The sequence below is a fragment of the Hyalella azteca genome, unplaced genomic scaffold (assembly GCF_000764305.2).
Source record: "Hyalella azteca isolate HAZT.00-mixed unplaced genomic scaffold, Hazt_2.0.2 contig10128, whole genome shotgun sequence".
Taxonomy (NCBI): Eukaryota; Metazoa; Arthropoda; class Malacostraca; order Amphipoda; family Hyalellidae; genus Hyalella; species Hyalella azteca.
The window spans coordinates 192,326-253,273 of NW_025940175.1; the positions used below are offsets into that span (position 1 = coordinate 192,326).

Genomic DNA, 60,948 nt, shown 5'->3' on the forward strand with positions numbered 1-60,948 from the left:
TTGAACAGCATTTTGCAGTAATTTTGAAGTAAAGGCACTGATAGAATTCAAATGGCCATCTGCATTTGAATGCCTTTCTAGACTCCCTTCCACATTTATCTTCTACATTAGTACGACTTTTCGTCTATTGGATGAATATACAATTTCAATAACTTTCATATTTCCAGTCATGCTTTAATTATTACTGAAAATTAAAAGAAAGACCTAAAGGATTTGCTCTACAGAACATGCTCTAACGATCAGATTCAAATATAAAAATTGTCAGAATGTCAGACTAGTCATGAAAAACGCACTCAGACCATCAGTAAATGAGTTGAAGAAACAGCACCTCTGGAGTCGCACCGCGATCTGAACTTGTAAAGCCGTCAGTGCTAAGATTGAGGCTCTACCAGCAGATCCACGGATCCCTCATAGATAGCCTATCTTTCACATATGCTCAGTGATTGACATCAAAGAAAAATGCATCCTTTTTTTTTGTGTACTCATTCTGGGTGCACAAAAGAGAAGTGCACAAAAGAGAGGTGCACCCAAAATGGGTGCACGTCTGTCTCTAGGATGGGTCAGCTAACCATCCTACATCCAGGGTTGGTCGTCTCTGTGAGTGCGCTTTTCACTATAAGCTAAGAAGCATAAATGTATCCGTGCATAAAAGAATGCAAAACCAGGACAAAAATCCTGAGCTCTTCAAGTAGCTGTTGAAGGTACGGGGTACGCAGACCAAGAGTGGTCAGCTCTGCATCGTAAAATGTCTGGTGATGAGCTGCCTGAAGACTACAATAGTCTCACAGCAAATTCTGGAATACAGTCGAGTACAAATGTGAATGCATGAGCGAAACTTGGAAGATTAATTTGTATTGTGTTCTAAATTTTAAAAAATAATTGGAAAATTGCAGTGATTTTTTGTGCTCTAGATAGCCTCGATGAAAAAATTTTAAGAACGGCTTTATGTGAATTTTAAATTTAAAAATTTAGTTTTTAAAAAATTTAGTTTAGTTAAAAAAATTTTTAAAAATTTAGTTTTAACTTAATATCGTAATATCATTATTATTTCCTGATTTAACAAATATAGAATTTCTTAAACTTTGAAAGTAAGTTCCAGAGCCTTGACATAGCTTCACATCCATAATTCTTACTATTTTAACATGCAATTCTTAGTGAAAGAACATGTAATTTTGGCGCACTTAGGCTAGTCACCCCTGCGTAATAGTAGGCTAGTCACCCATGCGTATTGGTAGGCTAATCACCCATGCGTATTGGTAGGCTAGTCCCCCATGCGGATTAGTAGGCTAGTTACCCCTGCGCATTAGTAGGCTAGTCACCCCTGCTTATTTTTAGGCTAGTTACCGATGTGTATTGGTAGGCTAGTCACCGATGTGTATTGGTAGGCTAGTCACCCCTGCGTATTAGTAGGCTAGTCACCCCTGCGTATTAGTAGGCTAGTCACCCATGCGTATATGTAGGCTAGTCACCCCTGCTTATTTTTAGGCTAGATACCGATGTGAATTGGTAGGACGTCAGTAGGCGAGTCACCCCTGCAAGTTTACCATGCGCGTCAGTAGGCGAGTCAACCCGGCAAGTGTGCTATGCGCGTCAGTAGGCGAGTCACCCTTGCAAGTTTGCCATGCGCGTCAGTAGACGAGTCACTCTTGCAAGTTTACCATGCGCGTCAGTAGGCGAGTCACCCCTGCAGTTTACCATGCGCGGCAGTACGCGAGTCACTCCTGCAAGTTTACCATGCTCGTCAAGAGGAGAGTCACCCCTGCAAGTTTACCCTGCGTGTCAGTAGGCGAGTCACTACTGCAAGTTTACCATGCTCGTCAAGAGGAAAGTCACCCCTGCAAGTTTACCATGCTCGTCAAGAGGAGAGTCACCCCTGCAAGTTTACCATGCGCGTCAGTAGGCGAGTCACCTCTGCAAGTTTACCATGCGCGTCAGTAGACGAGTCACCCCCATGAAGTGTGTCTGTCATATGCGTCAGTAGGCGATTCACCCCTGCATGTGTATCATTGTAGGCTAGTCACCCCTGCATGCGTATCATAGTAGGCTAGCCACCCATGCCTATTAGAAGGCTAGTCACCCATGCGTATTACGTCACCCCTACCCCTTACGTAGTCACCCCTATCCCTGCGTAGTAGTAGGCTAGTAGCCCCTGTGTTTTAGTAGGCTAGTTACCCCTGCGTATTAGTAGGCTAGTCACCCCTGCGTATTAGTAGACTAGCCACCCCTGTGTATTGGTAGGCTAGTCACCGATGTGTATTGGTAGGCTAGTCACCCCTGCGTATTAGTAGGCTAGTTGTCCCTGCTTATTTTTAGGCTGGTCACCGATGTGTATTAGTAGGCTAGTCACCCCTGTGTATTGGTAGGCTAGTTCGGCCGGCGTGCACCAGAGGTCGTTGGTGGCGTGTGCGCGGGAGATTAATAACTTGGCCGAGACGTGATTCCCTATCAGACTCCGGAGATTGACTCGCACCTCCGGCTAATTACTTGGCCAACCTTCTGAACTTTAAAATGAATAGTCACAACTTCTCGAAGAGCTTCCAGTGTCTTTGGGAAGAATTTAAGCTTAAAAATTAGTCAGCTCAAGTTTAAGGAGCTTATTCTAAGTGGAAGTTATATGGCGGAATTCTACTCAATATCTCATAATATGCATAATTTGGGCAAGTCTCCGCTGAAAATGGTAGAGAAGGAATTTTAAATAACTGAATGGTCTTCCATGCTAAATTTCATTGACTATGACCATCCTACTCCTCAAATAATGTTCCGCAAGTGTGGTAAGCGTGTTTTTGAAAGTATCAATAAAGTATCAATTATTAGATTAAAATCTGATCCTAATTCATGATTCTCTGAAAATGAATACGATTACTAATTAAAGTTCTATTTACTCCAACATTATGAAGGTGAAAACGTTTGTTATTATGTTACATAATCATAAAGATTGTTGTCTTCCATTTATTCTAATCCTAGGACAGTATTTTAAGATTTACGATTCATCCCCAAACATTAATCGAAAAATTCCATTGAATGAAGCACCCGGATATAGTAGGTTACCAAGGACGGACTCCTTGCGTGGTGTGATCTGACGTATGAACTCCCTCCATGGTGCGTTCCGTCAGACACACTCCCTCCATGGTGCGTTCCGGCAGACACACTCCCTCCATGGTGTGTTCCGGCAGACACACTCCCTCCATGGTGTGTTCCGGCAGACATACTCCCTCCATGTCGTGTTCCGGCAGACATACTCCTTCCATGGCGTGTTCCGGCAGACATACTCCCTCCATGGTGTGTTCCGGCAGACACACTCCCTCCATGACCTCCATGGTGTGTTCCGGCAGTCACACACTCCCTCCATGGTGTGTTCCGGCAGACACACCTCCTCCATGGTGTGTTCCGGCAGACACACCTCCTCCATGGTGTGTTCCGGCAGTCACACACTCCCTCCATGGTGTGTTGTGTGTTCCGGCAGACACACTCCCTCCATGGTGTGTTCCGGCAGACACTCCTCCTCCATGGTGTGTTCCGGCAGACACACCTCCTCCAGGGTGAGTTCCGGCAGTCACACACTCCCTCCATGGTGTGTTGTGTGTTCCGGCAGACACACTCCCTCCATGCTGTGTTCCAGCAGACACACTCCCTCCATGGTGTGTTCCGCCAGACACACTCCCTCCATGGTGTGTTCCGCCAGACACACTCTCTCCATGGTGTGTTCCGGCCGGCGAGCAGCCGCAGTCCGGCACATTGGAAACGCGGATGCAGTCCAGGTCGGATCAGCCGCGTATTTCGGGAGCCGCTGGAGGGGAAAATTAGATGCAGCTTTGTTGGGGAAGCCGCGCTAATCCCCTAGGTGTGCTCCCCGCCAACTCTGTGACACTTGATGCCTTTTTGAATGATAGCTAAGGTTACTGTTCTGTTGTGTTCCCTATGCAGGTATAAAAGCTTTACCTAAAGCAATGTTGTTCTTCCAATCGTATATAAGCTGTACCTATAGTAATATTCTTCTGATCATGTCTAGGTCCTCTTACTGTGGGACGTCTGAAGCTTCAAAAATTTATTAATAAATTGTTTGTATTTGAAATTTTCTTTTCCAAATACAACTCATCATATTCTATGACTCTTCAAGCATTAATACATGCGAACCAAATATTTTCACTGCATTGTAAAGACTTTAATAGCACTCTTAAGTCTTCAGTCTATCCCAATAGGATAGACTGAATAGGCACTCTTAAGTCTTAAGTCTATCCCAATAAGATTTTAAGTTTTATCTCATACTTAGCGAGACCCAAATTCAATCCACGATAATCAAGTACGGGTAACGAGCTAATATTAAACTTCAAATATCCAGCGAGTGACCGCTTAATTGGTAAAACTTATTCTGTTAGACAAATCTTTATTGTTTATGAGCTAGTTATGCACATATTGCATTCAATATTTTTACCTTAATCATCATAAACTTCAGAGAATAACCAGCACTCCAATGAACATGATCGTCTTGCGCTGTATTAATTTTATCATATTGATCTTCATAAATTCAGGTTTCAATACTTGCATTAAGTAGAGTCACGAGGCCCACTTAGGAAGACCTCCTCGGGGCCCTCAAGACCATCGCCGTAATGGGCCCGATAGTTATCATCTGATGAGGCGATCATTCGGAGCCGCCGAGTAATTTACGGAGGGCCTCGCATGTGGTGGCCCATTCGTGCTGACTGAGCTGAGTGTGAGGTGCTGACTGGGCTGAGTGTGGGGTGCTGACTGGGCTGAGTGTGGGGTGCTGACTGGGCTGAGTGTGGGGTGCTGACTGGGCTGAGTTAGGGGTGCTGACTGGGCTGAGTGAGGGGTGCTGACTGAGCTGAAGGGAGTGCTGGCTGAGCTAAGTTGGCTAAGTGTGATGTGATGAATATGCTTAGTAATTTTCACTTAATGTGCTGAATGTTACGAGCTGAATGTGCTGGCGGTTCGTACAGTTACATCGCGTGACGCCAGCAGGGCCACAAACCGTATTTTTGTTTTGCTCGAATCTGTCGTTTACTGATGTAGTTTTTGTCAGCTTAACGAGCACTTTAGTACAACTCTTCTGACCAGCGTTCCTAAACTTCCAACAAACTTGTCCTAAACTTGGCAGTCCTCCACACCAGAACTTGGGCTAACTTGTCTGGAACGAAGCTTCCATTGCAGACTAGAATTCAAGAAATGCCTTACCGGAGATCCTGCGTTCGATAAGCCAACTGTATTCGAGCGATCATATTAACAAATACAGGATACTTATTTGGCAATATTGTTTACTGGATGATTAACCTATATTCTTGTCTATATAGTAGGTAATGGATGAATTTTTTTTATTTAGTGCCAGGGTTTTTCTCGTATCAGAGAGACGTAACTTTGTAACTTTATCACTGCACTAAACTTTAAACTGCACATTTGGGCGGAATTCATTAAAAGTGAGTAGAACTTATGGCGCTTCAAGAGAGGGATTTAGAAATAACCCTGGGTTGGAATTAGGTAACTACATCACTAAAAATAATTTTTGACGGTGGGGAATTTCCCATCTTATGAATGACAAGCTTTAATAGGGCAACCTGGGGCAGCGCGCCCTCCCCCTTTTTTAAACTAAATTTTTGCTGAAGTTTTAATTGATACAAGGTGGTTCTTTGTTTGTTTAAAGGTACAACTAATGAGGAATGTATGATATGAATTAACGCCTATAGAGTTATTCAATTTTTAATGAAACACTATTTTGTAAAAAGTGTCAAAATGGGCCCATAGCCCCACCCCTGGGGCAATGGGCCCTTGGGCTTGGGGCAATGCGCCCACCCTTGGTCCCTTTACTACAAAAATGATAAAACAACACTTTACAGTTAAAAAGGAGAAAAATGTAATAAAAATATGACATTCATTCATACATTTCATATAATTCACAGTAATTCAAAAGCTTCATCTACAGTATTCGAAAACAGTTTTAGTTAGCAGCAAAAAAATTTCTATCTGGGCTAAAACAGTTATTCACAAATAACTTAATAACGCAAACACTTAGCAAAACGTATATCCGTACGCTTCAACCCAGTGAAACTGTCGACCGGCGGTAGAGAACACGGACCAATATCTGCCATACCTGGCGAGAAACCCGCTATGGGCCCATGACCCGCAGTGGGCTCGCTGCCCCATGTTACCCTACTTGTGTAATAAGAGTTGAATAGGTCTATAAATTTTTCTTCGGCCTGCTAAAATTGATTGTAAAGTCTGTCCAATTTTTTTATGCGTCTTAAAACGACCTTAGGATAAACGATAGTGTCCACCTTCTGCACACGAGTTGGCGATTTCATTAAAAATTGCCAACTCGAACATTTTTGTTGACAATATATCAAAGAAATTTGCTAAAATCAAATTCTTTGAACGTCATCCTTGAGATCGCCTAACTCGCAATTACACCAAACAATGTTTATATAGCATAAGAGGGAAAGCTTCTTCTCTCCCTGTCTAGCCAATTCCATTAATTCCAATTATTATTTCTCCTTACTTGACGTATTAGGAGCATTTTTATCCGAATTATCTGATGTCTATCATTGTCTCTCGTAAGCCTCGCGATACCTGCTCTGTATTTTCTATGACGGGAGTGAGCGTGAATATCTTTATTGGGTTTCCAGGGCGTTATTTTTTGCCCGTTTCACTGGAAGTTTGGGGACGCGTTACTCTACCAGTTAGGAAAGAATCGCACCCTTAAAAAGCTGCACGTCCTAAGTTAAGCCTCGGGGTCTGTGACAAGATGGATGGCGCCCGCCATGCCTGCAAACTCCCATGAATATTCCCGAATAACTTCACAACAAAACACCGAATAAAGTTAGCATGAAGATACAACTATTCCGTTACGTCCATTCAAATGCCGTTCATTTTCATATAAGAACCAAGCGTCAGGCATGGCAAAAGCAAATAAATTAGTTACTGATGATGGTATCATATGTAGCATTTTACATTTATGTTGCTTATGTCTAATTTTAAACGACGCAAATAATATTAAGAGGAAAGTACCATAGCAAAAAATGTTCACTATTATTTTTAATGCAGTTTGTGTCGCTAATGAATCGATATTAATGTTGAAATATTCATCTCAAATTGATGATTTATCTAGTATTTAGAAGCTAAAAATCATATATTTCCAATGAGCGAAATTAAAGTACGATGCACTGAGCTTTTATTTCTTAATGATGAGCTACTGCGAAATTTGATCGAAGGATAAGCACATGAGCTCAAAATTCTGCCAAGAGCCGGAGAAAATGAAGTCATTCGCTACGGCGATAATTAAAGCGATCCTTTCAAGGCACACTGGCTCCAAGTTTGAGAGTCGATAGCTGATGCCATAATTGGCCAGACTTTCAGTATCAGCGAAATGAGGTCTTTTTCTCACATGTTCGACGACGTGCGATGTTGTTTTCTATCAATTTTGATGTCGAGCAAAGTTTTTCTTTTTTTCAATTCTAGTGTCGGGATGAGGCTTTCTCTTACTGACGAGCGAGTCTCACTCATGCATGCTTGTTGACACGATAAGCGGATGTCAGGTAGCATTTCTCAAGTGCCAGATGACGTCAACTAAAATATAATGCCAGGATTTAAACCAAGATGGAAAAAATGTTAATGATTGTTCTACCATAATGCATACTCGAGTCAGAAATTCAATTCGCACACAGTTTTATTAAGTTGAAAGGTTAAACAAAGCTTGTTAGGCCTGCGAGCTGAAAAAGTGTCTTATGTTTTCTAAATAGGTTCATCAAGATCCATCTTGATTTCGATTAGAAATCATGAGATCAATTCGTCACTTGTCGTACGACAACTCATTACCACATTTAAATCTAAAAGTGAAGTCAAATAGGTTGAACTGTTCTCTCAAAAGCTTAAAACTCGAACCCGTGGACTATAAATACTAGATTCAAAGAATCCACGATTCAAACTCAACATTATACGCTCACCACTGTTCTAATCTAATCTAATTGAATTGAATCTGATGCGTGATTCAATTCTCTAATCTAATGCGTGAATTGAATTCAAGACGCAACTACAGGTCTTCTCTTCAGAGCTTACAAAGAATCAAATTTAGAGAATTTACGCGAGGCAGGAATTTATTTAAGGATTTGATTTGAGGAATTCATGCTCAAACCGAAAAATCAACCTAATTTCTTGCTCACGATGACTCGTATTGAGAGATAAAAATGATTTCTTGGTCATGACGACACATCGAGAGTTCAAATTAATCCTTTTCTCACGAAGAATCGCATCGGTAGTTGAACATGATCTCTTATTAGTGAAAAGTCATGGCGAGCGATCAAAATTATCTCGTGCCCTGAAGGCTTGGAAAAAATCAACATGACCTATCGATCATCCATAGACACAAATAGAGAGATCAACATGATCTCTTTCTTCTTAAGGCACGAATCGAGAGATCAACATTATCTCTTACTAATCAAGGCACGAATCGAGAGATCAACATTATCTCTTATTAATCAACACACGTATCAAGAGATTGGCTTTTCACCCGCTCGATCAAGATTCGAGGTGCTAGAGATACCAACTTTCCTCCACTCGCACAAGCACAAAGCTGCTGATGGATCGGGAAGGCTAAGTAGCCTGAGCTTCGGAACTGAGCATGAGCAGCGTCACAGCTGCCAAGAGGTGGTCACAATCTAGCCTAATCTTCTTATGTGAACCTTCATCTTGTTAGCCCTGATTGGCTGTCGACAAAACCTGCAAGAATCTTGCGTTGAGTCAAGCAACTGTTTCATTTTCTAACAAGAAATCCACTGTTCATAATCAACATTTTCGTCCCAATATCTGACAAGAATTTTTCCTCTTCTTCTTCTTGAGTTCTAATCTGATCTAAGACGCTGATGAGTAACAAATTACATGAAGTGAACAACGTAATGAAGATCAGAGCTGGGATGAGAGAACCGTTTTGTGGTTACTGGAACTGAATGAAATTTATGCACTCAATGAAAGTGGCTTCCGATCTATCATTGATCGTTGATATCATTGCATTATAGATTGTTCTGTACCAATTTTTCGATCAGATTTGACACTAAAGAATGTTTGTGAACAGTATCTGCATCAATACATTTTAAAATATACATTAACGTAGATATGTACATCGTGTAAACTAGATAAAGTTTTCTTCATTTTAGTAAAACTTTTAAAATTGCATTGCTTAATACAGCGACGATATCCTTCGTGAGGCCACTGATACAAAGATTAAACTCTCTCAAATTATCGCCAAACTTTCATGTAAAAGCCTAAACATTGGCTATGACAAAATTTTTTAAGGCAGATGAAATTGAATGAGAAATGATCATTTGACTTCGCCATTCATTTTTCTTGTCTACTGAATAATAATGTCTTAAAATATTATGTCCTAAAACATTAATATTATTCGATCAGTTTACAAATCTGATCGAAATTCTGTTAACTCGCACAGAATTTAGCCCGCCTGTCAATACCTAATGACCAACAACCTAATCTTATAATGCATTTTGATCAACAACCTAATTTTGCGCGATAAAGACATTATAAGGCAAATTTGAAAATTTCATGGCACATTATTTTCATTATTCCAAGCGTTAAAATACATTATTTAATCTGTAAGTTAGTATCATCACATTTGGGCAACAACTTATCCCTTTTTCTACAAATACATTAAACGTCGCAAATGTGATTCTTATCTAAAATGAATTTAACGAGAATTACATTCAGGAAACTTTCATTTAAAACTAAATGATTTAATCAGCATAGTTATATGTTAAAATGATCATGAAGATATTTGGTCTCTGACCAAATTAATGGCATTCTACGAAGTTCGACGACGAATCAAGTCGCTCATTTATACCTCAGAATATGCATTAGAACCTCGCAGAAAAATCCTGATGAGAAATGCACAAAGAAGTTCAAAAATCATCCCAAACTCACCTGCCATCCCTTTCAATTTTCTCTTTTGTCGGAGTCTAATTTCGAAAGTTAAGGGAATTATGATAAGCAGTCAAAGTGGGTGCTCCAATTTTACGGAAGCCGCCAATGGCCAATCACAAGGCTCGTCTCGCAATCCTATTATAATCGTCTTTGATGTCCAATCACAGATATTCTCGTTCAAAGTTCATTTTCTAAGACCCTTGGCAGCGGATAACCAACTTGCAGCAGACCACAAAAAAATGACTTATAACTTGGGTGTCCATCAGGATATGAGACAGAATACTAGCTGTGAAATCTGGATAATGATTGTAAGCTTTACGGCGATCGTAAGTTCATGTTACCGTTTTGAGATTGCTGGGCATGGCTTAGAAAGGTAATAGTGATTGGTTTGTGGATTCACGAGGTCGTAACTTTTTTAATGTGTATCCCTGGGCACGACGGTGTTTTGGAAACACCTAAGGAAACGACGAAATTATTTTCAATAGTGAATCTAAATTCGTAAATTTGGGTTTTAACTTGAAAAATATTTTCATAGAATCAGCGAGTGATGCAAGGAAAGTTATTTTTAATCGAATCAGAAAGTGATGCAAGAGTTCAAGATTGAGAAGTTTAAACACTTCCGACAAAAAAAATTAGGAAAATCTAGATGAAAAACAGAAAATATTTTTTTATCGTATATTCTTTAAGAGAACATAGTGCATATGAAATATGGCTGAACTTGGCGTTCTGATAGGTCAACAGGCAGCCAACCACAGCCTACCGTTCAAAATTAGCTTCGTCAGTAGGACTGCCAGCGCTCAAAAGCACGGGCATTGGACTCCCAATTGAGCTCCATGATTTTTCTTATGCTTTTAATTATGAGAGAATTTGGGGAAAATATGACCAGGAAATTCGGTCATTTCGTACCTAGAAGAAAAATCTTCATTTTTTGGTTTGTGATGGCTCATGAATTAAAAGTATTCATTAGCAAAAAAAATGTGAATTTCCTGCCGAACTTACAGAACTAGATTGCGATCACAAGTTATTGCACAGTTTCACTTGGGCTTGCAAAACATTTTTTATTGAGAAGACAATCGAGATATTATCCAGAGTATATTTATGCTCAAACCTAATAAAAAATCTGTACATAGAATCAGTGTTTTGTCCAATAATTATCGATAGCTGTACTGTGAATTAAATCACCTAATTATATCGTCGCCCCTTAAGCATAAAAAAATAAAAACTTACTTTACAGTGCAATTAAACTATGGCATTTACAATTTCCAACTCGAAACATCGAAATCGAATTAATGCACTGATATGCCAATTTCCGATCAAGCTTTCGACAAAACTTGCATTTTACATGCAAGTAAATCCAGCATTTTATCATTGTTAAACTTGTGACTGAGAAACTTCGAATATCATTTACGGAGACCTAAGTTCGATTCCACCGTTACGGCGTACAATAATTTGGTTTATTTTTATATTATATGGAGCATTAATTCCGAAACTTTCTTTTTCAATTCAGATTTGGCTTCGAGATGTCAATAATTATCAATAAAATTTTCAATTATAAAGTCCTATTCGAACTTATTTTTCCCTTTCGTCCATTAATGAGGCCCTAGCGTTTAGAAGTTGAATTACTCCGTATCTGAATTTGAGCTACATTCGATGTTAGCTTAATACTTAGCGATGCCGTTAACGTTGAATCCACCGAAATTTTTTCTTGTAAAGGGACTTCATTTTGATATTTTTTAAACGAAAAAAAACCTTTTTTACAATACCTCAAGGAATGAATAGAATTGAAGACAAAACCGTACCTAAAATCCCTGGACAAAGCGGTACCTTATTTCACCCGCTCTTCGGGTAGCTGATATAAAATTTCATCCGATATAATAGGGTAACATAAATAAAGTTTTTCCCGCTCATTGAGTAACTTAAGTAAAGCTTCGTCCGCTCTTTTGGTAACTTTAAAAAAGTTTTGCCCGCTCTTTGGGTAACTTAAATAAAGTTTCGCCCCCTCTTTGAGTAACCTAAATCAAGTTTCATCCGCTCTTTGAGTAACTTAAATCAAGTTTCATCCGCTCTTTGGGTAACTTAAATCAAGTTTCCTCGATCACATTGTTAATACTAGATGAAATGAAATACTTGCGGTAAATTATTTCGTGTCCAATGACCTTGACTTATGGCTAATTGTTTTCTGGATTGACTTCGTGATTTGAAATCCAGTGAAACTCTGCCGCCTCGTCAAACCATTACTACAATCAAGTTATTAGAATTTCATAGGTTATTTGCTGCATATAACTAAATTTGCGTATAATTAGTAAACTAAATAATTGCCTTCTTTGATAGCCTCATAGTCAGGAATTTTAAAAATCACTATTTTTCTCAATTCAGGCGAATTTGGCAATTTCCCTTGTGCGCGGATTTTCATGGAACTGGTACAGCGACCACTTACTTTTAATTCATCAAAAGCTTTAGGTCGAGGAAATTTCTTATGAAATATATTTCAGTCTCCTATCGGGTAGAGGAAATGATTCTTAGCTCTTTTCACAGCGAGAGCCAGGTCCTTCAAACTAATGTCTCCGGAAAACTTCAATGCGTTGTTCACAGACAAGGACGACTTATCTTTAGCTTTCAAAAGAAAGTCGTCTTAATGTGCAGTAATTTCCCACAGAACTTTCCATCTTTCTTTAATTCCTCAGAAAGCCTTATTACCGAAGTGGGTACTTTTTAAAAGCATATTTTCTTTTCAGACCGACAGACTTTAGTAATTTAATAGGCAGAGCCGGAGGAGACTTGAAGTCTTCGAGTCTCGCGCACGACAGTCATCTTAATGGATCGAATTAGAGACGAAGCTGCGCACCACAATCCCACATACACCGTCACAATTGCCATAAAATGGTCACGTGTCTCATTTTTAGTTTCCTATCGTATAGTTGTATTTCTTAACTCCAGTAGTACCACAATCCCATACACACCGACACAATTGCCATAAAATGGACACGTGTCTCATTTTTAACTTTCATATCGCAGTTGTACTTTCTAATTCCAGTACCACAATCCCATATACACCGTCACAATTGCCATAAAATGTACACGTGTCTCATTTTTGAGCTTCATATCGTAGTTGTCTTTCTTAATTCCTGTACCACAATCTCTTATGCACAGTCACAATTGCCATAAAATGGACACGTGCGTGTCTCGTTATTAACTTTCATATCGTAGTTGTCTTTCTTAATTCCAGTGCCATAATTCATTATACTCCGCCACATTTGCGAGCAATTGATCTCCCTTCTGTTTTTCCATTACATATGGTAGTTGTATTTCTTTACAGTATATGCAGCACCGGCAGTCCCTCAAAAGCCTCTTTCCGTTTCATATCTTATATGTTTATCATAGTTTCAGTACTGTCTTACGACTTTATCATTAACAGTCAATAAATGACGCTCGTGTAACAAATCTCTTGACTATAATCACGCTTGCCTGGGAAATAAACAAGTATCTCCTTTTTCGATTCGACATCATAATTGAAGCTCTGTCTCCTAACAATTTTGTGACGTCTAGAACTACAGATTGCTATCGTGATGACAGTGAATTTTTTATTTTTAATTATTGAATTTGAACAATAACTTTACAGGGACATTGCATTTTATAATGAAGAGAACCAACAATAAAAAATTAGTGCTAAGGAACTTGAAGTCAATTTCATAAATTCTTGACACTCCATAACTTAATCATTAATAACAAAAAATTATATGTACCAGGTTCACTTATTAAAACTGCACACTTACCATTTGTACATTTGCTATCATATTACCCAGTTTGGCGAATGTATATAGGATCGCGCTTGCATTAGAGAACGCTAGGCCTTCTCCATCCAGCGCATAACTGTTTTTCCTTTGCATGCAAATTGGACGGTGGGATTAGATTTACTGGATATTATTGCTGGGCCGCACAGACAAATATAGCTGGAGACACAACAAACTCCCGTGACCAAAACAAGTGAAGAATTGCCGCGAGACTCGCCAAGGAATCGAAAATAGCAATGTGTGGTAGAATTTACTGAATTGTATGCTAGTTTCAGCATTGCTGCATAGCTGATATGCTTTATAACTTTCAGTATTAAGTTGAAAATTAGATCGGGTTTCCTGGAAATTTTCTTTTTCAACATTTGAAAACCCTGGGGATGAACAGGTTGGTCAAGAAAATTTTCAAATGTAAGATAAAAAATATTTTTTAATATTCTAATTAGAAAAGAAAATATTTCTCATTAGAAAGAAAATCGAAACAATCTGGAAGAACGTTTCGCAAGCTTGACTCAATTTAAAGTAATATATATCTAAAAAATATTTTAAAATCCGCATAATGAATGTTTATCGTATTCAGCTTATACTGATTGCAGCGTAAAAGGTATATACCTAAAATGATCGAAAAACCTGCTACTTATCCTTCCTTATAGCAGTGACGCAGCCAAGCGTGGATGGCAGGAGCTAACGAGGCATGAAAATATACTGCCAATTAGCAGGTGATCAGCACGAGGTCATTCAGTGCTCATCTCAGAACTTGAACACACGAAACTTTCAGAGCCACGAGTTTGGTCGGACATTATTGTCCTCTTGAGAACATTATACATCGCGCGAACCTTACGTTGGGCCCACAATCATGCTTCTACGACCGGTAATGACTGGAAATAAGTCCCGAACATGGGCCCGAATGACACTTTCTCAGTCAGAATGTGATCAGCAATCATACGTGTCGAGGGGACCCATGGCTTGCCGATCCACTGAGACTGATAGTCGTAATTTTCTTTATGGAACTCATAACGTCGATGCCTGTGCTGCGCTCAGACCAGCGGGGTCTTTAGCTCTGCCTCCTGGAGCATCGATCCTGTGATAGCTACACATGAAACTGAGATGCACGCGGGGGAAAATGTTGAAAGCAGAAAAAATATTCAACCCAATATCTTCAGAAAACTGAGTAAGTACTCGTTAAGCGCATATGTGAATTTATCCTCAGAAAACGACGTAAATTTTTTCGAATTTATGATTTTTTAATCGAAAAAGTACGAAATTGATTTATATATTGACTGGTTTATTTTATTTTACTTTCATTTTCCGGAGAATTGATCGAGTTTTACCTTTATAATAAAAAATTAAATAATTATTTACCGGAACTCTTCGTATTTTTTGTGTACCAAGCGCAAGCAGCTTGCGAATTAGACTTTAGACATGAATAATCATAGTATAACAAAATATATTTATTCATCGGGTGAGTTTACGGGCGGGTTGGGCGACTTGAACGTAAACAACCGATAAAAAATCACCCCTTAACGAGCTGGAGCGACGGCCCCTGCGATCGTAAATATTTCCAAGACGACCGCTATACTTCAAGCAGCAGTGAACAATTGACTCTACCATGTCAATAAAAAACACATCATCGTTAACTGGAAAATAACTGGGCATGTGAGCCTAAATAACAAAAGTTGTTTTTTGAAAATTTCAAGTTAATATATTTTAAATTAATATATTATCATGGCTATCCATAAATACTTATACGCATAGAAAAAAATTGGAATTATTAGTTATCTGTAAAAATTAAGCTCAACAAAGAAATATTTACATCTTTTTAGAGAAATAATTATGTACATAAAAGTTCTATGTTCTCTCTAATTTCCAGCAAGAATAAACTGCTCGGCTGTGTGTGTTGCCTAGACTGAGGTAGCCTTTATGACTCTAAGGCCAAATTAATCTGCAACTTTAAATTCTCATTATTAACCTAACGAAGTCCAGGCTAGAGCGGTAAAAGCCATCTAAGTTGTCCCCAATAGCAAGCTTTTGGGTTGAAGTTGTGTGCAGGTTGGAGTTGGAGTTGTGCTCCAATGCAACGCTTCCAACTCCAGCATGAACTCTGAACGTCCAAAACTTACCGCCTTTATTACGGCAAGTCTAGCCTAGAATCAAGGACTGAGTTCAATTCCGTAATTTGCTTGTGAATAGAAGCGAAATGTTGTCGTGCAAAGAGGAAGTTCCTTTGCCTAATTTAACTTTAGAGAGAGGCGTTTAAACAGTTCCACGGCAAGTCAGACTCTTGTTAGAAAAGCAATTAAATCATTGATTGTTCTTTAACGATGCAACAATGCATTACGTCTGCGAAAATTTTCCGAGGTCGAAGTTACTCTCGCGATGCAGGTTTTCGTTTTAGTCTCAGTCAACTAGGAAATTTTTAAGCTGAATGTACGACGATGTTATTTTCGGTGTTTTCGGCAGGTAGGCTTAGCGATATTTGAATTAGGGAAATAATATGTTAATTATTTTCACCCAATTCAAATTACTCACTCGTTGTGAAAGGATCGAGAACGCGTTGAATTCGATTAAATTTGGTCTAGTAAATAATGTTCTTTGAGATCTTTTTATTAAGAGCTATGGCCGTTGCCTAAAAATGCATGATTTTTCTTGTATGCCCTAATATAAAGTAAATTCAGCGCAAAAATTTTTATTAAGAATTAGATAGGAAATTTTTAACCCTGAATCATAAGATAGTACTGCAGCGATCCAAAAGTAAATATAATATATTTTCCAATCCCATCTGATTCGTATAAATTTCATTGCACTTCCGCACTTGATACATTACGTACTTTTGTAACGAAACAGGTAATTGAATTTCCTAAGTTAAATTCTTATTTGTTATTACAACACTTCTCTTTAACTTCACTTCTTGTTTGTCTGTTTGTCTGTTTGTACGTCTGCTACAAATCTTGCAATCGAAATTTAATACACTTCTACTTATCCTATCGATCTGAAATTTTGCACACTTGCGTAAAGTTAGAGACAATGCATGAATCAAATGACAAAATAAATAATTTTATGAATAAGAAATTTTTTATATTAAAAAACTGAAAAAAATAATTTCGTCAGCTACAAATCTTATAATTGATATTTGACACACTTTTACCTGTCCAATTGATATGAAATTTTGCACACTTGCGTAGAGTTAGAGACAATGCATGAATCAAATGACAAAATAAATCGTTTTGAACAAAAATATTCAATATTTAAAAAACATTGAAAAAATAATTTTGTCACCTACAAATCTTATAATTGATATTTGACACACTTTTACCCGTCCAATTGATATGAAATTTTGCACACTTGTGTGAAGTTGGAAGCAATGCATGAATCAATTGACAGAATAAAAAATATTTTGAAACAAATTTTATATATTAAAAAAATTTAAAAATTATTTTTTTATCGCATTTTCTCATTTATGGAAAAAATGCACTATTGTGCTCGCCATGTCCGTCTGTTTGTCCGTCCGTCTGTCCGTGACCTCAAGTTTTCGTCGACGAGAAAATGCGCTCTCTGTCACTCACTGCCGTGAGTACTGAGTTATATTTTTTTAATATTCGAAAATAAAATTAGAAATTCATTGTACATCTGTAATATTGGAAACACTGGATTCTCTAAAAGTGTTGTATTTAAAAAGTAATTTTAAGTAATAGTTATTTTAAGTAAAAGTAATAAAGTAATTTTTAAACGAATATTATTTTCAAATGAGAAGATATAATCATGATCTTACCACAAGCAAATTTGAATGAAAATATTTATGTGAATTCGGAATTAATTAATGTCGTGACTCAATAAATTCCATATTCTCGTCAACATTTGTGATCATTCTTACAGGAAAATACCCGAAGACTTTGAACGCTGCAATTAGATTATGCTGAAAAACTTTTATTTCCCGCAGCCTCCCACCAAAAACATTACTAAAACACGCGCGGGAAGAGGAATTCTTTCTTGAGCCTCGAGAAAAAAAAAACGACTTCCCGCCTCACGCAAATCTCGAAGAAAACAGAATTAACGGAGCAAAAGCCGCGGACGGGAAAACGTCTAAATCAAGTCCAGGTGTGGTGGATTCTTCAAAGGAAATATTTATTCGGGCCCATGGCTTCTTGTTGAATTGGACCAAAGCGAGAAATTCTCACGCGATCTTATTTCAAGAGATCCTTCTCGCGCTGCCGTGAATTGAAATTTATTCTTGAAGTCTTGAATACTTCACCAATTGTTATTGATTCACAAACACAACACAAACTTTTGACGGAAATCAACCACTAGAAAGTTTCTTCTAGCGATTTTATGTCCATTCTTTTTACCGATGGTGGAAAATTGAAGAACTGGGTGGATGCTGGAAAATTTTTGCCTAAATCTCACTGAACAAATTCACAAATATACTTTCACTTTTAACTTTGTAACATAACATCGAAAGTAAGTGTTAAACCAGAAAAAATGATATAGCATTTCATAGGAATAAGAGATTAAATTATTGAAATTTACCGCAACCCTCTGTGAAGAAAAAATTAAAAAGTGAATATTTTCGTAACTTTGGCAGCCAATCCCGAACGATCGTGACCGAAGGCACGTGGAAAAACACGCTCGCCAAGCCCGCAGTTTTTAACGCCACGTTTGCATTTTTTCCCTGAATTTTCCCCTGAATCATTTTTCCCCTGAATCTATTTCGCCCCTGACCGGCCCTGAGCCTCGCAAGTTTTGACCGTCTCTTCAGAAACCCTCTACTTTTCAAATTTCCAATTGGTGACTCTTTCATGGAATTCCAAGTTTAAATTGATATTCTTTGGGGAATTTTGATGAGGAACAATTGAGGGTAAAGCAGCAACTTTCTAGGGAACTTTCGAACAAAATGCCTGCCTGCTTATTCAAAATAGTATGGAAAATGATGACAATATCGCATAAGTGCTAACCCAGGAGGAATGAACGGACTTGCTTGTTTAGCGCCATGATTAATATTTTTGACGATATATGCTTCTTTGATAAGCTGTAAATACTTTTATATTTAGAATTTTTTACAGCAATCACGATTAACAAGACAAATTCTAGCTTTTCTAGCTCGTACTTTATTGTTTTAGGAAGCTTTGGAATTCGTTAAGCATTAGTGGATTTATTTCATTATTTCCAACGCACATAACAACGTTAATTTACAGGAAAAATCTACAGTGGTTACACAGCCACTGAAATGGCAAATGATAAGCACAGCCACCGAAATTATTGAGTTAATTCAAAAAATTGTCAACGCTCTCGGGCAAAAAAGCAAACCTAGCTTGTTCCAAATAAATTTCTCCATTTTTAAAGCATTTTCTCATTTATGGAAAAAAAGACGCTATTGTGCTCGCCATGTCCGTCTGTCCGTCCGTTTATCTGTCTGTCTGTCCGTCCGTGACTTCACGTTTTAGTCGACGAGAAAATGCGCTCTCTGTCACTCACTGCAGTGAGTACGTAGTTACATTTTTGTAAGTTTAGTTGAACTCAAGAAAATTACCATAAACGTAGCCAAATTTCTCCTTTTACAATTAGCACCGTAATTGCTCTCACTACATTAATTTCTAATATCAAATTTAATTCAAGGTACTTTTTTTATCTCTTTTTCGGTTGGTCTCGCTGCTTTTTCTGCCATCGTCCAACATTTTTGGAAGCTCTTCCTCTGACACTTCGAGTCCCTAAAAACGCTTTGTCAACTTATTGGCGACCTGTCATTTGAACGCTCCGGATGAAGTTTCCCAGCTAACGCTAACGTTCACGAATAAAATTCAATACTGGAAAATGTGCTGCGTGCCTACAGGATGATTTTCTTGACATTATATTATTAGATATTAAGTCAGACAAAGTCTTCAAACAGGAAATTCCTATAAATTTCCTTACAGTGGATTGACATAATTTAATGCTTCTGTGAATATAGAATAAATATAGTGATATCAGACCAAAACTTTGAGGTCAAAAAGTTCGTAAATATTTCAAGCTACATCATATAGTTGAAAATTGTGATGAAAAATGTATACTTTTTTTACTGGAGGGATCGGATGTCGAACAAAGACGATCCTACAAAACGAGAGGAGCTATTGCATTATTGGATTTGAATGATAACAGAATTTAATTTTCTTAAGACTATATGCTTCTTTCTGAGAAATTCACGTTGAATTGTCAAGTTTCCTAGAATCTTTCACTTGTATTTTAGCCTAAACAAAGGAAGAAAGCCAGAATAAAGGACAAGTCGTCTTGATGGTTTTGAGAAGGAAGCCCTCCACTGTCATATCTCAGATGTTATCCTCGTTCTCTTCATTTCCTGATGATTTATCATGTATGATTTTGTGTCCACCAGTGATGCGTTTCATCTTCATCCTTACCAAAGAAGAGAATAACCTTGCTGAACGACGTTTAATAAACATTTATTAAACGTTTATTTATTATATTATCTTTTTTATTGTCATTTATCATATCATAATTATTAAAATGTTTATTAAACAAAACAGTTATTGGTTTAATGTTTTTTCAACGTCTTTTGTCGGTGGGTAACTACATCACGCTTCGCTCTATAATCCTGAGGCCAGGAACTATAAAATTGTTTCAACAATGATAAGTTCAAAGCTCAACTCACGCTCTAGTTTTTCTTTTAAATTAAATGAACTATAATATCGAATGTTCTTTGAATTTGAAGTGCAATAAGGAAATTATTGTAAGGCAGAAGCCTCCTCATGCCTCTCCTTCAGTAATAATCTATAAATATTCATAAAATGTTTCCAAAGCTAAACTCGCTTCAGAATTTAAAGTTTAAAGAAAACTTGTTTTTAAGGTACATTATAGGGACGCAAGTTTCAACGCAAATCAGGGAAGAGGGAAAAAATTTACGAAGAAGCTCAGTTAAGCGATAATGACTTTACCACGAGTTTATTATTACTTTCCAATCAAGGTTTTGTCACCAAGTAGCCAAAGTTTGTGTCAGGGCGGCCATTTTGGTTGGCCCATATAGTCAAGTTATAAAAACACGGCCCATATTATGAGAGATCAAAATCACACCATCATTCCACACAAATTGTAGCCTTTTAATGAAATCTATTGGTGTAATATTGTATGATTTTCGAATAATGTTCTAATTCGATCAATTAAAGACTGAAAATACAAATTGATTGATAAGCCTCTGGACAGCCATGGACAGATGCTACAGGAACTGGTATGGAAATAAGACGACGAACTGATGTAAAAATAGTTGGAAGTGCTATTTATTAAAGCCATGTCACTGAAAATCCCATCGGAACACTTTTGACGCCATCGCGATTCCAATCAAGATGTTTCATACAAGACTAAGTAAATGCTCTCGTTCCATCTTTTTAGGTAAACTTAGTTTCAACTTAAATTTGGGATTAGCTTGAAAATCTTTCTGAGACTTTGAAAGGATTCCCTTGCAATGTGAGAAGACGACATCTGGACCCGGAATTGAATATGGAAATGACATGCAAAGAACATTAAAATTCGAGCACTGGACTGAAGTCCCGGCGCTGAAGTGTTTCCATTGCTCTCCCAATTCTTGGGCAGCGAACCTACTCATTCCTTCAACAAACGAAAAAAAATACTAAATATAAATCTCTCTGAGTGAGATCCGGCTCGAATAATTTTTTACCGAATGCTTCGAATAGATTTAAATTAAAATGACTTGACGACGGAGAAAGTGCGCGGAGAATACGAGGTCTTTCATTTTTTTTTCAGGCGTACGTGACGAGCCTTTCAAACGTTCAAAAAATATCCTTGTTAATCGTCGCTTATTGCAACATTCTGCTCACTGCTCGACAAACTCGTTGAGAAAGAAACGAATGAATTGAGCTTCGTGACAATTACAGTGATTTAACCATCAGAAAAATACAATTCATTAATCAAAAGGCATTCAAGAGTCGACCCTAGAATTACTGTACTTGACTTGAGATCCTTCCTAAATTCTGCTTCGGCAACCAGTCTTCAGATTTTGCTGTAGAATTTTTATTGCTAAAAAGTTTCGCATGAATGACGATTGTACATTTCAACTCAAACTCGGGACATAGTAATACCTGTCAGAAGTTAAAGTTTCATACACATGGCAAATACAAAAATTATTTCATAAGTTCAACACTCAATTATTCGTATTATTAATAATATAATTAGACATACAATTATTCAAGCATAACAAACCGTCTTTTAAAATTCTATAATAATTTAAATCAACTTTAATTGATCTGAATTGAAGTATTCAGTCTAGTAAAAAGAGTCCGATCTAGAAAAAAACTCTGATTTAGTCTGAAGTTCATGATCTGGCCCAAAAATTACGATGCAGCCCAAAAATCATGACCCAGCTTAAAAATCATGATGCAGAGAAACGATCATTACCTAATCTAAAGATGATGATTTAGCCCAAAGATCACGATCTAACCAATATCTACAAAGCTGTGTTGCGTCTCCAACATGGAATTTCGTCCGTAACTCTTGATATTTTTCTTTCGTTCACTTTGTATTCCTCAAGTTTGTTGTCCGGAGGCCAACGGCGACTTAACGACCTGTACTGAAGTTTTTGCCTCAAAGATTGCAAGCTAATGCAAGGCATTCTAGTGTCGGCGAGGTTGTTTGCAGCATCAATGGGAGAGCAGGATGTTGTACTTGACATGTGATAAACATTGCGTAGCGATTTTTTGCAAACTTTTGAATAATTATTTTTCATGGCATTGAGGCCGAAGATAAGTATCATGTGTTGGGTTATTAGTTTGATAATCTCTTTTTATGCATAAGTGAATTTTAAGAAGTTCAGCTTTAAATATGCTAACTGTAGCCTAGAGTTTTTAATTATTAAATGAAAATAAAATATAGTCTTGCCACTTTTTGAGTTCTGTCGCATGTCCAGTGCGACAAACATATTGAAATTAACAGTAATACATTTTTTCAAAAATTTATTCAAAACGAGCTCGCCCAGAAGTACCGTGAGCATGATTATTGGGGACATCAATGTATATGTGCAAATTGATTATAAAAATTTGATCGCAAAGTGCTTGAAGCTCTAAAGCATATTAACCCATTAATGCCGAGAATTATTTTCAGAAATTTTTTTGGGTTCCTGGCGAGAATATTATCATTTGTGATGGTAATAAACAAAAAATATGTTCATTTATTTATTTTTCGTTGTATGTGAAAAATTATACCTTGGTTCCATGTGGAACCGCTCGGCATTAACATAACGTTTCTTCAAACAACACTTTTTCCAATAGTAAATCAAGCAAGGTTTTTCGTAATGGATATTACGTAATATACGTACGTATTCATAATGGACAATACTGATGATAAACTAATCATGCTAGAATACAATTTAATTTTTAGCATGGAATACTTCCATTCATTCAGAATGAATGAGAATGTTGCCCATTTTACGAATGTTTGTGGGCGCGTTGTCCACGTTGTTTGCATATGCAGTGCTTCTGATGTCTCTTTGCTGGCCGATGTTGTTGATTGCTGTATTGCAATTCATCAAGGATCGAAGTAGAAGGGTGCAATATAGACCCTGATTGTTTTATTTTGGGTCTCTTGCATTATTGCTTTTCCTAACCGATCATTCCGAAAATTCATTACAATAGCCATTTTTTAAGTTTTTTGAGAAGCTAAATTAAACCAGGATAGATATCACATATAATATGTTGACTGGGACCAATTGTATCATGTTTACGGGACCCATTCATGTTCCAGCCCATGAATAAGTTTCTTTTTCTATTAGATCCGCCGATTGGCTTCAATTGCAGAAAAATATCATCTGATTTACCTGCTGCCAAAAGTTTATAACTAAATGTCACGGGCTAGCCACGTATATGTCGTAGCATAAGTTGGCCATGTCGACCACAGTTGAGTTTTTTCTCTGTCGATAGACATTGTTTTCACATATGGTGATTACTGTTGCTACAATGACTATTCTCGATAGGCGAGCGGAATTGCTAGTGACTGCGTCATCTGAGTTATCTGAATCTCAGTCTGTTTCGTTTGTTGCTGCTTCTGTGAAAGGTTTAGTAGCAAATATTTGATCTTCGTGTAATTCTTCTCTTGAAATCTCAATTATTTCATGTCATGATCTGCCAAAAATACAATTAGAAAAAAGTGACTCGGGATGAAAAATCGCATAATCTTCAACGTTTCTACTTCCTAATATTTCAACTTTCGGGTTATATGCTCCTGTTGATCTAAGGTCTAAATAAATAACTTCTAAATACAAACAAATTTTTGAAATACAATGCATAACTATATCACAAAGTAATCAACCGGGAAAATGAGATGACCGGAATGCTTACACTACTGCCGAGCGGTCCCAAATGAACCAGGCAAAATATTTCATGATCTGAATGACTTTACAAACATTATATCATGTGACACCATATACAGAATTGAAAATACTCTCTTTATCGATAAAATTCTGTATCTAACATGTAAATAATATATTTTTAGAATGAACTACTTACCTTTCTTAACATTAATGTCAAGCCCTCCTGTCCGACACCCGGTACTTACGATTTTTTAATGTTAACTGAGCAGGAATTAGTTGGTACAGCAGAACCAAACGTTGCCAGAACACGTCCAAAATGTGTATCAAACCTACGCATCCACTAGTATACTGATTTGACCATACAATTTTATTATGAATCTATTTTTTCCGCTGGTTCCAAATGGAATCGCTCTGTATTAATGGGTTAAGAAAAACTCTAATCTGAAATAGATTTAAATCCTCTGATAATTATATTAACATCTCAAATCTACCAGTGAATTATGTTACAAGAACCTACTTACTACAACAATGAATTTATTCTTCATAACACTAATCTCTATGTTTACCATTCCACGACATAGTTTTGGCAGTAAATATAAAACCCGTCCTCATTAATTGATCGACCTAAAATTGTACGTAGACGCAAATAACCGGTGTAGATGAAGATAGGCACTCACCTTATTATCTATGGGTCCTAAACTGTGTGAATATTTGTCTGTGTTACTCAAGTAATGAATGATAAAAAATTCAGATCGGGATACTTGTGTTCGTAAATGGTATTCAGCACGGACAGTTAATCAGAAAAGAGATCAGGCTCGCATGTAAGGCTGATAGTTACGACCGAGGAGGCCAGCGTTCATGCTAATGGCCGATGCTCGAACACGCTGCACAAGGTCGCTACTTCTTGCTATAAATTCAAGTGCCACGCTACTTCCAGCAACCGATTCCTGTATTGTTCTGATGAATTTAAGTTTTCGTGAGAAATTATTGTATTTCGCATTAAATTTACATTTTTAGCGCATTTTCTCATTTATGGAAAACAGGCGCTAATGTACTCGCTATGTCCGTCCGTCCGTCTGTCCGTCTGTCAGTCTGTCCGTCCGTGACATAACGTTTTTGTCGACGAGAAAATGCGCTCTCTTTCACTCACTTCAGTGAGCACTGAGTTATATTTTTGAAATGTCTATTTGCTCTCCGACGATTGCTTTCGATGCTTCGACGATTGTTCCGAACGGACAGATTTGGAGAAACTCAAATGCTTCTTGAATTTACAAAACATCCCAATTATCCAGCCATATTAGGCTGCCATTTTCTGGTACCCTATCGGATTTTGCAAAAAATACCGTGATATTTAGGGTAAATTCTAACAAATATCTTAGTTTTTGTCCAAGCACGCAAATGCTGAAGCTGAATGCCAACGACCAATATGTTTTCATACCACACTCCACGACGTTCGTGGAACTAATATTCCTCTACATTCTTCTTGCTCACAACTTATAACTTTTCCGGACGGGAGGCTTATAGTAAAAGTAAGACTTCATCATGTATTGTGGGCTGATTCATGCGAAGCTTCGGTTAACTTATCACATTCTTTAGGGAGGAAAATGTCAACGAACTATGCCCGTTGAGTATGAGATTCCAGGGGGCCATATCAGGCCTACGGCAGAAGAAGGCGGCAAAATTGACAACTATTCGACGCTCGAAGCAAGATCTTCAGTGATTGCCATCACATAACCTGGTATTATTTATTATTTAGCATTATAAACGCAGCAAACATTCGTTAAAGTTATTGCCGAAATATTCTCTATAAGTACATAACCTTGGGTGATGATTGACGAACAAAAACATTTGCTTCCGTCACTGAAGAAACCGTAATTTTTTATTGGTTTCACTCATACCCGCAGAGAAGACAACAATAATCATTGCCCGCTATATTAGTTTTTTCTAAGTTCGGTTAATCAAACTAAATTAGTTTTATTACGTTTTCTTGAGAACACCCAGAATTCCAAGATAAATTTTTTAAATCAAGATTTCACATTCTACAAGCCAGCGGATGAAGCCAATGCGCATGTAAATTCTTAATATAAAAATCGTATAGTACATAAATCGAGGTAATGCAGATGCGACATTCCGATGCAGGACCTCCGTGAGCCTGTGACGCAAATGGAACTTCGATGTCAGCAGCGACAGACAGAATCTCGCCATCGACATCGGTCGATACTACTCACTGCAACCGAAAGTGTGCAGTCACGTGGATGAGTTTCCAATAATAATATAATCCATCTATAACAAAGTGTGAAAACACTTTCTTGAGACTGTCATTTCATTGTTGGGAATGCCGGTTATTCAATTTGTTCTTAAACGATTTACGTACGTGTTTTAGTAATTAGTATAATAACACTATTTTCTTTAAACTACATTAATGTAGTGCATTGAAATAAACTTGATCAATTGACATTTAATCAGTGCCTCAGATCTAAACTAAATAGACTTTTTTCTTGCCTAGTAAATTAAATGTTGGCTTTAACTACCGTAGACTAATGTCGTGATGAACTCTGAAAAAACGGTATGCTTTGGATAACTTAACGAAAAGTTTTTTTACGGAAGAAATTAACCAGGCTGATTAAGCGGTCTCTACTAGGAGATTAGCGGTCTCCACTAATATATTAGCAGTCTCCACTAGTATATTAGCAGTCTCCACTAGTATATTAGCGGTCTCCACTAACGTATGCGTCCCAAGCAGCGTCGTCATCCTTCACTGCCGAAGACGGAAGAATTATATCCAGGGTAAGATTAGCATGGCTGGTATTCAGGGTAAGATTAGGATGGCTGATATCCAGGGTAAGATTAGGATGGCTGTCATCCAGGGTAATATTAGGATGGCTGGCATCCAGGGTAAGATTAGCATGGCTGGTATTCAGGGTAAGATTAGGATGGCTGGCATCCAGGGTAAGATTAGCATGGCTGGTATCCAGGGTAAGATTAGGATGGCTGGCATCCAGGGTAAGATTAGGATGGCTGGTATCCAGGGTAAGATTAGGATGGCTGGTATCCAACCAGGATACGCAGCCCCTCCAGGATAAGATGGTGCACTAGGATAAGATGGTGCACTTGGATAAGCCGGACCACTAGGATACAGAACCCCCCCATCAGGATAGGCTGGACTACTAGGATATGCAGGACCGCTAGGATAGTAAACCACATCAGGATAAGCTGGACTACTAGGATATGCAGGGCCACTAGGATAAGCTGGACCATACGCGGGGCCACTAGGATAGGCAGGAGCACTAGGATAAACGGGCCCACTAGGATACGCAGGATACGGTGCGGCCCCTGAATAGGATGGATCCACTGGACCAGTTCCCTGCGGGTAGTAAGTGCAGTCGCTGGGGTAATAGCACACCGTCGGGGAGGGACAGGTCACGGGTTGTCCACACTCGATTACCGACGGGGAGGGCGGGGTGCAAGGGTATGTTGGGGTACTGGGGTATGAGGTGGCGGGTATTCCAGGTACCCCAGGATCCCCTGGGTATCCTGGTTTGCCAGGGGCGCTGGTACCGGGCTCCCCACGCTCTCCTCTCATCCCCTTGTCCCCTTTGATGCAGTCTCCGATCGGTCCCTTTATTCCCGGAACCCCTGATGAATATGGAAATAAAATTTTAGCGTCACTAATCACTTAATAGATTGAGTTTGTATGTAGAAAATTGTAAGAAAATTAAACGAATTAGTCACGCTTTCTTTATCACCAAACAACATGTTTTTCGAATTTCGTGTGCTTCAAAGCTTTTTCTGAATCACAGACTCGCAAGCGAATACAAATGAGTTGAAATTTTCGCTTACAAAACATTACTATTTGCATAAATCAACGACTAACAAAGCATTGTGTAGCGCAAATAGTACAAACAAATCGTAATACTTTTTTTAACAAAAAATTCGCAATAAAGCCAGCTAATTTTTGTTGGAATTTTTTTTTTTGTTAAATTTTGACTGAATTTTCACAGAAATTCGCACTAAAAGCAAGCTAAATTGTTTTAGAATTGTCTTTGTAGTCAAATTTTGACCGAATTTTCAAGCCCGCTCGCTCACCTCTGGGCCCCGGCGGTCCGCGTGGACCGGGCACGCCTCTCATGTTCGCCACGACGTCCGCCCCAGGCGGCCCGTTCTCGCCGGTCTCGCCGGGTAGACCGCGGTCCCCGGGCATGCCTGGTGGCCCTTGTGGTCCTGTTTTGCCTGAAGCCAAAAACGGAAATATTATTGTCACCATCTCGTCACAATTACAGTGTCTAATAATGTATGCTCGTCACAATTACAGTATCTAATAATGTATGCTCGTCACAATTACAATATCTATTTAATGAATGCTTGAAACGTTTAAGATTAAATATGGATTTATTACAATTTACTCCTCATTTGAGTGATGCAAAGAGTAATTAATTTAATATATTTTCCTGTAAACGCATAAATTGCAACGCGTTGAGAAATTAGAAGGGATTATGTATAGTAAGTCATTTTATGACTTAGTCTTCCTTTCAAGAGGATTTAAAATTTATTCACATCCACGAATAATTTTAATATATTCAGATTAGAAAACGAGTCATTTTTCAAAAGGCTGGGTTGAAACGTTGATTATTTCAAATAAAAAATTGCTGAGATTCACCTCATTTACAAGGTAAAGCAAAAGTTTTACCGTCGTTGATATCTCTGTGGCACAAGTTAAAAAAAAATAGCCTAAGGCCGCAGATGCGGCGTTCTCTGAGCTGGAACTCATCAACAATGGTCTACAAGCTCAAATGCTTTCGGATGCACAAGGCAACTTTCCTGAAACAACTCCATCGTCGTCTTTCATCTATAAAGGTTTATGACAGCGATTCGGCGATTCGAAAAGTTTGGTCAGCTCACATAAAGTTCGCTCTCTGAGATTTTCTTTTGCAGGTGCAGAACAAAGGACTTGTTCTCATTCAGTGTCTCCGTGCGAAGTTATATTAAAGGAGCTCGATATTTAGAAAGTATAATGGGCGTCTCTGATTCGGAGACTCCGCTGTCTTCAGTGCACTCTTGTCCGGAAAGTAAAGGTACGACCCGTTACTTCTACTTTTTTATTGAAACGAAATTTTTTGAATGATAAAAAAGATGGAAAACAATAATATATTACATTAAAGCATGTTAGTTTCATTCCTGAATTTAAACAAACAGCTCAGTTAGCGATTAAATTACCTGTGTATCGTATGTAAGAAAATGTAATTAACACATTATTAATTCAATATCTTCATGCATTTAAATCAAAACTTCTTTAATTGTTGCGTACTGATATGGAAAGCTTCGGCAACGTTAATTTTGATTATTCGTTAGTGAAATTTCATCGCATATGGGAGAGTTTCATATTTTTCTAAAAAATCTATTATTAGATTAATGAGAATTTTGCAAATGAATATTCAACAATTGTATCATCTTTCTGGTCTTCGAGTAGTTGATAGGTATTACAAGGTTCAAAATTAATATCGAGGATCGAATTTCGGACATTTTGATATTGTAGATTTTTTTGCATTCACGCTCGAGTTCATTCCTTTCTGGAACCTGATTAATATACTTTCAATTATTTTATTCTACAAATTTCCCACGAATCACTCAAAAAAATTAGGAAAAAAATTTTAATCTCAAAAATGGGCAAACTCTCTCTTCCTCCTTCCTCCCACTAAAAAATCCTGTCGTCTGGAGTTCACTCGTTTTCGAGTTTTCATTATTTTCGTGGCATTGTCCTTTTAATTCGTTTTTTTATAGGCTCGGGACTCCAAGTTGGTCAAATGGTGGCGGATTTGAAAGAGCGATTTTTTGCCAATTAGAACATTTCTGTAACGTCAATCGGCACGTTTCTCGCTCTCGAGAGTTGCATATTTTCCCGCAATGTTGGTAAGTTATTGAAGTTTCAACAATCGAGTTGCAAGTCAAAGTTTGGTGATTAGATGACACCCACTGTGCCTCGGCAAATAAACATACCACACTTCATGTTCCAATCAAATCAACATTGTGTTTCAGCTCAAGTAATTTTCGTTCTTATCTAATCGAACGTCTTATTAATGCGGCTCAGATATGAATTAGATTCGTTCATATTAGATTGGAGTGGTATGGTTGCTGCAACTTTTTAATGCCCGGCTTCAAATCCTGGATTAACCAAACTTTTTTAAGCTCGAATCCAATCACCGTAGATCTTGCACTAATTTCACGAATGTTCACTAGAAAAATAAAATGCTATTGATGTATTTGTAACCTCACCTTCACTGAGCAGTTGTCCTAGGTTTTTGATGCTGGCCGAGACTAGATCGAGTTTTCGTTCAATCCCGACGAGATGATGAACTTCGTTTTCAAAATCAGTCACTTTGCGGGAAACGGCGGCCAGAGCAGCGCACGAACACTGCGAGTTGCCCTGTGTGGTTCAAACTTCATAATATATCGTTTTTCAATAATATGTATCGCAAGATATCTCAGAAACTTATGAATTTTACTTTCATGTTACCCAAACTGGTAAAACTCTCTACATTCAATGACAAAAGTGGACCGCTTATCGTACAAATGCTATCAAAGTTTAGAGCCTCTCGCTCCTGCTTCTGTCGTTCTACATTCAATGATTAATCTAAATAAGATATTAATCTTCCCTTCGGTTGTGTCAGTAATATTATTAGTTTTTTTGATCACGATTCAGTCGATTATGTATCGTCTAGGTTTAAGATTCTAAATTAATTACATATAAATATTTAGGATTAGAATTAAATTTAAAATTTTTGATTTATGTCTGTTGGTGCGCCTTGAACACAACAGTAGTCAACCTCACTCCGACCTCTAATATATCTGTTAATTGCACAAGAACCTTGTACTCGAGTGAATCCTCTGGAACATAGTAACTAGTATTTAGTAATCTGATATCGCAAACGAAATTTATTTCAGTAATACATTTATAATGTGTATTTCAATTTGGAGTTATACTTTTAGCAGTGTATGGCATGTTTCCTCAGCGTTCAATACTCAGACGGAAGTAATTGGGAAAAGCAACTTTCTTTCTTTTCTCAAATTATGTTAGCCTGGAAATAAACCCGATACGTTTTAAGTGCAGTATCATCCAAATACCTGAAAACTAGGTAAAAAAAACTCACCCCAATGAGAAGCTTACCTGAAATCTCTGTAAAAAACTCACCCCTATGAGACGCTTGTACCGCTCCTTTGTTGTCTCTTCGCTTTCTCCCCCATCCTCAGGAAGGAGGTCCTCGATGTCAGCTTGACCTCCTCCTTTTCTCTGTAGATCCTGCAGCCTCAGCAAGCTGCTCCTGAGCTGACTCAGCTCCTTCAGCGCTGCGCTCGAGTCCAGCTCAACTGACGGATTCAGTATCCGCTAATCAGTCCCATGAGTCGGGGTCATTGGGTGCAGCAGTTTGAAATGTCTAACCTAATCAGTGTCGTGTTATGAGGTCATTGGGTGCAGCAATTTCGAATGTCTAACCTAATCAGTGTCGTGTTATGGGGTCATTGGATCCAGCAGTTTGAAACTTCTAAATCTATTAATAACAATAATCCATATTCTTGAATCGTTGGTTCATTTTTGAACTCGAACAATCAAATTATTTCAGCATTTATATGAGGTTTCAGGGTTATAATTCAGGATTACCTAATAATTTTCTAGAAGTTTTCTATCTGTGAGGACCAATCAATGAGCATAAATCTTACATTTCTAATCCTCCTACTCTTCTATCAGATCAAAGCTCACATTTATTAAAAGGAAAATTAAGGTCCGCAATGTTTCAAAAAACCCTAACTTTGAGCAACTTACCTGTCTTCGAACTTTTTGTAAATCAACAAAAGTAACAAATAAATTGGCTGCATTACTTTACAAAGTGAAATGCTGTACTCACTTAATAAATTAAGCTCCGAAAATATCGTCATTAATTGTTCAAAACTCATACATTTTACTTATTATACACCAGACAAAACATCAAGTACATCATTTTTGCTCACGTAACTTTGCTGACGTCCTGTCTCTGAATGAGAAGCAGGAATGTTCATACATGGGCTCATGTGTGCGAAATAAAATAAATTTAGCAAAAAATTTATGTTAAACTTACCGTTGTCAACGACGGCCGACTCAACATCTATGAAGCAGATCACCACCAACATCAACATCGATGTCTTCCTTACAGCCGCCATCTGCAAAAATAAATTAAAATAAACGTGTTTGATTTGTTCGAATTACTTTAGTCATAAATTTGATGATAATAGGTGTAAATGAAATTGATGTTACTTAACTGCACTGCAAAAATTTTTTAATACGTTTACATGGTTTTTCTCTAATATATTTGCCACGAAATTCACGTTCCAACCTCAAAGAAGCATCATTTTAAAATACATTATTTTAAATGATTCACTCTCCTAAAATTAAAACATGCTCCTAAATTTGCACGTTAATTTCTAGCAAAAAAAATCTTCATATTCAAATGAATGAAAATAAACTCATTGACGCATAAGTTTCTTCCTAAAAAAAGGTGAAGAGCCAACTCCAGAACTCTATCGCAAACACACGCCAGTTAGATAACTTCCACGTTATATTTAAACCACATTAATTCAAGATAATTATCATCACTCCAGTTAGACAACTTCTACGGTATATTTAAACAAATATTGTATTAATTCAAGATAATCATCATCACTCGTACTTGAATATTGTCAGCTATCACGCCTCCCGCCCTGCATAGAGAGACTGAGCTCGTCACTGGCCACGACGCACAGACGCGCGTCCTAACTTCCTGACTCCTCGTCTGCCTCATGCTCCTCCTACGGCTCCCCTCTGCCAGGTTGTGCACGAATAGATACGAGATAATTATAGAATGCTATTACTGATGTAGGTATTACTTTATGAGACAAGTGAAATTAAGTGACAACGAAACTACGCGACAATGCTATTACTGATACAACACTGATACAACAACTGATACAACAACTGATACTGATACAACAGGCCATGGGCCTATTTCTTCAACGCCGACAATTCTATTCTATTCTATTACTTTATGAGACAGATGAAACTACGTGACAATACTATTACTGATGTATTACTTTATGAGACAAATGAAACTACGTGACAATGCTATTACTGATTTATTTGTTTGTGAGACAAATGAAACTACGTGACAATACTATTACTGATGTATTACTTTATGAGACAAATAAAACTACGAGACAGTTAGCGAGAGGATAGTCGTTAAAGTCTTGTCTAACTCGGGCTCTGACAGCTTTTACATTTTAAATATTCCAAAAAAGTCAGGTGCTTGATGTGACATCTAAATTCGACTTTTACACTGAGAAGCTAAAATTAGGATTACAATTAAAAATTTAATAAAAATCTAATGTTGTTTGGAATTCTTACTACTTGCGTTTGAAGAAAAAGTGCCAGAACTACCGAAATACAGGAACAATGATTTAATGTCAAAAAATTCTGGAACAAATTGTCATTTAATGTCAGAAAAAACTGCTACTGTATTACAAGGGAATTCGTTAGTAGAATTGTAAAATCAACGATCACATCCACCTTAAGAAACATCTGGAACATCGAAAATAACATTAGTTATTTATAAGTTAAGCTCGCAATACGAAAACACGAGGCCTATGTCACGACTGGGTTCCCGTATCTTGATGCATGAAGTGTTTACTAATCATCCACTGTGCAAAAAAAGATACGCCTACCTCTAGCTTTTTGGTCGATAATAAGGAACAATTTCGTGGGTGAAAATATTTCCGAATGGATACATATCCTACTGAATTAAAATGAGTGAAATGCTGAGATTGACTTAAATTTCTTACAGGCTTGTCTTTAAAGATAACNGTTTTAAACTGCTTATGTGTATCACATTAAATTTATATATTTCAGAGGAGTAAGGCATTCGAAAAGAAGTTACGGTTGATAGGCAGTATATGATATCAAAACAAGAATCGGGTCATCCGGTATGAATCGCCGCATTGCGGTACGAGCGACACCCTGAACGGTGCCCAGAATAAAGGATCTACTGAGAGTCTAGCGACCTTCGCTCAGCCCTCGGACTCCTTGTGAGGGTCTGACACAGAGGACCCTCTGTGGCATGATAAAATACAGCGGGCGTGAGGGGGCGTTGTAGCAACTGCATGAAATAAGCAACTTGTAGTTGTTTCACAGCGTCGATGTGAAACAAGGCAGACTTTGGCATAAAATAAGCAACTTGTTTGGTTTGTTTCACATCGTCGATGTGAAACAAGGCAGACTTTGGCATGAAATAAGTAACTTGTTTGGTTTGTTTCACTTCGTCGATGTGAAACAAGGCAGACATTGGCATAAAATAAGTAACTTGTTTGGTTTATTTCACAGCGTAGATGTGAAACAAGGCAGAATTTGGCATGAAATAAGTAACTTGTTAGGTCAACTCTTAGTTCGTCGATGTGAAACAAGGCAGACTTTTGCATGAAATAAGCAACTTGTTTGGTTTGTTTCACAGCGTAGATGTGAAACAAGGCTGAATTTGGCATGAAATAAGCAACTTGTTTGGTCAACTCTTAGTTCGTTGATGTGAAGGCAGACTTTGAGACGAAGAATACATTTTTACGGTGGTCATGATGAAATTGATCCTGACCCGTGTTTTTGTAATTAAAGTGTTAACTAACTACAGTTCAACGCAGGATATATAAAAAAGGGGGTAAAAATATGGCAGGGTAAGGAAGAGTATAAAAGGGGATTTTCAGTTTGAATTTTGCTTTTCCCTCAAAAAGCCAAAAAGATGTTAAATAAAGATCAGTGTACCAGCTGCACGAAATGCTTAATCTCAGATTATTAATGGAACTGAAGTAATTAAGGTAATATGCGTTAATATCTTCACGGCGTTATCCATTAATAGGTAAACTGCCAATTAAACATAAACAAAATCCCTTTTAAGTTGCAACTGATTAATTAAATTCAGATATTTCATCATGATCTATGAATTTTTCCCACTGTCAGACTTAAAAATAGTTAAATAAATAACTATTACGTACTATTTTTTTGTAAATTCCGTAATAAGGATTAGTAATTAGGGAACATTTATCTTCGATAAAGGAATCATTGCCTTTATTAAACAGTCAACTTAATGGCTATTAAATTAAATCTTATATGATACGAAAATACGCACATTTTAATTAAAGTATTTTATCATACAGTGCCTTTACTTCAAAAATACATTTCAAGGTAAATTAAATGATGAAAAATCTCCTTGATTTTGCCTGTTAACAAAATTTTGTTTTCGAAGTGCTTGCATGTATTACGAATAGTTACTTTTCAATCCTGGGACTTTGGGACTTACATTGCATTCTTCATACGTTGTGAACAGGACTACAAATTCTTACTATTGTTTATACTTACTTGATAAAGTATGCAAAAGTCGGAATAATTAAAATGACTTCCTTTGGTAGTATTAATTTAAATAGCATTTCGACATAGCGATTTGGATTTCAATTTTGAGTTGATGTCGATTCGAGAACTGCCGTTTGGATTGTAAACGTAAATCTTCACGATGTCGCAGTAGACAGTGCGATCCGACAACTGAGTAACACCGCTAAGTTGATTTCAACGCATTTGGTTTTTGTCCTTGAGATTTGATTTGAAAGTTGGTGGGAGATTGATTATAAGGGAATTGCGTACAAACAAATCACGCAATTTCGTAGATTTCTCAATTACTTTTCTGCGTAATTTATTTTTCTAGTTAATTTCGTGTTTCTGCTAGAAATTTGAACGAAGCTGTGCCGTCTAGGGTCTCAACAGGGCAGTGGTCGGTGAGTATCCAAGCGTTGAGAACCGCAGAGCAGACTTGCTCTGTGGCAAGACTTGCTGAACACCGCGCTGCTCAGTCGAGTACTTGACTGCTCCTTGCGGCGCGAGTGCTCGAGGTGCACCACCGAGAAATTGCCTTTATTGCCTCCCATTCATATGTAAATTGCAGCCCAATGGAAAATTTACACTGTGAGAATTTGAGAGGCCGTTTGATTGAGAGTTGAAGTTGAAGGTGCTCACGAGGCTGCTGCCAGAAGCTTGTAGTGCATTGTGATTGTCGTGGATCACTCGTAGAAAACTCGGCTGCTGTTTGGCAGTCATTATTTTATCAATAATGTGTGAAATGTTAGAAAATTTTATCTTTTCGGTTTGAATATTTATATGACTAGGACTCCACTCTACTAGTAAATAGATTTCCAATCATTGAATCATTCATTGTCAAGACTTGAAAATAAATTTGAATATTTTTAAGGCTATATTTGATTGCCATCTCATAAATCAATGCAAGAAAATAATTTCTAATTCAGTTCACGAAAAATTCAACAATTGATGAATGAATTTATCGAGATTAATAATTATTTAACCCACATTTCATTCGTACAATTACCCACATTCACGTACAACATTTTCGTACGTGTACAATTCTTTTACTATGTTATAGTCCTAAACAGTTTTTTAATGGTATTTGGAACCAAATTATTTTGTATGGTATTAGGGACCAAAGAACGAGAGGGTGGAGAAGTGCATTAATAAAAGAAAGGACAGGAGTATCCATTTATTCAAAGTCAGAATTGCTCGACGGAGTTATGATTCTTTGAATATTTTAAATCGAATTTTGTCTCGTTCTTTTAATGAGAATTTTCTATTAAATCTGTTGAAGTCAGCAAATCATTTATCATTTAATGCGGCAACAATAATATAATCCATACATTTTCAATGATTCGCAATTTCTCAATTCTTCGTGCTACGAAAAAATGACTGCCAATCACATAAAAGTTAGGCTAGGCAGAAAGATTTTACAACAATTTCAACAAGATTAATCGTTCTTTCTAGCTCTAATTCAACTTACACAGACCACTTTCTTTCATAAAAATGTTGATTATCTTAACATTATCTATTAACTGAATAAAATTTTTCACACAATCTGTTCTTTGCAGCCAAGATGGCAGTAACTTATCTATGGTTAGTATATTTATTAATGGAACTTGTCTCAACGGGTGCAACCCCAGAAGCTTCCGGTCGCCGCAGTTCCAGATTGAATGCAGGTGATTTACGAACCAGTTTCAAACTAAACAATCGATGATGCATCTTATTTTGGGTGATAGCCAATAATTTATAATATTACGTTTAGCTACAAATTTTTGGTAAAATTTTGATTTTTCTATTTCAATGAAAAAACTAATTTGAGTACCTTGAAAACACTGCTTTAGAATAATAGGTCATCTTTTATAATTCTGTTGCTATTTTCGACTAGAATGTCGAAATTCTTCGACTAGAAATGACCAAGTGTAGCCACAAGGCACAATGTATTTCTTGTACATTATTTTCCTATTGAATAATTTTAAGCAATTCAAAAATTCCTGATGCGCCAAATTTTGTCTGTGGTGAATAAGTATAGAAAATAATGTTGGATGTATTTTTATCAGAACCATTGACTTCTAACGCCACCAAACATGGAGAAGACAAGAGCACGGAGGCATTAGACAAACTTCTGGCCTCCCTCACTCCTTACGACCCAACAAACAACATAGAAAAGCGGCAAATCTACTGCACAAATGTCCAGGATACTCAGCTTCCTACTGGAGGATATCCAGCAGTCGTCCTCCCCCAGACATCCTACATGCCTGGGTATCCAACAAGCTCACTACCCACTAGTACCATACCAGGTTACGTGACTGTGAACCCATCAGGAATGGTGCCTGGTTATAATGTGGTGACTGGACCAGAGGTCGGGGCTCAGCCTGGCTACACTGTGGTTGATATGTCTGCTTCGCAAGGATTCGTCTCTCCGAACTACCCCAACCTCATACCAGGGTACAACCCATGCGTGCCCATCACCCCAGTGTGCCGTCCTTCAACCCAGTATTCAGGTCCCCCTGGACCTCCTGGTCCCCCGGGACCACCTGGAGTTTCCCTTCAGTGCAGTGTATGTTTTCCAGTAACACCCGTGGCACGGGCTCTATGCTAAAATTCTATGATAAAATTCCTTCATTGTTTATTCCATATATAGATATATGATAAAAAATCTCTATATTCTGTGATAAATTTCCATCGTTATTTAACATATATTATAAGTTATATCTAAAATATTTTCGTTTTTTTTTCGCCCGTGGCTATGGGGTGGGCTTGGTAAAAAAATGTTCTCTTTTCCCATAGGGTTCCTCCTACGGCGGTGTGGGTCCCCAAGGACCTCCTGGACCTCCAGGTCGTGGGTGCCCAGGACTACCAGGGGAGCCTGGAAGGCCGGGACAGTGTCGATGTAATGGCGGCGACGCCATCTTGGATCCCACGGACGTGGTGCTGCTCACCATCAGACTCATCAGCGAGAGAAGTGGTTGCTGCGCCAGTGTTCCGCAGGTTAAACAGTGACGCAGATTTTTTTTTACCTAAAATGGTTCATCTGAATGCACCTTTTCCTAAATTCTGTATTCAAACTACTTCAGTTCAAATTAATAGTCTTATTTCTCCTGCGCATAGTTGAGAGACTAATTAATAATAATTCAGTCTTCATAGTTTTTAAAACGGTTGAGGAATGAAACAGTATGGTCATATTTAACAGAATAGAGTTCAGCAAATTTTTAACGGAACGTAAACATAAAACGTAATTAAATATTAATATCTTAAAACATGTCAAGTTTGTCACAAACAGATATATAAAGAAGTAACTTAGAGCTCGTTCTCCCCTCCGTTAACTGATGTTTTGATCCAACTAAGTATAGTATAAATGAAGACTATTTTGTTTCATTCAAGAATGAAAACTGAGTTCATTCAACCCTTCGCAAAATTTCTGCATAACTTTATACTTTATAGTTGCAATATCAAAATAGTGACATGTTTTGTTGTTACAGTGCGACGGCGACATGAGTGCACTGGTTAACCAGGTGGCTGTGGTTCAGAACAAAGTTGATCAGATCGCCAAGCTCGACAACAAAGTGGATTTGCTGATCTCTGCCGTTGCACAACTCAGACTTAAAATACAGAACCGTAAGATCCCATGCACGAACTTTATGTATAGAGTCGTACCAGCTTCATAGGTCCATGTTGGCCTGTCACTGATTCACAACCAGCCGACCACCGTGTCAATTGCTATCAGAATTTTTATTACTATTTGCGAGTTTCGAGCCCACAACTCGCTGCAATCTTAATGATTTTAACCACTCGACTACCCCGAATTTCGAAACTGTTCGTGCAGAAACTATTCAAGTGAAACTCTTTACGTTTCTTGATCAATTGATACGATGTTGTCACGCGTGTGAATCATCAGCATGTATGGGCATTCACTTTTCGAAGCTATTATCAGCTGTCATCTTGCAATCATTTTTACCATTGTTGTGATAGTGTACATACTCCTATATGAATATAGAATAAATAACATTACTAGAATATATCTAGTTAGCTAATTACAAGTAAAATCATGCCGAACAAAATGATTCCGTATATTAACAGAAGGCGGAGTCGGAGGGCCGCCCGGTGAAAAAGGCAACATGGGCCCGCCTGGCATCAAAGGGAACGTCGGACCACCAGGAATGCCGGGTGATTGTCCACAGTCTGTGTGCAACAGCGGGCCTCCTGGTCCCCCAGGACCCCGAGGGACCAATGGAGATCCTGGGCCCAAGGGCGAGTGTTGTTACGGGGTCCGTGGAGACCGAGGACCGATTGGAGCACGAGGAGGGAGCATGGCTGGAATACCTGGACCAAAGGGCGCTAAGGGGGACAATGGAGACCCAGGAGTCTGGTTGCCAAGAGATCCATGCGCTGCTACACATGGGGGATAAAAAGCTACATATAATGGACGAGCTGCTACAAATGCGGGATGCTAAGCTACATAGGAGTGATGAATGTTAATCACTCCCCTCATTGACGCCCATCTTGTTCCGATTTCATTGCCAATTTTCACCTCATAGTGTCACATGTAACAAATGAATTTGATTCAGAATTTCTATACAAACCATATTTTCTATCCTAATAATGGAAGCAACATAACAAAATGCGCACCGCTATCGTAATCATTTTCTGGAATCTGTAATTTGTTGAGGTGCGACCGTAATCTTACCCTGTACGTTACTGCGAGCTCTGCCGTTACACAACTCAGACTTGAAATACAGAACCGTAAGATCCCATGCACGAATTTTATGTATAGAGTGGCACCAACTCCATTGGTCCATGTTGGCCATGGATTGGGACGCCATTCAAAAGTAATAGCAACGTTCATCATTATCATATGTGTTAAAGGGCCTTAGAATGATTATGAGTTTGATATTTTAAGGATAAATTTATTGGACGCGGCACGGAGATCACGCGGGTTAAGAAGTTCAGAATTCATAAAAGTGTAGTAAAGAAACAATTAAAACGTGTAGTTTGAGAATATACATTATTATCCTGAAAAGATAGAATAAATTAAAGAGATTCAAGCAACAAGGTATATTTGTATAAAAACCACGGCTTTTTGGCAGAATTGAGGAAGATTTCAAATTCAAAAATTTCACCGCTATCACAGGTAATTCTACTCTCCGAACAATTTAGGAGTCTTCCCTCAACACTTAAAATAAGTTATGGACTGTTTACAATTAGTTTAAAGTCCAAGCAGATGCTACTTGTGCCATAACTGCGCAGTAGCCGTCAATATATGGAAGCGGATATACCGCACGGTGACGGTTCTGAATACTGAGATAAAAAAAATTAGATCAGTACTCACTGCAGTGAATGACAGAGAGCGCATTTTCTCGTGCTCTCTCACCCCCCGAAGTCACGGACGGACGGACATGACGAGCACAAAAGCGTCTTTTTTTCATATACGAGTAAATATACAAAAAATATAACTCGGTACTTAAACTGCAGTGAGTGACAGAGAGCGCATTTTCTCGTCCGTCCGTCCGTCCGTCCGTCCGTCCGTCCGTGAAGTCAAGGACGGACGTTAAGTCACGGACGAACGGACGGACATGACGAGCACAATAGCGCCTTTTTTCCATAAATGAGAAAATGCGCAAAAAAGAGCAGAAAGAGCAGATACTGGCAATATAATAGGAGATCTTAAAACGCAACATAAGAACTTAAATTACAACTAACGTCATAATTGAGGACTTCCAAGAAAAAAAATTCAAGGTGATTTATCGAAAAAGTGATTGGCAAAGACACAAACGATAAAATATTACGTACTCCTATATGAATACAGAATAAATGAGACTACTTGAAGATATTGTTGTGGGCCTTTAGAGATGGTATGTCCATTGGCCGCCCTCCAAATTGAACGAGCTCTTTTACTCTATCTACAACAGCCGGAAAAAATTATTTCAGATTTATAAAGGATGAGATGAGATCTAACTAAGAATCATTTTCTTGTGAGTCATCAAATAATAAATTTTATAATAGAACTGGGATATTATACACAAAAAAAATTAACAAAAATTTTAGTCAATTTATCTTTTGTTTGATCAACATAAAAAATCACTGTACAATATTGATGATTATCAAACACAAAACCTTGGTCCCCCATTGGATGAAGCATATGAAACTATTTAGTAATTCTAAAGCCTGTCATCCTAGCATATCAACAATTCACATAACTGGCAGTGCTTTATCTACCATGTCCACAAGCGAACCCTTTAATTGAGACTAGAATTGTAATGCCAGTGGACAATGCTGGATGAAAAAATAACAACTAAGATGTCTCTTCGAAAATAATACGTTTGATTTCACGGGCACGATGCACAATACAAAAAGTTAATGAATTGTAAATGAATTATACAGTCAACATACCTATATTCACCCCATGATATGTGCCATGAAAAGTTGGTCATCTTACTGGTCATGGTATCCTCCGCATCCCTGAAGATGCTTTTAATGATTAGAACCTCAGGATGCAGGAACAATAGTCGTCCGTGTTCGTAACATCTGGACAACGGTCTAATGTATGTACTACAAAAGCTCTTCAACTAAAATTACAGTATATATAACAACCACCTTAACTGCAGGCAACACCGGTCAAAACATTCCTTAGCAAAGCTAGGTCATAAAATAAGAGCAGCCTTGCATTTGCAATGATCAACATTATTGACTGCAAGTGGAATTATGGTTGGACGTAAAATACGAGTAGGTCATGAAAACCTAATTGAAATTGTTATTGTCTGTTCACCTGTACGCGCGAGGATGGTTAGGAAGACTTCAAGAGACGCCAGCAATCATCTACCGACTTCCATATAAAATTTCCCCAACAGTAAGGATAAACGTCGTTTTATATTAAAAAAATAATGCGATTAGGTTTCTGAAGCACTTCACATAATTTTGATCCAAACGCAAAGGAAAACCAAACTTAGTGCTGAAAAAATTGTCAATTACTATTAAATTTAACTAAGCAACAACCACAGAAAATATTTTACCCAAACGTACAGCTGAACGTTCAATTTTACTGCGAATGATAAGAGTTTAAAATAAACATCATCAAGCATCGTGGAAATGTTTTCAAGGCCACATTGAAGCAATGATTTCAGCAACCGCAAGCACCTCGGCAACGTCATGACTTGAGGCCGACGAAGTGTTTCTCCGGTGCTTTTTGATCAGCTGAAAATGCTCGTTTTCTTTGATGGCTTCGAGTTCATGTGGAAGTTGCATCTGCTTGAGGGGCGCTCGCGCTCGGATGCCCCGAGTTGTAGGTCTCTTTTGGGGGTCCGCGTTGAGCATCAGCTGCAGCAGGTCGTGCTCTTCTGGATGCTCTTCTACGAAGCCCTCTGGAAACTGCAGCATCCGTACCTGTGACAAATAGATTTCAGTTAGGATTTATTTTTAACGAAAATTAGATCATTTTTCAGCAGCCATTCAACAATAACTTTTCTATCAGAGATGTCATATCACTTATAATTTACGAGGTACTAATAAAAAACTAACGAGTATCACGAATATCAGCTGATCATTACCCACTTAATTTTATATGAAAATTAAAAACTCACTTGGGCTAAACGTTCACTAGAACGTCACGATATACGCGTATGCAAATGCCCCAAACCGAATGCAATGATACACTTGGTGCAAAGAAGCAAAGTTCAGGAGCTTACCTGAGACAACACCCGAATTCGTTCCGAGTCTGTACGCATAGGCCAGAGCATTTCAAAGAGTATAAGGCCCATTGAGAAGATGTCGACCTTGTAGTCATACTCGACGCGGCGCAGCTGCTCCGGACTCATGTAGGTCTGGGTGCCTGCCCCCTGCGTGTGCTTGTGGTGGGCCTGTTGCACACTCGGTGCCGAATCTGGAATGCGCGACAGGAAGGAAGACAATTGTAAACATTGAAGATCAAAAGATGGTACTACGGAAGAATGTATCAGTCAAAAAATGATTTTTAAAAACTTGTATTATTCGATGTCTGCATCACATTGATGAAGGTATTCCCCTAAAGTTTGATAGAATATATCACTGCCAACAGAAAATCTATTGCAATGTGATTGAAGCGATGACACAATGCGGACGGTACAAGCGCTACCCAAAGCCAAAAAATTAAGAGAATTATTAGAGATAATGAGATAGATCTCAGGTCAAAAGATTGATCTAAGATCAAGAACTCACCGTCTTGGCCAGAAGGCGACAACGGCGTACGAGCGCTGTGGCTATCGCAGTCCTCGTCAGCAATGTGAGTCACCAGACCCAAATCCCCGACTTTTAAGACATCCTCTTGATGAAGACTGAAGAAAATGTTCGACGGCTGGAATAAAAGAGAACAATCAGGCTTTAATTCTCTAACTTCTGAAATTCAGTAGAAATAATATGACAAAAATTTCAATGCAGCGATCTTATTTGGGAGAATAATAACATGTTCTCTCGAATACCTGAGCAATGGAACGTCATAATAACAGTATGACTCAATAAAGAGAAAGCTATCATTTTTCAAAGAGCTGGAGAATTAGAAAAAGTACCTAATAATGCTTCACACTAATAACAAGTAGCGCATACGTTATTACTGCAGGCGACCTCACCTTGAGATCTCTGTGCATCATCTGTTTGTCATGCACGTGTTCCACAGCATTTACGATATCGAGGAAAAATTTAAGGACCTTTGTCTTAGGTCTTTCCGTGTTCTGCATCAGCCAGTCTTTGAGTGTCTTGGGGTCACACAACTCCATCTGAATATACAGGTAATCTTGGGGCCCTCTCGAGTTCTTACGAGACCTTTTGGCGTAGCGTGCTTGGGACAAGCTTGGTAAACTGTCGGAAAGGTTGAGTGTTTCGGGTCGGGCTAGGGCATTGTTTTCATCCTCTTCCCCTGCAATATTGAGAACAATTAGATTGGATAATGCTTCAAAAAGAATTTGTCGCACATAAATTTATTGAGTGTTGATGTAGCCTGCGATAGGATTTATTTGTGCATTGATTTACGCAACAGACAAATTTGACAAGCAAGGCTATAACTTCACCTCAAAATGAATGGGTCACAATGAGTAATCTTAGAGTGTAATCACTGTTATGAACGAGACTACATAAGATCAGGCTACAAGGGAGAAAAAGAGTTGAGGTTTTCAAGTGAATTTATAGAGTTTGAGTTATTCGGCAGTAAAATTAACAAATTGGAGTGGACATGTAACTGGGCATCTCAGTACATTCGAATTATATTACATCCATCACCAAGTCCAAGTGAAAATTTTAAGAAGCGCATGTTAAGTTGAATAATCTAGTCAAAAGACAGTTTCAAGATAACATAAATTTTTCTTTTCATTTTTATTATAATTCAAATTACAAATGTTGAGGTCAACCCAAATTTTGTATAGCAAATAAAAAAAATTTTTGTTCAGTTATATGAAAAATTTGTTCAGTTCAGGGATCATTATAAAATAAATTAAATGTACACACCAATATTTGAAGCGCGACGCCCATTTTCCTTAATTTCGCTGAAGTCAGGCCGTGTGGAATCTTTAAACAGAATCGAGTCGCTCTGACTTCCAGCTGAAGTCAAACCATTATTTTCAGCGGCCACATCTTCACATGAAGCCGCGCTGCTACCGCTGCTTGATGAATCATTGTCCATCTTTTCTGAGTTATAATTAAAATCCTCATCAAGTTGCGAATCGTCCTTAGATTGAATAAATGATGACTCCTGATTAAAAGTAAAACTATGAGAATTTCCACCGCTGTCATTGGACTCAGAGACGTGATTGTGGAAGGATCCATCTTCTTCGAGCTCAGGCTTGGATGAGTCTGCAAATATAATTCCTGAAGACCCCTCATCGAAATCAACTGTGAAAGAAGACTCGTTGCCAATTTTGGAAGACTGATTTTTAGAGTCTTTTGAATGAGGAACATTGAAACGCCCCCTGGCGAGGGGATTTCCAGACAACTGCCATCATTGACAGTTGTCTGGTGGTCGGCTTGACTGTCAGCTACAGGACAGACTGAAGGCCACTGTTGGTGCCTAATAGTACGGTTGTATGGAAATAAAGCTCCAGAAGGCTCTGCCGAAATTCCTTGTCCTGTTTGTGGCTGTGGCTGCCCGGAATTCTGTGAAGCTGCAACTTGGAATACATCCTGACTAGGAGCCGCCGTACAATTATAAGTCTGGTCAAGAGACGTGTAAGGCAAATTTGAAGGTTGGAGACGAGCCTGTAGTACCTGCAAGAAAAAGTATTATTAAAATATAGTGAATCAGTGTAACTTGTACCTAGTAGCAACAATAATGCAATTTTCCGCGAGTAATACCAGCTAATGAATCTTTACTGACAGAAAACTCAAGGAAGAAGCAACAGGATGATACTTGCAAGATTCATCTACAGCCGTGGAGCTTTATATACAAGATCCATATTCACAACTTTTCTTTCAGATACCGTAAAATGGGGTAACTTTGACCACTTTTTCTTCAAAATGCCATTTTTTTACTAGATAAAATAAACTTAAATTGAAATACAGGTCTATACTCTAGCTTTACTCACCATAAATTGCTGGCTCCTGCCTCTCATAGTTTTGATGTAATTTAAAAAAAAGTGATGGTCTTTGTTACCCCAGCTCTTGGGGTTTCTTTGACCGGGTGATAAAATCAATTTTATTTTTTAGTAAAATAACTCCAAATAACTCCAGGTTTTGATGCATTGTAGTAGAACTCTTCTAGTTACATATGCAAAAGACAAATTTTAGGAAAGTGTCATAGTTTGCAAATGAGGGGCGCCGCCCCCAAATGAGCAAAATGTGACCACCTAATGGCAGCCGTGACAGGGTAACATAGACCGGTTTGGAAATTAAGTTAAAATTACCATATATAAGACTCTGTAGAGTCTGAAACATAAAGAAAAAAACATTAATAGGTATATCAAACATAAAATATGTAATATATGTACCTGTGGTAATTTTAACTTAATTTCCAAGCCGGTCAATGTTACCCCATCACGGCTGCCATTAGGTGGTCAAAGTTACTCCATTGGGGGGTGGCGCCCCCCATTTGCAAACTATGACACTTTCCTAAAATTTGTCTTTTGCATATGTAACTAGAAGAGTTCTACTACAATGCACCAAAACCTGGAGTTATTATACCAAAAAATAAAAAAATTGGAGGGGGTACTCCGACAGGCTTTAAAAAATAGCTCTTTTTTGTGGGTCACATTTCTAATTTTTTAACCTATTAGATATGCAAACCTTTTAAATCTTTCTATTGTGTTACGTAGCCTCAGTATTATAGGCTTTTGATGGCCATTGACAAAATTTTTCTTTGTTGAATCGTTTTTGAGTTTTGGGGGTTTTTGTTAAAAAAATGAAAAGTGATCAAAGTTACCCCGCCGGTCAAAGTAACCCCATTTAACGGTATTGTTCGTACTAACATTTAAGGTTGAAAATGTTTTAATAGCTTGATTAATATCACACTAGATTACAGATTACCGGCCAAGTGAGAAAATCTTCCCCTAGTTCCAACGCAATTTCTACCACAAATATTGCTAGATCAGGTGATATATGATTCAAAAGCAGACAATGAATTTTACATCTTGCGTCCACGATCTCATTCAACCAGAGTATAATTCTAAAGGAGTAATGTGTGAACTAGCACAAGACACATATGCTAAAAAATATTTATTTGTATATTTTGTGTGTATCTTTTCTTCTCAACATGAGTGCTAGAGTTGGAAAACAAAATAACTCTCATTTTGCATTGAAACGGCAATTTTAAGCAACTGGGTCTAAATGATTTAGTGGGAAATAATTTTTTTCTACACTCAATATCCTCATGCCAGCCTCAAGAAATCCGGTGTCGAACCAGGCACCATCAAAGGCTTTCTACCTACATGTATGTTTCAATACGAGTTCAGGGTTACAAGATACCCTCGTTTTGTACCAACATTCCTATTTTAATGTCACGTCCAAGAAGCTTGCTGGATTATATGTAATTAAATAGCTACCTGTCGTCCAGTCGGCCAGAGCTTCCTGAATGCAGCGTACAAGGCGATGAGAGGAGCGAGCAAGAACGTGACCAGCCACTTACTCCAGGCAGGAGAGAAAACCTGTATCGTGAACAGCAGACACACGCACAGCAACACTGACTGCACAATCGAGACTCTGGAAAATAGACAGAAACTCATCAGCGACACCAGGTTATTTTGCTCCTTAAAAATCCACACACAACTTGATGCTTTTTTGACTACTGAATTGCGTATCTCTTATATTACAAAAAAATACTTGCTGAATTTAATTAATTGGTCTCAGACAGTTGTGCATTAAGAATTTAAGCACATAGCACATTCAAGACTGATGATGTATGCATGGTCCTGCAAGCACTCACGGGAACCGCAACTGCCACGTAAGACTGAGCGAGTGGTTGAACCAACTGACGACCCACGCCCACGGTGAATCGGCTTGAGACGATGTGGCATCACGTGCGGCAGTCGGAGGATCATGCGTGCCATATTTCAAGCCGGGAGACGTGTCGATAGCGCGGCGTATGGGAGGCCTCCCATCGTCAAACAAGGCGTCGTTCATGAAAAGATACACGCCGAAATCTGGCGACATTTTTAAGTAAGTGATGATGCTGTAAATAGTCATAAGAGTAATTCCAAATAGCCAGAACAGTAATGTGTTCATTATATTAAACGACACGTAATGCGAAAAAACGCAAAAGGCACGGTGGTTGAAGGATCCTGAGAAGCCTAATTTCGTTCTTTTAAAGCCAATGTAAAACTCATGCTGATAATTGAATGCTGATCAGAAGGGAGAAATCTTAATTTTCTATTAAATATTTTCAGTTTGACTTGGATTGTAGGTCTACAAGGAGAAAAGGCATAATAACTTCAAGTAACTAACTTGAACGATTATTGTTATCAGGGGTAACAATGTTTGAGTCATCAGGAATAGGGACGACGTCAAGATCCTGATGCGTGACATCAGTGACTGTCGCAGACGACTGTTGATTATGACCGTTGGCCCCGGCGACATCAACACCAGCAGCGGCATCAATTGAACTGGCGTCAGGATGATACTGAATTGCCAAGGATGTTTCGCCATTATCATGCGGCAACGCGTGAGCCAACTGAGGTGGTCGAACAAAGTAGGGCTTCCAGCTGATGGAAGGTCGTTCGAACAGCTGCCCGTCTGAAAATTTAAAGTACATACTCTTAGAAACTTGTGAGCATGAAACATTAAAAAAATGCAACTCAGTACTCACTGTAGTGAGTGAAAGAATGCGCATTTTCTCGTCGACGGACGGACAGACAGACAGACAGACAGACAGACAGACAGACGGACATGGCCGGCACAATAGTGCATTTTTTCCATAAATGAGAAAATGCGCTAAAAATTGTGAGAAATTTGTACTAAAGTCAAATCAAAACCAAAGATGATGTAATACTTCAACTAAATAACGTTCATCTTCATTCAAAAAATTAATTTATGTCAAGACACTTGACATTACTTTCAATCATTTCCTTTCTTCAATGACGCAGCAGAATTTCACTCTATTGGTTTGCAAATGAAGTTGAAACAAACCCTATGCATCAACTTCGTCTACAACCCATAGCCTATGCATCAACTTAGTTTTCATTGATAAAACATTTGGCATTGACAGCAACAAGAACTGACCAATTTTGAAGAGATTGGTTCGCCTGAGCGTGTTGGCGGCAGAGAAGGCCTGCAGCTTCATCCTGAGTCGCTCTGAGTGTTGCACGTACATCTGCTGCCCTACCCTACCGAGGTACACATCGGGGGAAACCTGCACCAAACAAATTAAATTATTCTTCGTTGTAGAAAAGTCATTCTACCATTTATATTCATTGAATGCTGCTTCATCATATGATAAAATTTAGTGATGAACTTGCTCGAGAATATGATGACAGAAAATACGTAGGTATACAAGTTCATTACAATATACGTTTGGACGTGAACAAAACAACAAAAAAGGCCCTTCTTGTATCGTGTATGATGTTCACGATTTTTATTTTTACTATAGTGACCCCCCCCCCAAAAAAATCAAAAATCACCAGGGCAACTTATATTTCCCAACTACCATATTTATGGAAGAATTTTTATTTTTAGCTTAAATATAAAATACTCTAGGGAATTCAGGCAAATTTTAATAACCCCCGTACAAATTAAAATGGCAGTGCGAGATTCAATTGAGTAACCGTTCATCAAGATAACAGGTTTAACCACATGCATCAGACATCCCTGTCCTCAAAGCCCTTAAGTTATTCTGACTTTTAAAGATCTTACAAAATCGTCCACCCGTGGCGTGGTCGAGTGTAGCGGCACCAGCTGATAGAGGTTGCTGGGCGCCAGCAGGTCCAATTTTGTAAGTTCCCCATCCTGTAGCCTCCAAGCCCCAGTGATTGGGTGGTCAAACTGGAGAAATAACATCATTGCAGCTTAGACAAACGTGATAGAATTGAGTATGACTCAGCCTACTGGGTGATAAAATGCAGTAATTTAGAGCTTTACTGGAATAATTACCCGTTCATTATAATCTGTTGCAATCACAGTCGTGAGTAATGAATGGAAGCTAACGTAGTTTGGTTCACAAAAGCAACAGCACGAAATAACAACTTCTGCCTATCTCTAGAAATATTAATCTACAATATAAATGCATTTAGTTTTGAATTCAAATCAATAGAGTGGTCAATATATTGCGGTAATTCAACTAATTTTTTTACCAACATCTTTGCAAACTATACTACTACATTAATATATTTTAAAAGTTTTGCAAAACGTCATATTAAAAATAATATTTCCATAATCTAAAAATTATATCCTATAAGAAATCTGCCTTCCGATTGATGGTTGAACATGTGATTTGTGAACATGTGATTTGTTGACTATGAAACAACTAGGTAGAAATGGACTCATTATTTACATTCATTTGTGAATGTGTTCTAATATCCAGATTACCTCTATACTGTCATACACTGGAGGACTTATAAAATTCAAAATTAATTTTGAAGGAAAACATTACAGCTAAGGTGGTTTAGGCTACTTTGCAGCCCACCCTCTTGTTCCTCTTATATGTTGTCCCCTTTTTCCCTCTTATGTGTGTTACTGTGTGTTTATATTGAAGTGTTTAACTATTTTATAAATTCAACTAAAATAATTCTCATTCTTTTCAGGTCAGGTTTAGATCAGTAATTGATTACCTAAATTTATGCCAAAAACTATTCTAAAGTAAGGTGCTGTATAAATTGCTGTCCCACGCTCCCTAGTCCCTAACCTCTTGAGTGATTTGCTCTAAAGCACCCTATAAACCCATTAACTGGCTTGTATTGGAAGCCGTTATTGGTGCGCATCTTACTCATTGGTCTGTGTGCATTTTTACTTGGCGTCATCTTTAGTTCAGCTTCAGTTTATCCGTCTTACACATTTTCCTTATTCTGTCATTTTCCTGTCACTTTCACTGTATGAGATCCCAATAGTTATTAGAACCAGTATTTTCGTTTCATTTTCCTTTTCAACCTCTAGTCATCATATTAGTTTCACTAATTCTTGGTTACCAATTCAAAATTAATTTTGAAGGAAAACATTACAGCTCATGTGACGACTAGCGTGACTGACAAGTCACTAAGACGTTGCACTCAATTTGCTGCTCATCAATAAAATCCGCATAATACTGATCAGAACTACGATTTTAAGAGTAGGATTACCACATAATAAGTATGAAGCTATTTCGTTTTTACTACCAAGTTGTAGTTCAGTTTTGCTAATAAATAGATCATTCCTATTGAAGGCCAGAAACATAATTGCTGGAACAACTCAAAGTAGCATTGACGTTAGTTTAAACCCAATGAAAAATTAAAATGCATAAAAAAAACTTTACCTTGCATTGACGTTAGTTTCAACCCAACTCAAGATTAAAATGAATAAAAACTTAAGCTTGCATTGACGTTAGTTTCAACCCAACTCAAGATTAAAATGAATAAAAACCCAAACCTGCAGCAGGACACTTGAATCTTACTCTGTTCTTCCACAGCCGCGTTCCATCTTCTAGCTCCGCCTGAATAAGCCTGTCAGAGAGGGAGAAGCGCAGCAAGGGTAGAGTGGGGTTGTCTGAAGGTGCTTTGCGGCCCGCTGTGGCACGACACCCGCTGCTGCGGACCAGCTCCACCTGATGCTCTCCTACGCTGTAGTTAAACCTGCAACCAATAACTAAAGTGAGAATTTATATTATTCCAGACCTACCTATAGTTAGATCTAGTATTATATCATTGAATCTTAAGCGAACCAAATTAGCTTCTGACTGAAGAAATTTAGGAATTTAATTTACATGTCATTGAGAAGCACATCAACATTACATCCATTAACCAGCAATACTGTGTGTCTTGAAAGTACTGTGAAAGTTTTTAAACAGGACCAATCAGATTCAGACCCACAGAATGAATCAACCTCATACACTAAAAATTCCCAAAATCCATTCATTCTTATGGATTGTAATAACAAGTTTCACAAACTAGAGGATTTTAAAAACTAAGAATCACTCTAAATTGATCAAAAATTGGAAAAGAATTAGCAGAATGGAAGATGTAAAGTGATGCTCTTAATTATGACCAACTTTAAATATTTTATAGGTACCCTTCTAAACCTTGCTTTTAATACAGATAAACATTACAGAGAAAAACGTTGAAGCAAACTTTCTTAAAATTGGTGATAAATTTAACAATCCCTCCAAAAACTACTGCTCATCTAAAAAAAAAAAAAAAAAAATTTAACCAAAAAAGAACACCTTGCAATCAACCAAAAAATAAACTAACAAACCCTCCGAAAAAAAAAAGGGTCTCTCAAATAATAAACATTCAAGTTACAAATGACTGAAACATATTAAAAGTTTCATTCATAACTCACTTCTCAATACCAAGTGTAGGGTCGAAAGCATAGACATTCCTCATGGTCTTAGTTACGAGGATAACATCATCCGAGTCCGACAGTGGGGGGATGACCCCATCTAAGTTGGTGCGCTGCTTGCAGCCCTCATGATCACACTTGTACACAAGGGCTCCACTCCCAGCATATAAACCAAATGATTCTGACGAGTATCCACCTGGAAATAGAATGCTTGAGGAACTATTCATATTAAATGGTCAAATTCTGGAGAAAAATCAAGCTAAAACATAACATATTTCTTAGAATTCAACAGCATTCAAGTATATGCACATTTTTTTACCACATTGTTTCAAAATTTTATTTATCATCTACTCAGCTTCAAGAATACATCTAAAACCATGAATGTAAATGAAACCATCAATTTGAAGAGGCCAATGGCCTCTTGTATTACAATGACCTCTGCCGATTTTTGTAAATTGGCAGTAAGTACACAATAATACTATTGATTCAGCCAACTTGAAATTCAATAGAAAAGTATAATTTTATTTGTTACTACATGAAAATTTTTAGTCGTTCATCCAATACAACACTATGACAGAATTGCTAACAGCTTTCCATTCCAAAGCAGAGTTCACACTTGCAATTTTCTTGCCAAGTCTGGAAGCACATGTCATAGCCCCACAATGTCAGCATACCTGACACATATGTTTCATCATCAAACTTGAAGGTTGAAGCCTTGAGTGCATCAGCTGATACAGGCAAGGCAGTGAGTTTGTCAGATCCCTTGCTGATTTGATAAAGCATTCCATCCAAAGAGGGAACCAACTGAATCATTTTCCCAGCAGCCACCATTTGCAACTAAAAAAAGCAAAAGCCACTTCCTCAGCTTTGCTCAAATCATTTTAAAATTAAAGTACTAAACATGTTTAAGAATATAAACATTATTCATTTTAATATTAGTACTTTATATGTTGCATTTTTATTATCATTTTTATCATTATTTTTATTCAAAAACAATTATAAATTATCATTGTAACCACAATAATGTCTTCTAATCAACTATCATTACAAGCAAGAAAATGAACACATGATAAAAATTTCACGCATGATCATAAATACTGCTAAAACATCTATGTAACATCTATGTAATATTTTGATCATTTCCTGCACTCTTTATTCTAAAATAATAGATCAGTACCTACTCACTACAGTGAGTGACAGGGAGAGCATTTTCTTATCCATCTGTCCGTGAAGTCACAGACGGATGGACGGAAATGATGATCACAATAGCACTTTTTTTCCATAAATGAGAAAATGCGCTAAAAATTGCCCTAGACCCCCCCTCGTGCTCACCCCAGCACTGGATGTTGACAACAAACGTTGGTGACCAAGTGAATTCCTCCAGAGAACAGCTCCAGTTTCAAGATCCAAGCTTGTGATGTCTCCATCAAGAGTGCTTACAAGCACATGGTTCTGGCCAGCTCTGCAGAGAACACATATAATTTCATTTATTAATACATAATCCTAAATTATAGACACCTTATATATTAAGTGAACTTCAACAATTTTTAGAATAAGTTGCCAATGCACTATTCTGAGCTTGATCAATGGATACAAATGGCTTTAAGATGATTGAATCAATGTTGATATGCATTAAGAAAGGAAAATTTAATAGCCCAATAGTATGAGATGAGAAATGGAAAGAGAAGGAATTTTTTGGTAATAGCTAGCAGATAAATGTCATGCATAAATGATACGATACCATCAAACAGGGTAATAAGGGATGGTTTTGACTGATTTTGTTAATAACTTCTTACCATGAAACATTTCATAAACAAGTTTAGGCTCTCGTTTTATAGCTCTTTGCAAGGGCTAGCAAATGGCATCTTAAAAAAATTCCATATGCTATTTGTAAGGTGCTAGACGCAAAATAAAACTGTCCCGAATTATACCTGAGAACGGGGTCGTCTGGGACACTTGAAATAAAATTCAATTTTAAAATGTTTTAGGCATGCAGAGTGTACTCATCCATTACTAACAGTGGTACTCTGAAGTCCTCCTCTTTCATTGATGTAGATGTAGAATAAATTAAATATTCTGTGGTTTTTACTTGTTTATCCTTTATTGATATGATATTACCATATTCTTTCATTACCATATTATTGATGTGATATTACCGCATCCACAAACATGCCATTGAGCATTTACAACGACCTTGTCCACTGCAAGCTTCATATCAGCAGCCATATAGCATTTCTTCTGTTACTGTAAACTTACAGGGCTGCTTGTAATTTCACATTATTTTAATTGGGTTAAGTGAATTCACTATAAAAAAAGTTTGTAAAAAAACATACCTGAAACAGAAAGGAATGTTCTAGTAACAACCATCATTTGTTTTGGAGAAAGAAATCATAGTTTAGGTTAATTACTTTTCATTCTATGATGCCCAGTGCAAAATGTATGATTTCTTATCTAGCTTTATACATAATAGATAGTAAAAATGTTGAAGTTAACGCCACTATTTTTAGTTTTGCAATTTATTTTGATTAGTTTAGCTGCTACAACATTTCTATAAAATGTGGGACGCGCGTCATGATTTACCCCGCCTGTCCCTTATTACCCCGTTTGACGGTAATGATCCACCATGGAGAATTAATCAAGGTACAGCTTAATCAGGCTGAATAAATCAAGGTATAGATTATTAGTAGAAGTTGGACAGCTATGCCATTAAGAATCATTCAAGATACAGATTACAGTAGTTCAGGAGAGTATTTTACCTCTTCACCATGAAAGACTGGTAATTCTTCCCAGGTGAGCTTGTAATTTGCAACTCCATTACAGAACATATGATTTGAAAGCAATTAGAACTTTTTGTAGCCTACTGCAGGCATTGAAATGCTAACAGTGCAATAATGAGGTGAAATTATTGTGAGTTGGAAGTGATGAGATAACCCTCAAATGAAGAAACACTTCAATGAGACCTGTGACACTTAGTCAAAATGAAAACTTGTGAGATAACACTATATGAAATATATAATGCTAAAATGAGATACATAACACTGCAATGAGATAAATCACACTATAGTGAGATATATGATGGGGACCAATAATAACTGGACTATTTTCAAATATTTATTATAAAAATGTATATTTTTATTTATGTAAAGATTTATTTATCCTATATGTATACCTCTATATAATCCTATACAATATGCTTATTGCCATTATAGTATTTATTAATTCATCCCTAATTTTTCCACATCATCTTTAGTTCATGAAGTGAAAGGAAAACCTGAGCAGGGAAGCTTCAACCAACCTTACTTTCCTGAAGTAGGAAACCATTCAAAAGCATGCATTGTACCCTTAGCATCATCCTAATAGTGCTCTCTGTAACATTTCAAATGTTTCCTTGTCAGTTTTCACCAGATGAAAGCAAAATTTGATGGCAGCATGTTGCTCATGAAAATCAGCCTTTACAAAAAACCACAAAGCATGCAAAAGAAGTATCACAAGAAAATTTTAGAGAATGGAACTTGGCCTTCAAGGGAGGGATCTGCGGCTCACTAACTGCTGGCTGTGCCAGGCTGTCAGTAACACATACACCTATTAGGAGAATGTGGTACCTAAAACTCCATCCACCTGACAGTCCCATTTTTTAGGGTCCCCTCATAGAACACTAAAATGAGAGAACATATAATGCAGAAGAAAGAAACCAATAAAGCTGAGGGATTAAAAACAAATATATATACATCTTATCTATACAACATCTTATACATCTAAAAATACATACATCTTACATATACAACTAATTTATACCATTAAAGAGGGTAATAAGGGACAGTTTTGAGTGTTTTTAGCGCATTTTCTCATTTATGGAAAAAATGCCCTATTGTGCTTGGCATGTCTGTCCGCCTGTGACTTCACGTTTGTGTTGACAAGAAAATGCGCTGTCACTCACTGCAGTGTGTACCGAGTCATATTTTTTGTTAATAAATTTTTAAATTCTTATCATAAAATATTTCATAAACAAGTTTGGGCTCATTTTATAGCTCTTTGAAAGGGCTATCAAATGGCATCTCCAAAAAATTTCCATATACTATTCGTAAGGTGCCAGATGCAAAATAAAAGTGTCCCGACTACCCCTGGGAATGGGGTAATTCAAGATACTTGAAATAAAACTTAATTTTAAAATGTTTGAAGCATGCAGAGTGTACTCATCTATTATTAACAGTGATCTGAAGTTGTCCTTTTACTTTGTACATAATGTAGATGTACCTATACTAAATGACATTTTCTGTGTTTTTACTCGTTTTTCTTTTATTGATATGATATTACCATATCCATGCATTACCTTATTATTGATGTGATATTACTGTATCCATGAACATGCTATTGAGCATTTACAACAACCTTGTCCACTGCAAGCTTCATACCAGCAGCCATATAGCACTTTTCTGTATCTGTAAGTTTACAGGACGGCTTGTAATTTCACTCCATTTTAATTGGGTCAAGTGAATTAACTATAACAAATAATATATGTTTGAAAATTACTTTTTAAAGACAACACTTCTGAAGAATCTAGTGTCTTCAATGTTACAGATGTACAATAAATTTCTCATTTTATTTTTGAATATTAAAAAAATTAATTTTTCAATTTTTTCACTAGTAGGTACCGTATATATAATTTTTTTCAAATTTATTTCTTCTGTCAATTGATTCATGCATTGCCTCTGACTTCACACGTGTGCAAAATTTCAGATCAATTGGAGAGGTAAAAGTGTGTCATATCAAATAACAGTTATAAGATTGGTGGCTGACAAAATTATTTTTTCAATTTTTTTGACATGAAAAAAAAATTTCAATTTTCAAAATCATTTATTTTGTCATTTGATTCATGCATTGTCTCCAACTTTACGCAAGTGTGCAAAATATCAGATCGATAGGATAAGTAGAAATGTGTTAAATTTCAATCATAAGATTTGTAGCAGACAGACAGACAAACAACAAGAAGTGAAGTTAAAGAGAAGTGTTGTAAATAATATATGTTTAAAAATTACTTTTTACAGACAACACTTCCAAAGAATCCAGTGTCTCCAATCTTACGGATGTACAATGAATTTCTCATTTAATTTTCGAATATTANAAATCTGTTGGATGACCATTTTTTATTCCCAGTCCCAGCTATATAATTTGCAAGATTAAAAATTAGGAGATAATTCATCTAGCAGGAATGTTTATTTCAGAATTTGCAGGAAAGCTCTAGTTCTGGATCAGGAAGTTGATGTACACCTGCCCATAACTGAGTTGGGAATAGTCCTACTTTTTAGTGCATTTTCTCATTTATGAAAAAAATGCACTATTGTGCTCCCCTGCCTCCCCATGTCCGTCCATCTGTCCGTGACTTCACGTTTTTGTTGACAAGAAAATGCGCTCTCTACCACTCACTGCAGTGAGTACTGAGTTACATTTTTCTGAATGTTGCGACTCTAATGTCATGTATTTGTTATTTCAGCCACAATGTTACAGGTATAAGCAGGGCTGGACAAGTCCTGTTTTTCTCTAAAATATTGCAGCTCTAATATCATATAATTTCAGTAGGTATGAAATCTTGCGGCTCTAATGTCATGTATTTCTGTTTGATTGAAAAGTTGTGATTTGCACTCCACAAACATGTCATTTCATAAAATTTCTAACTTCCACAATCTGCACTATTTTTGCCAATCCTGCCAAAATATTCTTCACAATGAAACAACAACAAGTCAACCTAAAACGTTTCCTTATGGACAATTAGTTATAGATTGCGTAGTTGCGGTCATGTCAGACAGTCAGACTACTGCATTAGCATATGATCACTAATTTTTTTATTCAGTTGCTACTCAAGTGAAGACGAAAGTCTTGTCGACTGTTTTAAGGGTAAAATTAGAGATTAGGGGTAACACAGTCACATGAATGGGACTTGGTAAAAAGTTAGCGGCTGCCGGCATGTAATATAATATCGCTTTTAATGGCTCAGATATATAATTCGAGGCTCATTGAAATTAAATCAAGGTTTGAAGAAATGGAACCATGGCTAGCAAATCCATAAAACCACAGGTCCAAAAAATCAGTAGCAGCTAGCCAAGTATAACATATTCCATGCCTGGGTATAAGTAGGTGTAGGAATTTTCCAATCAATCAAATAGACGTAATGTGCTCATCGTCATCATCTTTATATGATTAATCTTTTTGGACATTTTAGCAGAGAGTAGAACTTAAACAATCATTGATCAACATTCAACAACAAGATTTGTGTAATAAAGTTCATAATCTCTTTGTTAGAGCTTTGTTTACAACTTAAAGTTGTTCATAAAGTTGGAAACAAAGCTCTAACTAAGAGATTATGAACTTTATTACACAAATCTTGTTGTTGATCAATGATTGTTTAGGTTCTAGTCTCTGCTAAAATGTCCAAAAAGATTAATCATATAAAAATGATAAACTCATTACCGTACTCATTAGTGACTGCCTGTGACACAGATTGAACTATGTGATTAAGGCACTGCAAAGTGCAAACTCACACTAAAAATTAGAATTGGGTTATATAGACATAGGACAATTTCTACCTGAAAGTGAAGTCACAATTAATCTATCATCTCTTGAAAAAGTTGATTTGCATTGTAGATTCTAAAGAACCCAATTTTTCTACACAGATGAATCCTGAAGTCTTAAATGGACCTTTAAATAATAATAATAGCGGTTTCAGCGTTTAGTAGGCCGTAGGCCTGTTGCCTATTCTTAACATCGCAGAACATTCACAGCATTTTGCGGTCACAAACTCGCAACTTAGTGAACTCACTGCTACAATTCTGCTGTGCTCAACCCGCAGTCAACCGCCTGGCCTCCTGGCCGATTCTGACCAGAAACTGTCGCGCAGAGCTGGGATCAAACCTGTGCCTCTCTGTGCCAATCTTGGTACCTAGTACCTACTCTGAACTGTAACCACTGGCCCTGGGCCACCCTGCCTCTGTGCGCAGCCTCATGACTGCATAGTGGGATTATTAGCAAAGCAGAGAGTTTTTTAGACTCTCCCTCAACTTCATTTCTGAGTCCTATAACTTCATAAGTAGACCAGTAAAGTATCCTGGATACCAGCATTATCATACTTAAGAAATTGGTTTAAATCTTGGGTAAATGAGGAAATTAAAAATAAACTAATTCTAAAAAAGCTCTGGTTTGCCACTATGATTAGTGGCGATACAATACCACCATACTGAGCCTGAGGAGTGAGGAATAATAAATTTCACATAAAATGAGAAGTAAATAATTCAGTAAATTGTGACACCAAAGTAGAGACTCACTCAGCAATAGGTTCCTCATCTGTGCAGTCAGGCAATTGACTGAATTTTGTGCCAGACCCGGGCAGAGTGAAGTCATCCCGACGGTTGACAACTTCATAATCCAGAGATTCGAGCTGGACATAGTCTTGCTCCAGTTCTGGCTCATCCTCCATTTCAGAATATTCATTGCGGCCTACGAATTCATCATTTTCGAATGAAACCAAATTCGGGACACCGTCCAACGGTTCGGTGGAACCAAATTGCGCTACATATAAGAGTGCGGTGCAAACCACAACAATACCAAGCCTGGTAAATTGAACGACGTGCCTACCGTTCATTTCTTCACCGTATAAATCGTTCTGCCTACAAAGTATTTAATTCACGAGCTTCAATAATAGACCAATCTTCACAAACTACTGTTGCCAGAAAACGCTTTTATCCATCGTTGCGCGCTATTTCATCGCTTTTCGATTAACTGAGCTCGCTCAACGGCTCAGGTGAGCTCGCACGTTTTGTGACGTCATGACATGCTCCGTGCCGTCATCGCATTCTCTGAGCTGTAAGTGGCCAGTTCGCTGTGTGACGTCTTTTCTTACAGAATCAACGAGATCATTCTTGTTCAAGATGACGTGGAAATTTATATTATTATTATTATTTGTACATCAACAATAGTGAAACTTTTGTTTGCTTATGTTGTAATTATCATGGAATTAATTCAAATCCTTACAAGTTTCAATTTAATTATGACTTATTTCACGTCCGCCCGAAAGCTAAACTAAATGTCATTCGAATAATACTCGAATTTTTCGTGCTCTAGCTGATGCTTTCCTACTCTATATTTAATCAGGTGAGTGATAATGAATGAGCAGTTACATTATTTTTTTACATCGAGCAGTCACACCCCGTCTTTTTGGCCAAGGCACTTATTGCTGGTTCAAGTCGCTAAATGTGCAGCCTCACGTTCAAACCAAGTTTTCCACCAAAAATGTAATCCTTCATAGGCATTTAATGATTTTTTTAAATACATTTCAAAAAGATTTTATCAACAATACTAAACGTGTCGGTTATAATCTTGATCTGAAATTTTATACTTGGTACTGGAATCATGCGGCATCGTTTATCGGGCCATCAAATTTAATGTCAAAATTTGCTAGTGGCGAGTTATTTTTCTTCTGCGCACACATTCAATATAGGCGTTAAATGCTATAAAAAAAAAGTATATTTTTAGCGCATTTTCTCATTTATAGAAAAAAGACGCTATTGTGCTCGTCATGTCCGTCCGTCTATCTGTCCGCCGTGACCTCAAGTTTTCGTCGACGAGAAAAT

General features: G+C 37.6%; 3 protein-coding genes across 3 annotated transcripts; 1 reads left to right on the forward strand and 2 right to left on the reverse strand.

Moving 5' to 3' along the window:
* Nucleotides 1–26,732: 26,732 nt before the first annotated feature.
* On the reverse strand, nucleotides 26,733–32,779 carry LOC108674053 (collagen alpha-1(I) chain). The gene is made up of 7 exons (XM_018161951.2): nucleotides 32,721–32,779; nucleotides 32,133–32,214; nucleotides 31,211–31,386; nucleotides 30,295–30,445; nucleotides 28,111–28,254; nucleotides 27,082–27,660; nucleotides 26,733–26,782 (listed from the first exon to the last, which is right to left on the reverse strand). Exons 2-7 carry the CDS (start codon nucleotides 32,212–32,214, stop codon nucleotides 26,733–26,735), a joined length of 1,182 nt encoding a protein of 393 aa, XP_018017440.1. The 5' UTR covers nucleotides 32,721–32,779.
* A 4,181-nt stretch (nucleotides 32,780–36,960) lies between these two features.
* Nucleotides 36,961–40,357, forward strand: LOC108674056 (collagen alpha-4(IV) chain-like). The gene is made up of 5 exons (XM_018161955.2): nucleotides 36,961–37,098; nucleotides 37,480–37,979; nucleotides 38,210–38,410; nucleotides 38,902–39,037; nucleotides 39,500–40,357. Exons 1-5 carry the CDS (start codon nucleotides 36,996–36,998, stop codon nucleotides 39,826–39,828), a joined length of 1,269 nt encoding a protein of 422 aa, XP_018017444.1. The 5' UTR covers nucleotides 36,961–36,995; the 3' UTR covers nucleotides 39,829–40,357.
* Nucleotides 40,358–41,593: 1,236 nt separating this feature from the next.
* LOC108674054 (eukaryotic translation initiation factor 2-alpha kinase-like) lies at nucleotides 41,594–60,158 on the reverse strand. The gene is given in 16 exon segments (XM_047882299.1): nucleotides 41,594–42,799; nucleotides 43,102–43,295; nucleotides 43,610–43,745; nucleotides 44,017–44,303; nucleotides 44,888–45,365; nucleotides 45,368–45,643; nucleotides 47,413–47,569; nucleotides 47,793–48,009; nucleotides 48,311–48,598; nucleotides 49,085–49,214; nucleotides 49,715–49,843; nucleotides 51,444–51,621; nucleotides 52,328–52,523; nucleotides 53,002–53,164; nucleotides 53,660–53,789; nucleotides 59,644–60,158. Coding segments are annotated over 16 exon segments (3,399 nt in total). The 5' UTR covers nucleotides 59,796–60,158; the 3' UTR covers nucleotides 41,594–42,511.
* Between the last annotated feature and the right edge of the window lie 790 nt (nucleotides 60,159–60,948).

Excerpts from the sequence above, each read along its gene's own strand:
- LOC108674053 (XM_018161951.2), bottom strand. The coding sequence starts at position 32,214 with ATGGCGGCTGTAAGGAAGACATCGATGTTGATGTTGGTGGTGATCTGC. Across the intron at positions 30,446-31,210 it reads GGTACAAGCGTCTCATAGGG|GGCAACTCGCAGTGTTCGTG; the intron begins GTGAGTTTTTTA and ends TGAACCACACAG. Across the intron at positions 28,255-30,294 it reads AGGACAACTGCTCAGTGAAG|GCAAAACAGGACCACAAGGG; the intron begins GTGAGGTTACAA and ends TTTTGGCTTCAG.
- LOC108674056 (XM_018161955.2), top strand. The coding sequence starts at position 36,996 with ATGGCAGTAACTTATCTATGGTTAGTATATTTATTAATGGAACTTGTC. Across the intron at positions 37,980-38,209 it reads GAGTTTCCCTTCAGTGCAGT|GGTTCCTCCTACGGCGGTGT; the intron begins GTATGTTTTCCA and ends CTTTTCCCATAG. Across the intron at positions 39,038-39,499 it reads CAGACTTAAAATACAGAACC|AAGGCGGAGTCGGAGGGCCG; the intron begins GTAAGATCCCAT and ends GTATATTAACAG.